Raw genomic sequence first — 58,255 nt, forward strand, 5'->3', positions numbered from 1 at the left:
CACAGTCTCACAAAAATATCATCCATTCTTTGCATATCAGAACCTTTATTTAGTGTTTCTACCCCCTATTTATAAGAAGAGGGGGTGCGTTATTAATCATGATATAATATAAAATATCCCTCGGCCGAGTCTCAGTTGTCAGATCAGCTTGTTGTCTCGGCCAAGGAAGGCTCTGTGTCCAAAAAACATCACAAAAAATAGTAATTGCCTCATAAAAGAAAGAAAATCGTAAGATCACAAAATATATGAAACAATAATGCAATATCTCTATGCCCATCCCTCTAATTACTTTGGCTTTAGGCTGCATCTAGTTCGCAGTATGATCTCCTATGGTTCTCAGCTAACTCCTGTCATTTCTTCCTTTAGTGCCTTTGGCAATGACCTTGGAAGCAGGTCAAAAAGATCCATTTTTGAGTCCACCCATACTTGGTTTTGAATGCTCAATCTTCTGTATGTAGTGTTACAGTTGTTTTTGGCACCAACTTTGGATGCGTATTGCAGAATAGTTTTCTCATGAATGTGCCCACGCCTAGTTTGAAAGATCCATCCCTCCATTAAACACACCAACTGCTGACCCATATGTCTTTTAAAGATCTGTGTAGTCCTACATTATTGGTGCCTTGATGTAGTGTAACAATGAAGTTTGTCAACTGCAGGCTTTTTACCTCTAAAATAGGCGAAATGGGCAATATTTTGATTTCCCCCTTAGCCCCCCTTCGATGTGGTGCCCTTATCTCTGTTTTCTTCATATAACCACAGGCTAAGAATAGGGGCTTTAACCTTTCAGGCACTAAAGCCTTTAAACTTGTGTTCGGGAGGCTTTTTATTTTATAATGTGAAATTCCCTTTTATTTTCTCTTACACCACATCGTTCGAAGTCTGAACGCGAAATCTTCATCAAATAGAGACTATGAAATATCGCATATGGGGGCTTCTTCCTTATCAAAATCGCAACTGGGGAGGAGCATCGGCGGAGGAAAGAATTTTCATTTTGTGTGATCACCAATATGTGGGATGACATCATCATTGGCACGTGTCACCCTGTGAGTGGTGACATGTGTCACCCGAAAATGGCCCCATAGCACGGCTGAAAATGTTAAAATCAAGTGACACATGTCCCCTACCACGTCAACATCTGTACTGCCGCATGTCCTTCATACTACCACATCATTGATGACATCAATTTCCATTTCAGTTGTGAGGACCAATTGTACGCTACCACATGGCCTCCTGCAGGAGAGAGAAAAAGTCTTGCTCGACCTTGTTTTCACGTGCATTTCCTTTGTTCATGAATTTTTGCCCTCCACGGAACTTTCACAATGTATCGCAAAATCGGTACCTGAACGGTCTTGGAATGAGAACCTCCTAGATTCGCCAATATTGTGGGATTACAGGATGAGGTATTAACCATACCATCATACCACCACATGGAGGAGAGAGAAGGGGGCAACCTGACCTTGGTTTTTCCATGGTTTGCTTTGTTAGAATTTTTTAGCCCTGCTGGTAATTTCACACTATATCGCAAGATTGGCCCCCCACAAGGTTTTGGATCTTTTTGTGACAGCAGGACTATGGGATCTCCAAGATGTGGGATGCGGGGCCTAGTGGGACCTGTAGGACTGCGGGATCTGCAGGATGCGGGGACCTGTGGGATGTGAGGACCTACAGTATGCGGGGACCTGCGAGACTATGGGATGTGATATTGGTGTTCAACACTCTGAACCACTGATAACCTTAAGTATGTGCCCTGAGACCTCAACGATATGCCAGATGTGGGACTGTAGGGTTGCAGTATGCGGGGTTGCGATATGCAGGACTACGGGTATTGTGCCACATGGTGCCCATGAAGGAGACAGAAATGGGGTCCTCCTGCCCTTCAATTTTCAATGATTTTAAATGTAAATCAGCCTCTGCCCTTCCCTGTCGCCTTAATACTATTGGCATGCTCCCACCCGCAATTCCTTAAGGATGGCCCATAAGGAACTGTGGGGGTCATGAGGGATGCAAGATTGTGGTATGTTCAATATGCTCAACTTTCTATGCCTGGGCTCCTCTAATAAGCTCTTTTGTTGCACTTCAAGGCAACATGACTGCTGATCTTCCATAGGCCATATCTTTTGATGCAGAGGTCCATTTTGGGACTTTTGTATACCGTTGGAAAGCTCATTTCAGGAACTATGCAATGGAGAGGGTTTAATCAAGATTTGATAACTTCCATGACTCAGGAAATCACTTCAAATTCACTTCTCTTATTCATCTTGGACAACTGATCATTTGCAAAGCAGTGAGTGATCAATGAGTAATACCATTGGCTCCATTGGGGACAGTGCCTTGCTAGCAAGGTGTTGAGAACTGGAACACTACAAACTACTCCTTTAGGCATGGACTCACTTCTAATCAAAATATAACTTTCATGAAAGTAGAAAGCTTTACATAAAATGAAAATTCAAATAATAATCAATACACACATTGAATATTTACAATGAGTGTAAGACAAGTACTTCTAATTTTGAAAATAAAATTTGAGGAACTGACCATTCACTAGAAGTTTGAACAGTTCACCATCCAATTTTTCAAGTAGATATGTGTTGTTCCCTCTCTCTTCTGCAATCCTAAAGGGGCCAAACCATATAGGATCGAATTTTCCATTTTTTCCTTTTTCATCCCGTCGGACATCCCACCTGAGAACTAAATCTCTTGGTTGAATAGGTTTTTCCTTGGCCTTCTTGTCAGATAGAGATTTCATCTTTTGTTGGTAATTGGATATTTTCGCCTCCACTTGTTCTCTGTTTTGCTGAAGCTCAACCAACTGATTTATCCTCCTTGTCAGGGTGTTTGGTTCTTCCTCAACTTCTTGTAGCAACCTTGCTACTGGCATTGATAGTTGGATCGGGAAGACAACAACCTTGCCACACACTAGTTCAAAAGGTGATTTTCCGGTGGATCGTTTACGCATTACCTAGTTGGCCCATAGAGAAACTTTATTTGGGAGTCCCAGGTCCTTTGATTTTTAGTGATGGTCTTCTTCAGCACCCTCAGCACAAGTTTGTTTGAGGCTCAGCCAAGCCATTGCCTTGAGGGTAGTATGGAGTGGAGTACCCAATGGCGATATTATATTTATGGAAGAAGCTGGTGAACTTGGTAGATTTGAATACTTGAGCATTATCATTGATGATTTTGAAAGGACAACCCAAGTGGGATGGTATGTCTCTTTCATGAATTTTATTACCACTGAGTTTGTAGCATTTCTAGTTGGGATGGCCTCTACCCACTTGGTGAAATAACAAGTGGATGTTAATATCCATTTGTGCTAGCCACTGGATGGTGGATTGATCTCCCCTATGAACTTTAATCCCCACTATTTAAAAGGCTCCTCCACATCCACAAGAATCAGTGGGAGAGGAGTAAACTTCTACCTTTTAGCAAACACATGGCATTTCTGACAAATCTTGACTCTGGAATGAACATCCCCAAACATCGTAGGCCACTACAATCTATACTTGAGTATTTTGTGTGTCGTGGTCTTCTAGCTGTGACGCCCTCCATAGACTCCTTCATGAAACTCCCCAATCACTTTATGGGTCTTTCCTTCCACCAAACATAGCAACCATACCCCCATAGGGTCCTTATAGTAGAGTAGGCCATTGGATATGATATATTTTTGCACTTGCAATCTCAGGCTTTGGTATTTGGATGTATCCATCCCCAAAGAGCACCTTAGGAATAAGAGGTAATGAATGATGTTATTATACCAAGATGATCCCTTGTATTTGGTATAGATTTCATACTTAGATGTTTTAAGATTGCTTTGGTGATCCTCTAATCTGCCTTCCTCTATGATCAATTTTATCCCTAGTGCTTTGTAGTTGGATTCAGATAAAACATTGGCCAGCACCTGGCCTTTAATGAGATTGTTAGGCTTTATTTCTAACTGTTATTTATGTATTTTCGTTATCCACCTACCCCTCTTTCCTTTGTTCTCTCCCTGCACCAGGATGTCTTTGATTGCTATCATTGGGACAAATGTTGTGATTTTAGATTGTAGCACATACATGAGAAATGCCTTCAGAGCCTTTACCAATGGATAGGATTGTTTCTCCAATATATTATATTTTAGCTTAGCATCCCTTAGGACTTGGTTGGAGAAGGCGATGTGTTTCTCATAACCCGCTTTATTTTTTTGTAACAACATTGTAGCGATGGTATGTGGAGAGGCGAAAGAAAAGATGTAGAAAGGAACTAAATAGATGACACTGGCTAACACTAGGGCTTCAACCAAATATTATTTGATTCGACTAAAAGAATAATGGGGGAAAGGGCTCCATTTGACCTCATTTCCCTTCTTGAGCATGTCTATGATACCCTTGACTATCTTTTCATAGTTTGGTATAAATCACCTTAAGAAATTTATTCTCCCCATGAAGGCTTGGAATTATTTATTATTCATGGGTAGATGAATGTGGTTGATGCTTTCAACTCATTTAGGATTGATCTTCACACCCTCCTGCACTATTATATGTCTTAGGATTCAGGGAGAGACCATATCTCCTACACTTCTCAAAGGTGAGTTTTAAGTGAAGGATGTGTTCTTCCTTAGTGTTGGAAAAGATTGTGATGTCATCCAAGTAGACCACCACGAATTTTTCTTGCTCCCCCATGAAATCTATGTCCATGACTATTTGAAATGTGGCCCCTGCATTTATCAGCCAAAAATGCATGTGATCATAGATGAATGTTCCCCACATGGTGGTGAAAGTTGTCTTTTCCCGATCCTTGAGATGAATTGCTACTTGATTGTGTCCAAATAACCATCCATCATGGACATTATGGCTGAACCAACCACCTTATGCAATATATTATCCATCTTGGGAAATGGGTAGTTATCTTTCAAAGACGCCCTATTTAGATTCTGGAAGTCTACACATAGCCTTATCTCTCTATTCTTTTTTTGGACCGAGACCAAATTCACTACCCACTCAAAGTATATTCAAGGTACTATGATCTTTGCATGGAGCAACTTACTTACCTATCTTTCAATGGAGGGGAGTAGGAGTGGATTTATCTATCTGAGTTTCTGGTTGTAGGGTTTCCTTTATCTTTTCAAGGGAAACTTATGTTGTATGATGTTAGTATCAATGTTTTTAAATCATCATAAGACCAAGAAAAAGAATCTTTGTAGGTTTTGAAAAGATCTCAATACCTTTGTTTGTAATGCAAGGGGATTCCTTTTGACATCTTGATCATCTGGGGCTCCTCCTCTGATCCAATGTTGCAATCTTGTACTTGATCATCCATCTCAGGAGCCATTTGTTTGACAACTATGTCATCTTTATTAAAAAGCCTTTCTAGTGGGACTAGTCTGTGAGGGATAGTATTCCCTTTCAGTTGCAAAAATTTGTGCCAATCCACTGTGTCTTTTGATGAAGTGGCTTCTTAATCTACTACTTCTTCTTCTTCTTGATTAGTAGTGGAGTTAGAAAACTACCCAACGACTTCTATGAATCATTTCACTTGCTTGTCATCTTCAAACACTTACCAGTTCTTGATTCTATCAAGTATGGAGGGTCTATACTTGACTTGCACCTCATATCTAAGGTGAGAATTTTGAGGGGGCCTGAAAGTGCTTGCAGCTACAACAAGGGAGTCAGCCATTATATTTCCCTCTCTTGGCAGAAATTGGATATTAAAAGCTAGGAAGACGTTTTCAATTAAATCCCACACTTCATTGTGGTAGGTCCTCGGTCTAGGGTGTTTGGCTTGGCATTGATTTTTGATTTGTCTTATGACTAGCTCAGAGTCTCCATAAACTATTAGGCATTCAATATTCATATTTTTTGTAGTTTTTAACCCAAGGAGAAGTGCTTCATACCCCCCCCCCCCCCACATTGTTAGTTACTTCAAACTCTATCTTGAATGAGAGGGGTATCACGCGGCCCTTAGGAGATACCAAAAATACTCCTTCCCCATTTCCATCTTTTGAATTCGCTCCACCAAAATATAATTTCCAATACTTTGCTTTCACTTGCTTGTTGATGTTCTACCTGCCATGTTAGGTGGACTAATGTTTCCTCTAAGATAAACTCATCTTCTTCTAGGAGTAGACAAGAGAGGTTACTTTCTTTTCCATACATTGGGGAGTTTTGTGAGCCTTTAGCTGAGGTCACAGTTTTTAGAAACCTATATTCTCTACATATCCTCCTTTGTTCTCCTCCAAAGATGGGAATGGTGGCATAAGTTAGATCAAACTTGATAAAGCCCCCCACCTTGGAACCCCGAGATCTAGACAGTAGCATGCCAAAATGAGGGTGTATATCTTACAATATTATGTCCATTACCATGCTCTTCATAGGGATCTAAGCCAGTTTCACCACCAAATCCTTTATCATTCCCAAAAATTTGACTCTCTTGGAGTCAAAGGAGTATAGGTTGTTGTAGGGCATAGTGATTTTCAAGCCAATATGTTCCATTACTTCCTATGGCATGGGGTTGTGGGAGGATCTAGAGTCCAAAATGAAATTATGAAAAATAAGGTCATGGATTCCTAGAGTCACATAGAAAGGTGCAGTAGAAGGATCAAGTTCTTTCACATGTGGCTCAAAGACCTCTATTAGCCTCTCTTCCTGAAGATTTAGTGAATCATGGGTGGGTGGTGAGAGTGATGGATGCATGAATTGAGATACCTAAGCTTTATAAGTAGGTTGCTTTAGAAGCTCAGTCATTAGAACAAAACTCTTTACCTATTCAAGCTCCTTCTGAAGGTTGAATGTAGATTGGGTATTTTCTATACCTCCTAACGCTGCTTCTCCTTCACTACCACCAGTTTTTTTCTATAGTATAGGTGCCTCCTTTGCTGTGTGACCCTCTGAGATATGTCTTTCCTTATTCAAGTGGAATTTTCCCCTAGCATTGTTAGGATTCAACTTACCTTTCCCTTTATATGGTACTAAGGAAATAGTTTGGGGGGCAGTCGGTTCTTGTTGTTTTGGCTCCCTTGACCTCTTTCTTCAAGATCTTCGATCATACCTTTGGTGTAGCTATGCTTGCATGAAATCTGCCAATTGTTTATAATAATAATCAAATCTTCCTCCTTTGTTGTTGTTTCTCTCTCATGAATGACCTCCTAGTGAGCCATATCTCCATGTTCTTTTCCAGATAAAGAAAAATATAATTTTCCCTTCATCTCCTATGTATCTGACCATTGTTCATTGAGATAATCTTCTAAATATAAAGGATGACGGATCTGGTCTGGATATTCTTTTCTTTCTCCTGGAAGTATCTATAAAAAGGGCCTTCTATATTGTGGGTTATAACCTCGGTTGTGCCTTGAGTATTTTGTTTGGAGAGACTCGTGTTCTCAATTTCGAGATTTCCAACCTTATGGGACAAACTCATGATGAGTTTATCCAGTTCCTCCAACTTTAGGTTTGACGATTCTCTTGTATGACCAGAGGAGGAAGCTTCTTCTTTACCTATTTTATTCCCAGTGGTTTCCTACTTTCCAATTGACTTCCCTGTTGAGGTAAAATTTGCTTCTACTTCAAGAGCATCGACTTGGAGTTGATCTAAAGTAGGAGACCTACTTCCTGTTAAGGTAAAACAAAAGTCAGATTCAAAGGCTCCCAAGTAAGCTACACAAGCAGCAATTGGAGGAGGCTTTATCTTAGAAGGAAAGTTGTTATATTGCTTATTGAACCTCATATTAAATTATGAGATATCCTACTTTGTATTCTTCCAGATGGCATTGAACTCTATGTGAAGGTACTCATGATTTCCCTTCTCACCCAACTTTTGTTTGAAGGAGGTTTCAAGTTCCTCCCAAGCGGTGATGGAGGCATTTGGTAGGGCTTTAAACATTTTTCTCACTTATCCATCAAGGCATTGTACAAAAAATCTCAGAACCACATGCAACTATTCTACATTCAGGTTCTCAGCAAAAGCACAAAAGGCTTGAATGTGTTTCTGAGCAAAATTTTCATCTTCCCCATTAAACTTAGGGAGAAGATTTAAGTATTCCTAAGGAATAACACCTAGGGGTTGACGTAAATCGAAACGATTTAGAAAAATTCATTGAAGAGGCATCAAAATTAGTGGAGGGGGATTAAAATTTTCTCGAGGAACTGGGGTCAATACCACAGTGGTTGGAGGGGAAGCAGGGTATTTCAGAATCTTCGGAGCCAATCCTAAATAATGAGCAACAATGGGTTGAGAATTCTAGGAGGATGTTGTGAAGGCTAGTGAGATGGTAGCACAGGTAGGGGGAGTTTTCTCTTTCTAGACTTTCCAAAAAACTATTTTTTCAAGGTCAGATACATATGGGGCTTTCTACTGAGAGGTTTCGAAGTGAGTATGAGGCCTTCTAAAAGCTAGTGTGATGAATGATAATGAGGGGGGGTGTGGAGTTTCCAAGGTGATGTGGATTCAATCAAAATAGACTTCGCTCACCTACACGAAGGGTGCTCAATTTTCCATATCCTAGGGAAAAAATCCTTCAATACGTTCCCCGACAATGGTGCCAGAAGATGATGTCACTCCCAAAGACAGCCTTAGATTGCTTACAAGACCAGTGCCTGCGTACATCTAAATCAATGTGTCTCAAATGATTCTACAAAAGGAGGAGACACAACCCATTTTCTATACACATTTATAAGAGGCATGAGTTGCTTATTTCATCCAAAGATACATGTAAGGTATTTCAATATTTCTGCACATGCAGAGTTTCCATAAATATATTAGAAAATAGTGGAGGTTGAGCACTTTAAAGGCTTACAGTTTAATTATCTTTATGGAATAAATGAGAGAAGACAAAGAGAACGGATAACTAAAAATGTAGAGCTAAAAGAAGCAAGAAATATATATTAAAAGCATAGAGATTGAAACCATGAGATTTGCTACAATTATCTGAGTTACAAGTAGATATAATAGACTGAAAAGAAACTAGATTTTGTGATTCATGTAGTGCAGTTTAAAGATATAAATTCAACCCATCAAACAGGCATGTGCATTAACAGCTCAATGCAAATGAATCTGTAGGCAAGTATGAAATATTCAAGCATCTATTGTTACATGAATTCAGAGAATAAAATAGACAAAATGGATGAAAACAGGAAACAACGCACTGTAATAATTCAAAGGGGGAACCACCACTACTCCTATGATATTTTGCAAGATCTATGTAACTAAGTGATACAGTCTCAGAAAAATATCAACCCTTCTTTACAGATTTAGAAACCTTTATTCAGTGTTTCTACCCCCTATTTATAAGAAGAAGGTGTGCGTTATCGATCATGATACTATACAAAATATCCCTGGGTTGAGTCTCAGCTATCAGATCAGCTTGTTGTCTTTGCCAAGGAAAGCTCTTTGTCTAAAAAGCATCACAAAAAATAGTAATTGCCTCATAAAGGAAAGCACATCACAAGATCAAAAAACATATGAAACATTAATGAAATATCTCCACGCTCATCCCTGTAATTAGTTTGGCTTCAAGCTACATCTACTTCATGGCATGGTTTCCTATTCTGCTCATCTAACTCCTGTCATTTCTGCCTTTAGTGCCTTCGGTGTCGACCTTGGAAGCAGGTCATAAAGAGCCATTTTTGACTCTGCCCATACTTGGTTTTGAATGCTCGATCTTCTACATGTAATGTTACAGCTGCATTTGGCGTCGACTTTGGATGTGTAATGCATAATAGTTTTCTCATGAATGTGCCCACACCTAGTTTGAATGCACCATCCCTCCATTAAACACCCCTACTACCAAGCTAAACGTCTTTGAAAGCTCTGCACAATCCTGCACTAACAATGCCTTGATGTAGTGTAACAACAAAGTCTATCAACCATGCCATTTTTACCTCTAAAACAGGCGAAACAAGAACTTTTTGATTTCTCCCTTAACCCCCCTTTGATGTAGCACACTTAACTCTATTTTCTTCATATAACCACGGGCTAAGACTAGGGGCTTTAACCTTTCAGGTGCTAAGGCCTTTAAACTTGTGTCAGGGGACCTTTTTATTTTATAATGCAAAATAACCTTTGATTTTCTCTTACACTGCATCAACTAAAGTCCGGATGCAAAATCTTTATCAAATAGAGAATATGAAATATCGCATCTGGGGGCTTCTTCCTTATCGCAATCGCAATTGGCGAGGAGCATCAACGAAGGAAATAATTTTCATTTCATGCGATCACAGATATGAGGGATGACATCATCATTGCCATGTGTCACGTGTGAGTGGTGACATGTGTCACCCAGAAATTGCCCAATAGGACCCATGAAAATGCTAAAACTGAGTGACACGTGTCCCTTGCCACATCAATGTCTGTACTGCCATGTGTCCTCCATATTACCACATTATTGATAGCATTAGCTACAATTTTAGCTCTAAGGACCAATCGTACGCTGCCTTGTGGCCCCCTAGAGGAGAGAGAAAAAAGCCTACTTGGCCTTGTTTTCACGTGCATTTCCTTTGTTCATGAATTTGGGCCCTCCCATAATTTTTACGCTGTATCACAAAATCGGCCCCTACAAAGTCTTGAAATGAAAATTTCATTGATTCATCGATATTGTTGGATTGCGAGATGCAGGATTTACCATATCGCCATACCGCCACATGGAAGAGAGATAAGTGAGCGACTTGGTCTTCGTTTTTCCATGCTTTTTTCTCTTTGACTTTTTCAGCCATCCTTGGTTATTTCACACTATATCACAAGATTTATGCCTGGCAAGGTTTTGGAGTTTGATGTGACTGCGGGACTCCGAGGTCGCCGAGATGTGGATGCGAGGATGGACGGGACCTGCAAACCTGTGCGACTTGTGGGATGCGGGGACCTGTGGGACGATGGGACTTGTAGGATACGATATCAGAATTCAACACTTTGAACTACCGATAACCTTAAGTATGTGCCCCAGGACCTTAGTTCAATGCAACAAGACTCATGATCTTCCATATGCCATATCTTCTGATCTAGAGGTACATTTTGGGACTTCTATGTATTGTTGGAAAGCTCATTTCAAGCACTATGCAATGGAGAGGGTCTAATCAAGATCTAATAGCTTCTGTGGCTTAGGAAATTGCTTCAAATTCATTGCTCTTATGCATCCTAGACAACTGACCATTTACAAAGAAATGAGTGAGGTGTTGAGGGACAACGCAATAGACCAGCACTAATAACTATAAGTCTAGGTGAAGGTCATGAATGGAAATGTAGACACATGATAGACACAACATTCTTGTCTTCACGTCAGAAGAAATAATGATGGATCAGGTAACCATTTGGAATTTGATGCTCTTTGAGGATGTGTAGGGAATCCAAGATAAGAGTAGGAAAGAGGATTAATATTCTTTGAGGGTTGGGAACCCAAGATAAAATAGTCCTAGAAGGTAATACTCAGTGAACACCTAGGTGGGTATGTACCTTAAGAGATAATGATAAAGGTGTCTATAAATCATTGGTCTCACCAACATTTTGCTTTGATCTTATGAGAGGTAGAGTTGTTAGTGAAGGCCTTGCTATAAAAAATGTTGGTTACTATGATGTTATAACATATGGGTTACCAATCCTTCTTATGAGAAATTAGTTAGATTGAGAATGACCAAGTGCCATTGTAAATACCTCCCTAGTTAAGAGGGAGTGTTGAAGAGAAGTGTAACTTGGTTCGGTATTTGTAACTGTAATTTTGATCTTTGTACTTATAAAAAAAAAGAAATATTATTTTTGTAGATTATTTGAAAGAGTTTCTTGCTCATTCCAAAGGTCTAGGAAATTCAAAGAATCAAAGTCATGTTAAAGAGATATTCTTGAGCATGAATATGGGTCAAGCTAGTGTCAAATAAGCCTCAAAGACAAGCACCATCCTCCAAAGAAGAATATTGTTAGCAAAATGATGGAGAGATCAGCTAATTCAACCTCGAAGTATATATAAATGACATGTCGACTCAATAAAATATAGACATAAGTTCCCATTGACATGTTGGCTTATTATGGAGGCATAACACCTATAAATAGGTGACTAGAGTCACCACAAAAACCTAGAATTTCGTAGAAGCATCTCTACTACTTCATAGGTACAGGAACTCGAATTTCAAATGGCTACATGACTTTCTATCTTCGCATAAGGTTCACACTTCAGATGAAATCACTATAGCTTTAGATGTGTGCTACATAAATAGTAACATTCTCGGCATAAGCATGATGATAAGGGTTTCAGTGAAAGAGGGGAACACTATGTCTCATCATTCTAAACAGTATAATCTTGGCATAGCAGTGATGACAAGAATCTCAGAGATCCCACATTAGTCTACATAGTCTCAACATAATTCGGAAAAGAAGTTCCTATAGTAACACTCTCTGCAGTCATGATCATAAGCATATATATGATCTCAATGGAGACTCTATCACAAGGTTATGATCACAACGAAGGAGCAGCAGTCATGACCTTGATGGGCCTAAGGGCATACCTTAATAATATCTCGTTGGTACAGTTAAGACCTCGATGAAAGTGCAAAGATGTTGTAGCAACATTGAAGATCATGATGATGACCTTAGTGCTACATCAACGATGATTATCTCAACAGTGACAAAGAAGAGGATTGGTGTCTTGGTCTTGGAGTGGCATAATAAGTCAAGGGTCATGGTCTTGGTGTTCATCAATAGGAATCTCTATAAGAATAATTATGTGTGGGTTTTCCTGATCGAGAGAGAGAGTTTTTGGCCCTTGCAGAATGCCAACATCTTGTATTCTTGTCTCTTTGTTTTTGTTATCTATTTGATGAAATAAGAAACACACACTCTAATAATGTCAAAGAGAAGATTTTGATAATATGAAAATTGAAAATGCCTCACAAATAGTTATCAAGTCAAGAAGAATGTCATTAACTACATGTGCCCCAGATTCTTCAACATGTCTCGCATTCCCATGCCTCCCAATCGCTAAGGGTTTTTATGTTGGAACATCAACCTTAACGTTGACCAATAATCATGAGGTCCACCTTATTCAAAACCTCGTGGAGCGGAACATCATTCCCAAGGATGACTTTATGATCAAGCCCTGGACCACCAACCCCTCACTCACGGCGCTAGGGTAGAGGACAAATAAACAACTAAGACATCCAACATCCTTCACAGGGATAGGGAGGATGAAGAAACAATTGAGACATCTAACATCTAACCATTGACTTGTTCCCAATGTCACCGGCAAAAATGACACCTTTATCTTCCAGGAAAAAGTAGGTTTGTCCAAATTTGAGTCAAATTTAACAATAGTCTATAAAATTTGAGTAATTGGATTTGAGTAATTGACTTTGGTATCATCTATTACAACTACTAACCAATAGATCCTCCACAACCCTAAACTATAAAATTAACACTACATTTTTATTTTTATTATAATTGTTTAAATATAAAAATATTAATAAATACATTTAAAAATTAAAATAAAAATAAGAAAGAAAACCAATTCCCATTAAATTTTAAGAAGATAATAATCTAGGTAAAACAAACGTAAAAGATATTAGAGATCTTAGAAGGACCAACTCTCCTTGAAATTTAGGAAATTAATTTTCAAGGAAAAAAAGATGGGGCCGAAATAGTCACCATTACCAAATAAGCATTACATACTTTTTCCTAGTTTGGTAATATTATTATAATTTCTTATTTTTATTCAAATTATAATTATTTAAATTATAAAAATATTAATAAATACATTTGAGATTAAAAATTAAAATTGAAGAAAATTACATACCTTTTTCTAATTTGGTAATATTATGTATAATTTCTTTATTTTTATTCAAATTATAATTATTTAAATGTAAAAAATATTAACAAATACATTTAAAAATTAAAATTAAAATGAAAATGAAGAACTTTTTTTACAATTTCTAATTTCTATGTGAAAGAACCACATCCCATTAAATCATAAGAAGATGACAATCCTGACAAACATAAAATAAAGGATAGTACAGATTTTTGAAGAAACAACTCTCATTGAAATTTAAGAAAATAATTATTAAGGAAAAAATATGTCGACCAGTAAATAGTCACCCTTATCAAATAACTGGCATTACCTAATTTGAGAAGATATTTTAATTTAGACTTTCATAATGTAAATGGTAATGGGAAGCCTTAAGGATTAGTTCAACTGGTTAAATAAGTGTGTTGCCCTTCCAGAACCAACTCCCATTAGATTATAAGAAGATGATAATCATGACAAACATAAAAGATATTACAGATTTTTTGAAGAAACAACTTCCATTGAAATTTAAGAAAAAAATATGTCTACCAGTAAACAGTCACCATTACTAAATAACTGGGATCACCCAATTTGAGAAAATATTTTAATTTAAACCTTGATAATACAAATGGTCATGGGAAGCCCTAAGGATTAGCTCAACTGGTCAAATAAGTGCCCTCCCCCCTCCCTCTTCGGGAGGACACAGGGTCAATTCTTCCGGAAGCCCTTGGGGTTAGGCCCCTTAATCAAGCTCAGATATTTCTGTAAATGTAGCAGCCACCCAGTAACCACTAGTATCATTTAACCAAGTGAAAAAAAAATAAATGGTAAAGGTTCGTAATATAATAATGATTGATGCGTCTAAAATTTAAATCCTCATCTGAATGTCTGTCTCATGAAACATGAAAGATGAGGCTCAGAACCTCGTTTGGGAACGGGGTAAAATTCTATGAAGCCACCGGCATGATGACGATGTTGTTCGCCACGGTTCTACCAATTCTTGTAAAAACCTTGTGTATTGCGTCTCCTCGTATTTGAAAGGCAAATCGAAATGCAGATCTTCGAGAGCAGGAGCGCTCTTAAGCAAACACGCCAGCACGTCCATTTGTCTCTCGTCAAATTCCTCCAATACTACCATCACATACTGCAGATTGGCAAGTGGGGGGCTTAAACGCTCTGGTAACTTATCTTTACCTAATTCCTGCATCGCATTACAAAGAAAAATCCGTTCTAACTTCGACTTAAATAGCAAAAAAAACAGAAATTAAATACTAATCATAACCCTAGGAACTATTCCTTACCAGAAGAAACACGCCATTTATTACCAGGTGCTCAAGATGAGGAAGTGTCACGTCTCTAAACCATACATAAAAAAAAAATTACGATTACCATATAGATTAATTTACTGCGTGGAATATCTCATCACCAAGTGTTACTGTACATAAGTAATGGTAACCATGATGCATCTACCAACCTTTCTACCATGTAACAATGTGAACTTACGCTGGTGAATTTACCAACCTTCATACTATGTAATAATGTTAATTTACGCTGTCGGCTTTAACATCTTACGATATTGGTTATTCGCTGCAATGTTATATATGCTTCGTATGATAAATGGATTGACCGTATTTGATTCACACCTAAACCCCTACCCCTATGACCCTGCCCAGTACATATATATTAATTCACGCGGGGGTTAGGTGGTCCGACCGCAGCCATTGCAGGCGCCAGGTCATTGACAATCTTCAGAGCTTAGTCCACCGCTTGACAGGTGGCGTGACTTGCCCAGCCCGCCATACAACGCCTCGGGATTGAGTATCTCGGTTACCCCACTATGGTTTCCCGCTATACACCGACGGCCAGGATCTAAGGCTCAGATCGAACGGATGGAAGGGGTCGAGGGTTTTAGGGCCGCTCAAAACCCCACAAGGTCGAGCCCAGAACTCATTTTCATCATTCTCTTCGGCTTCTCTCGGTGCTCCGATGCCGGATCGAGACCTCCAGCTTCAGATTTTCTCCTCACCCATGCTCAGATGATAGTGAAGCGCTCGGCTTACACCTGCACAGGTAATGGTTCTCAATTTTATTTACAGTTTGCTTCTCGGCATGCTTTTAACTGTTACTGCTCACGGTTCAATCTCATATATTCTCTTGTTGGCAAAATGTGCAGATGGGTCCGATGGCTCTTCTCCAACTGCATCACAGCCCTTAGGCTCAACAGCACTGTCTCTCGACGGTCTCAGGTGAGTGAAAACCCCTCTTTACTCCTTTCTCCTGTAGATGAGAACTCAATAGTTCCTCGCTTTTGATATATCCGTGTGATTGAACTATGGCAGTCCGTCGATCGAGCACAGGTTATCCCTCCTTCGGTTCGCTGAGGTATTCCCATGCGGACCCTCACAGTTTACATACGTTTGTACATTATTGGAACTATATTCAGTACCGGGCGCACAGTCCATAGCGACCCGTGTGCTCCATCTCTTCCATTTATAGTTTAGTTTGTTATGGGTGTTCGCCCCTTTTCAGTATTTTAGACATTGGAGTTTCAACATTCGCTATTGATAATGTACGGGGTCTGGCCCTGGTGCACAGTTCTGTTACAAGCACAGATTGTCCTAATTTTTGTAAATTCTCTGTATATGAAATTGCATGACAATACCCATCCAGGGTTTTACTGTTAAGGCCTTTGTTTTCTTTTTGGTTCATATGTATATATGTATTTCAGAGTATGGCTTTGCTCGAACCCTCTCGGGTTGCCCGTATTCTGAGCAGCGCTATGTGAATGGTTTGTGTATTTGAATACAAATCCCGGTTAGGGTTTCTTTATTCACTGCTCTTTCTAACTCTACCTGTGATAATCTGCTCGTCTCAGCGACGACAGAGCTCTAGATTTCCATTACGTTTTCGTTACAGTTTCCAGGAAAACGTTCCAGTGTTATCATATGTTTTTGTCAATATGGTTTGCTATAGATATAATCATTTTGCTGTAACCGACATATTGTATTTCTTTCATATAGCAAGTCGATTAATATGCACGTATAAGTATTTCTATAGTCACAACAGGATTTCCCTTGATTTGTCGGCTCGATTCATTATCATTTATATGTGGAATCGATTCTTGGGTGGATGTAGTCGCAAATGTTGCTATATAATAACAAGGTGGTTACTGTCAGAATATGGTTCTTTATTTCATGCATTTGCCGCATATGTTTACTACTTCTGAACATGGAATAGTATAATAGTTTTCCACTATTCAACAGTGTAACCATTTGCATATATTCGTTTTGGTCTCTTATGTATATCGCCTCCGGACCTACCCCGGGTATTAATACTCAGGCTCGAATGTTTTTCAGTTTGTTCATGATAGAGATTGGTTTGATGATTATTGGTCTGTATACAGGATTCTAGACTGCTGGTTCCATTAATTGTTCTTCCTGTCTGAAACTAACTCGGTTTCAGTGGCTACTTTGCATTATGAGAATCATTCAATAATTTGTGGTTTAATCGAACCACACTTGTGTGGCTACATTAATAGTTAGCAAGCTCTCGGTCATGCCTAACAGTTAATAGCCCGTCCTTACTTAACTACATCTAGGCAGTTATATCACTAACATAACAATAATCTTGGAAATGAAACACAGTTGTCATCTAATCTCTGACAGTCTACTATTCATTCCTGACTTTAGTTTCAATGAAGACTCTGCAGTTGGAATCCATACCTGGTTCGCCAGAGTTATGAACAGATACTTAAGCAAGTCTTCTGTACCTTGATTCTACTCTACCACCCAGCCATGAGATCCATCTCTCAGATGGTATTCTCCCCCCGATCCATCTTGTAGGCCTCAAGCCCTCAACAAGATCTGTGCACCTTGTGCCTGGTTATCTGGTCTTTACCAGACTTAACCTTTTTTTTCTTGCATTTCTCTTCCTCTTTTCTCAGGAAAGATTTCTTCTGTCTGTCCCAACAGCACAGAACTTCCCCCTACAGTCAGGACTTTTCCTGTTTTTGGGAGGGTAGTTTTCCATCAGTTATCATAACTGATCTCTTTCTTTTAAATTCCACCTCCTAGAGGCTGCCAGCATTTCAAGAAGATATTTAAAATTACTTTAATAAAATAGTTTGTCACAGTTTTGTTTAAAACATAAAACAATAACTGTCATACTGTCTTTTACCACAGTAAAATCTCACATTTACATTGTCTGGGGTCATTACATCTCCCCCTCCTGTGATTAGACATCGTCCCGATGTCTGTCACCCTTAAACAAATTCGGGTAAGCTTCTTTAAGGAGGTCCTCATCCTCCCAGGTGGCCTCTTCAGGCCCATAGTGCTGCCACTGCACCTTAGCTTGGAAAATAACCCGTTTCCGTAGCCGCACTTCTCTCTGTTCGAGAATGGTCGGTGGTTCGACCAGAACCTCGCCTTCCGGCTCGACCTGCAATCAGCAACAGATTTAGTTATTTTCTTGTTAAAGAACAAAGCTTATCTAGAATGACCAGATTAATTCTTACCTGAACATTCTGCCATTGAATCACATGTTTAGGATCATAGACGTATTGTTTTAATACGGAAACGTGAAAAACATTGTGGATCTTAATATGGCTTGGTAGGGCGAGTTGATAAGCTACTGGCCCCACTCTTGCCAGGATTTGAAAAGGTCCAAAATAGCGAGGCGCAAGTTTGGCACACCCGCTCCACTGCAAGGTACTCCTTCTGGGTTGAATTCTTACAAATACATGGTCCCCAACTTGGAATTCTTTGAACCTTCTCTTCCGATCAGCAAAACTTTTCTGCCTGTCCTGAGCAGCTTTTAAACTGGCATGCACCTTTTTCACCATGTCTTCCATTTCTTTTAGCATTTCAGGACCAATTCTTAACCTATCATCAGGTCCACCCCAACTTGAGGGTGTGCGGCACTTCCGCCCATACATGATCTCAAAAGGACTCAGCTGTGTTGAGGAATGATACCCATTGTTATATGCAAATTCGACCAGGTGGAGGTATTCCTCCCATTGAGTTGGTTTCATCATAACACATGCTCTCAGCATGTCCTCCACTACCTGATTCACACGTTCCATTTGACCATCGGTCTGGGGATGATAAGCTGTGCTAAAGTTCAGCTGTGTTCCCAGTTCAGCAAACATTGTCCTCCAAAAGGCTGATGTGAACTTAACATCACGATCAGAGATTATTACCTTCGAAAGTCCATGCAATTTGAACACATTTTGCATGAAAATATGAGCAATTTGCACTGCCTTATACGTGGATTGCACAGGTATAAAGTGTGCTGCCTTACTTAACTTGTCCACTACTACCATAATGGAATCATTATTTTTCTTCGTTCGAGGCAGTCCGGTTATAAAGTCCATGGAAATAGTCTCCCATTTCCATTCCGGAATGGGTAAAGGTTGTAGCAGCCCTGCTGGATGCAAATGCTCCGCCTTAATCTGTTGACATTCTAGACATCGCGCTAGATACTCGGCAACCTCTTTCTTCATTTTTGGCCAGTAGTATTCCTTCCGAAGTGCGGTGACCATTTTCTGGTACCCTGGATGCCCGGTATAATGGCTGATATGAAATTCGTCCAGAATTAGTTTTCTAAGACTATCTTCATTGGGTACATACAGCCTTTTATTAAAATACAGCATTCCTGCATCATCTAGCTCATATCCCTGTTGTGTTTCCTTACCAGAAAGTTGTTGTACCTGCTGCTTAATCTGCTGGTAAACAGGATCTCGATCAGCTGCTATTTTTATCTTTTCAAGTAGGGTACTCTGCCATTTACTGACCGAAATATTGCACACGCATTGTACCTTCCGACTCATTGCATCAGCTACTCGGTTCTCCTTTCCCTTGAGATGCTTAATTTCAAAGTCAAACCCACTTAAGAAATCTACCCAACGAGCTTGTCTCGTATTTAAGGTGGGCTGGCTGAAATAGTTTGTTAAGCTGTGGTGGTCTGTCAGCAACAGAAATTTTCTTCCCAACAGGTAATGTCGCCACATTTTCAGTGCATGGATAACAGCTGCCAGTTCCAAATCGTAAGAAGAATATTTCTGCTCATGTTCCTTTAGTTTCCTTGATTCGTAAGCAATTACTCTTCCTTCTTGCATCAGCACTCCTCCTACCCCTTCTTTACTTGCGTCAGTACAGACCACGTAATCCTTATTAGGATTAGCTATACTCAAAATGGGCGCGGTGGTGAGTAAGTGCTTAAGTTGTTCAAAGCTCCGCTGACATTCTGAGGTCCACTTAAATATCTTTCCCTTCTTTTGTAAGGAGGTGATAGGGTATTCTACCCTTGAAAAGCCTTCCACAAACCTTCTATAATAACTTGCTAGCCCCATAAAGGACCTAATATCTGCCACGTCCTTTGGTATGGGCCACTCCATTATAGTTCTGATTTTTTCAGGGTCTACTGCAATCCCTTCCTTGGTGATTACATGGCCTAAGTATTGTATCTCCTCCTTAAAGAAATTACATTTACTAAACTTTGCATATAATTGATGTTCTCGCAAAGTTTGCAGCACCACTCTAAGGTGTTCCTCATGCTCCTTCCTTGATCGAGAGTAAATCAGAATGTCGTCTATGAATATCAATACAAATTTATCTAAGAACCGATGAAACACACTGTTCATCAAGCACATGAAGGTAGCAGGTGCATTGGTCAGACCAAAAGGTAGCACCACGAACTCATAATGCCCATACTGTGTCCTGAAAGCTGTCTTAGCGATATCCTCTTCTTTAATTCTGATCTGATGATAACCAGATCGCAGATCGATTTTAGAGAATACCGTTGCCCCCTTCACTTGATCAAAAAGTTCGTCTATCCTAGGCAAAGGATATTTATTTTTAATCGTGAGCTTATTCAGCTGACGATAATCAATGCACATCCGAAAAGTTCCATCTTTCTTTTTGATAAACAACATTGGGGCTCCCAAGGGTGATACACTGGGACGGATGTAATTTTTATCCAGCAGCTCCTGCAGTTGCATTTTTAATTCTGTTAGTTCTGGTACACTCATCCGGTATGGTGCCCGTGACACGGGTGCTGCCCCCGGAATCAACTCAATAGTGAAGTCCACATCTCTTTTAGGTGGTAATCCCGGTACTTCCTCGGGAAAAACATCTGCAAATTCTTGTACCACCGGAATGTTACCCAGCGTAGCAGTTTTTCCTTTCTGATTTGCGTAACCCACCTGAATAGCATAAATTTGACATTTCTTTCTGATGCATTTAGCTAACTGGGATGCTGTAATGGGTCGAATCTGTACAGGATGCTTGATTCCTTGTAATTCCTGCTGCTCCCCACGGTCATCTTTATAGTATATGGTTTTTGTCTTGCAATTCACTAATGACCAGTGTTTCTCCAGCCAATCCATCCCGATCAGGATGTCATATGAACCCAAAGGAAGTATGTTTAAGTCTGCCACTATTGGCTGCCCTGCTATGGTTAGAGAGCAGTTATTTATCTTGGCCAAGACCCGTCTCTTGGCTCCGGTAGCTAACTGGACCAACCACGGATTCTTGAATTTTTCAGATTGTAACTTACACTGTTCTACTATCTTTGGGCTAACATAACTTAAAGTAGCTCCTGGATCAATAAGAACAGCTATAGAAAGGTTTGAAATTTTACCTTCAAATTCAACCATAGTCGGCTGGTATTCCGCTTGGCGGTCCTCCAAAGCTGCATTAATTCTGGGTACATTACATGCCACGTCCCCAACGGTCGAAGCTTCATGGATTTGGGATATCTGGTCTGTCCCCTTTCGCTGTGGGCAGTTTTTAACATAGTGAGGTCCTCCACAACCCCAGCATTGAACTGGTGGTCTGGTCATCCCTTCACCTTCTGGTCTAACAGGCTGCTCACTTACTCTAGATTCACTTATTGGCCTAGCCCGAGGCGCACTCTTTGTTGCAGATCTACTTTTAAGTCCTTTACCAGCTCCCTTACTTCCACTGCTGCGACCTCCTTTACTGTTTCCAACCATCCGACTACTCCTTTTTTCGCTCCATCTTTTATTTGAAGCATCCCCCTTCTGTTTACTCTGCTGGTAGCAGATTCTTGCTTTTCTAATAGCCTCATCCATGGTCCTAGGATTGTCAAACTCAATCCTCTCTCTTATATATGAAGGTAAGCTGCTCACAAACCTTTGTACCTTGGCCTTTTCCTCTTTGATATAAGGTACATAACGTAGCAGAGAGGTAAAGCGGTTAATGAACTCGTCCATAGTCTGCTGTCCCAGTCTTAAATCATGGAACTCCCTTGCCTTCTCATCGTAGAAGCGCTCAGTCAGGTACCTTTCCTTAAAGTATTTCTGAAACTTCTCCCATGTAATGGTTTATTCACTTACCCCCTTGACAATCTTGATTTCCTCCCACCACAAGGTTGCCTTACCTTGTAACTGAAAGATAGCTAGTCTCGCCTTCAAGTTATGATCATACTCATACAACTAAAAATATTTATTCATATTGATTAACCATGCTTCAGCTGCTTCCTCCTGTTCGCCATCGAAATGTGGGGGTTTAATCTTTCGAAATTCTCCCTGCAGCTCCATTTTCTGACGTTTTGAGGTTTGCTGCTCTGGTACATTGTCAGAATGATTTTCTTTGCCTTCTGAATTTTCTGGTTCAATCTGATAGTCTTTTTCTTCTCTCCTCCTCTGCTGTTCTGCGCTGGGGTTAGATAGAGGTGGATTTTGCCTGTCCGACAAACTCTTGAGAATTCTTTCTTGTTCCACTGTTAAACGTGCGTTGTCTTCTCGCAATCTTGCCATCTCATTTTTCAACTCCTGAGCAGTTTCTAGTATTGCAAGATTGGTACTTCGTGTTTCCTCACCCAACTGTACCCACAGCTCTGGGTTCTCCCGAGGGTTACTTCCGGTTCCTTGCATTTTGCTATCTTTTCCTGGCTTAACTATCAGTTGTTAAATTCCTGTATCTCACCCCTAAAGAGACAGAAACAACAGTCAATTAATTTATTAATCTTTATATGTATACATGGTATAATCTTCTGCACAAAGAAACATGTCTTCCTTGAGGCCACAGTGTTGAAACTGGGCTCTGATACCAAACTGTCACGTCTCTAAACCATACATAAAAAAAAATTTACGATTACCATATAGATTAATTTACTGCGTGGAATATCTCATCACCAAGTGTTACTGTACATAAGTAATGGTAACCATGATGCATCTACCAACCTTTCTACCATGTAACAATGTGAACTTACGCTGGTGCATTTACCAACCTTCATACTATGTAATAATGTTAATTTACGCTGTCGGCTTTAACATATTACGATATTGGTTATTCGCTGAAATGTTATATATGCTTCGTATGATAAATGGATTGACCGTATTTGATTCACACCAAAACCCCTACCCCTATGACCCTGCCCAGTACATATATATTAATTCACGTGGGGGTTAGTTGGTCCGACTGCAGCCATTGCAGGCGCCAGGTCATTGACAATCTTTAGAGCTTAGTTCACCGCTTGACAGGTGGCGTGATTTTCCCAGCCTGCCATACAACGCCTCGGGATTGAGTATCTCGGTTACCCCACTATGGTTTCCCGCTATACACTGACGGCCAGGATCTAAGGCTCAGATCGAACGGATGGAAGGGGTCGAGGGATTTAGGGCCGCTCAAAACCCCACAAGGACGAGCCCAGAACTCATTTTCATCGTTCTCTTCGGCTTCTCTCGGTGCTCCGATGCCGGATCGAGACCTCCAGCTTCGGATTTGCTCCTCACCCATGCTCAGATGATAGTGAAGCGCTCGGCTTACACCTGCAGAGGTAATGGTTCTCAATTTTATTTACAGTTTGCTTCTCGGCATGCTTTTAACTGTTACTGCTCATGGTTCAATCTCATATATTCTCTTGTTGGCAAAATGTGCAGATGGGTCCGATGGCTCTCCTCCAACTGCATCACAGCCCTTAGGCTCAACAACACTGTCTCTCGACGGTCTCATGTGAGTGAAAACCCCTCTTTACTCCTTTCTCCTGTAGATGAGAACTCAATAGTTACTCGCTTTTGATATATCCGTGTGATTGAACTATGGCAGTCCGTCGATCAAGCACAGGTTATCCCTCCTTCGGTTCGCTGAGGTATTCCCATGCGGACCCTCACAGTTTACATACGTTTGTACATTATTGGAACTATATTCAGTACCGGGCGCACAGTCCATAGCGACCCGTGTGCTCCATCTCTTCCATTTATAGTTTAGTTTGTTATGGGTGTTCGCCCCTTTTCAATATTTTAGACATTGGAGTTTCAACATTCGCTATTGATAATGTACGGGGTCTGGCCCTGGTGCACAATTCTGTTACAAGCACAGATTGTCCTAATTTTTGTAAATTCTCTGTATATGAAATTGCATGAAAATACCCATCCAGGGTTTTACTGTTAAGGCCTTTGTTTTCTTTTTGGTTCATATGTATATATGTATTTCAGAGTATGGCTTTGCTCGAACCCTCTCGGGTTGCCCGTATTCTGAGCAGCGCTATGTGAATGGTTTGTGTATTTGAATACAAATCCCGGTTAGGGTTTCTTTATTCACTGCTCTTTCTAACTCTACCTGTGATAATCTGCTCGTCTCAGCGACGGCAGAGCTCTAGATTTCCATTACGTTTTCGTTACAGTTTCCAGGAAAACGTTCCAGTGTTATCATATGTTTTTGTCAATATGGTTTGCTATAGATATAATCATTTTGCTGTAACCGACATATTGTATTTCTTTCATTTAGCAAGTCGATTAATATGCACGTATAAGTATTTCTACAGTCACAACAGGATTTCCCTTGATCTGTCGGCTCGATTCATTATCATTTATATGTGGAATCGATTCTTGGGTGGCTGTAGTCGCAAATGTTGCTATATAATAACAAGGTGGTTACTGTCAGAATATGGTTCTTTATTTCATGCATTTGCCGCATATGTTTACTACTTCTGAACATGGAATAGTATAATAGTTTTCCACTATTCAACAGTGTAACCATTTGCATATATTCGTTTCGGTCTCTTATGTATATCGCCTCCGGACCTACCCCGGGTATTAATACTCAGGCTCAAATGTTTTTCAGTTTGTTCATGATAGAGATTGGTTTGATGATTATTGGTCTGTATACAGGATTCTAGACTGTTGGTTCCATTAATTGTTCTTCCTGTCTGAAACTAACTCGGTTTCAGTGGCTACTTTGCATTATGAGAATCATTCAATAATCTGTGGTTTAATCGAACCACACTTGTGTGTCTACATTAACGGTTAGCAAGCTCTCGGTCATGCCTAACAGTTAATAGCCCGTCGTTACTTAACTACATCTAGGCAGTTATATCACTAACATAACAGTAATCTTGGAAATGAAACACAGTTGTCATCTAATCTCTGACAGTCTACTATTCATTCCCGACTTTAGTTTCAATGAAGACTCTGCAGTTGGAATCCATACCTGTTTCGCCAGAGTTATGAACAGATACTTAAGCAAGTCTTCTGTACCTTGATTCTGCTCTACCACCCAGCCATGAGATCCATCTCTCAGATGGTATTCTCCCCCCTAGCCATCTTGCAGGCCTCAAGTCCTCAACAAGATCTGTGCACCTTGTGCCTGGTTATCTGGTCTTTACCAGACTTAACCTTTTTTCTCTTGCATTTCTCTTCCTCTTTTCTCAGGAAAGATTTCTTCTGTCTGTCCCAACAGCACAGAACTTCCCCCTACAGTCAGGACTTTTCCTGTTTTTGGGAGGGTAGTTATCCATCAGTTATCATATCTGATCTCTTTCTTTTAAATTCCACCTCCTAGAGGCTGCCAGCATTTCAAGAAGATATTTAAAATTACTTTAATAAAATAGTTTGTCACAGTTTTGTTTAAAACATAAAACAATAACTGTCATACTGTCTTTTACCACAGTAAAATCTCACATTTACATTGTCTGGGATCATTACAGGAAGCCCTTGCAGCAGGCTGATAAGAGGAAAAGTCATCTCTTTTTCCCTTTCAGCCAACGGATCACAAATGTGAATTCCAAGGTTTTTCAAAGCTTTGAAACTCCCCACTCTGCGCCGAGAGACTGTCGTATTCGCGGCTTAAAGTTGAATTCATTTCCAATCCAATCACATTTGTTTCGCACTGCATTTCTACTGCAACAATCCCAACTGAAAGCTCGTGAAAGAACACCCCATTCACCCTTAGATCATGTACGAAAGATACCACAATGGTTCTAATTAATTGACCGTTAAAACCTCTATATCATCCCATACCATTATTTCTAAAAGCAAAATGTTGGGAGTGGAGATGGTGGGCTTATTCAGGCCAGTGCAGCTAGATATTTTGAGCTTTTGCAGAAGTGGGCAATGTGATGCAAACCAGGATAGTGAATCATCAGTCAATTTTATGTCTGTGAAGGAGCAAGTAATGAGATGGGTGAATCCAGAGGAATGTGTTGGAATATGGGTGAGAATGAAAGAGTTGAGTGTGAGCGTAGTGAGATGAGTGCAAAAGAAAAGGGCAGGAGGTGGGATTTCTTTTACCGTGGAATAACCGAGATTGAGGTGTTGGACATTCTTGTCTGCTGCATACTGCACCCGTTTCCATACGCTTTCGCGGCCAAATTCCCAGTTGTTATCAATTGGGTAGGTGCGAGTGCCTGTACTGTCGTTGAAAAGATGAAAGGCCTCTAGATCGAAGCAATGCGATTGCAGAATGCTGGAGATTGCATTCTCTACCGTGGAGATCGATAACGGATCCGGTGTGACAGGCGCTTGCAAGAGGAGATAAGGACATATTTTGAGTTGGGGTATTTGAGTGTAGAGAAACCTCCATCTTCTCGAAAGAACTGAGCATCTGACTGCCTCTCTGATTGGGACATTAGAGAGGATGAATCCCAGAATCTCATTTGGTAATGAGGAAAACTTGTCTGAAGGTACCGGCATGATGATGTTTGACAGTGTTAAACTTATTATTACTGCGAAACCTGGGATGTGGAATGAATGGATGGAGAGGTGGAAGGGAGAGCTGCTGGAAAGAAAAACGCGATTTTATAGGGGGAGGGAGATTGTGAATATGCAGCAACGTGGGGAGAAACCGATGGAAATTGAGGGTCAGATGTATTTCTATTTAGGATGGTCAAACACTCGGAAATTTAGGCTGTCAATGCCGGAACTTAAGAAAATAGATTAAAATAAAATAAGTGATTAAATGCTAAAACAGTCAAAATCTTAAAAAAAAATATTTTGAAATTTCAATGTCATTATAGGGATTAGCAAAGTGGCCTCATATAAATCACGAAAGTGGCATAATATCAATTTAATAATAAATGATGAAGTTTACAAAAGATTTTTCGGCGAAGATTACATGAAACACCATTTGTCGACGCGTATGGAACCAACTAGTGTGGTTCATGGTCAGGACAAGTTGAAGAAACAGATCCAGCTTAGCACGTTAAATAGACAGAGCAGAGCCTCCAAGGGCTAAAAATACCAACAACTACTTTTGATAGTGGTACCGGGATCAAAACCTTTTTAATAATTTAAGGGAAAAAAGTTACCCTAGGGGGACCAATCCCTTAAAATAAATAAAAATAATTTTATAATAATAGTTAGTTAAAAATTATTAATAAATAATTACAATTTTATGTTAAATTAGTATTTAAAAATAATTCATGATAATAGTTAGTTAAAAATAAATAATTAAAAATTATAAGTAAAATTAATATTTGAAGGAATTTAGTTAAAAACATGACCATTCTTATCTAAATAAATGAATATAAAAGAAAAAGAAAGTCAAAAATATGAATAAATAAATGAGAAAAATAATATAAGTCAACTTAAAAATAACAAGAAACGAGAAAAATAAAATAAGTAAGAAAAAATAAATAAATAAATAATAAAAAAAAGAAAATAAATAAATAAAAATAAAAAATTAATAATAATAATAATAATTAAATAAACAAATAAATTAGCTAAGAAAGAAGATGGTAAAAAAAAAATGAAACTAGGTCGAGAGTAATCTCTATTGAGATTACCGAGTAATCTATCATCTCTATTGAGATTACCGAGTAATCTCAATAGAGATGATAGCTGGAAAATCAATTGGTGTTGGGTCCTAGTCTTCATTTTTTTTGTTTAGCTAATTTATTTATTTTTATTATTATTATTATTATTATTAATTTTTTTATTTTTTTTTGTGACTTATTTTATTTTTCTCGTTTCTTGTTATTTTTAAGTTGACTTATATTATTTTTCTCATTTATTTATTCATATTTTTAACCTTCTCTTTATTTTATATTCATTTATTCATATAAGAATGGTCTTGTTTTTAACTAAATTCCTTCAGATATTAATTTTACTTATAATTTTTAATTATTTATTTTTAACTAACTATTATCGTGAATTATTTTTAAATACTAATTTAACATAAAATTTTAATTATTTATTAATAATTTTTAACTAACTATTATCATAAAATTATTTTTATTTATTTTAAGGGATTGGTCCCCTTAGGGTAACATTTTTCCCTTAAATTATTAAAGAGGTTTTGATCCCGGTACCACAGTCAAAAGTAGTTGTTGGTTTTTTTAGCCGTTGAAGGCTCTGCTTTGTCTATTTAACTTGCTAAGCTGGATCTATTTCTTCAACTTGTCCTAATGAACCACACTGGTTGGTTCAAAACGCATTGACAAATGATGTTTCATGTGATCTTCGCTGAAAAATCTTTTGTAAACTTGATATGGAACACAGAGGCCTAAACTCTACTAATAAATGATGAAATTTGACCATATCAATTTAAATTATAACATAATAGGTGGGATAAAGAAAATCACATTAAGTTTAAATATTATTGTGCTGTAAAATATATCTATATAAAGTTATTTTTGTTCAAATTTATTAAATATGTTAATTTTTTTAATATATTATTTTGGTTTTTGAAAATGCTGTTATGTATTTTTTTTAATGAATTAATTTTATTTAATATGACGTGTAAACATAAATTTGTGTTTAAGATGGATATTGTTTCACTTTTTAAATATTTGCTGTGTATTATTTTAATGTATTTATATAATTATATTAATAGACGTGTTTATTTTGGAATATTTTTGGAACAGAGTTTTAAGAAATCTAAATTAATTATTAATAATTGTTTAGAGGATTGGAATTTAAGTATTTATATAAATTAAAAGTTGATATTTATCTCTGAAAAAGAAGTCTTGTTTTTTTTTTAATCTTTTTCCTTAAATTAATTGGTTAAAAAAATCTCATGTAAACAACTATAATATGAAATGAGTTTGGGTTTTATAGGCTAATGGTAATTATAACTCACCGTATCTAGCCACTAGCCATGATGTTGCAAAACCTTATTAGGAATCTCCCTCTTAAAGTTAAGATAAATCTCTATAGTTAAGAATCTTATTTCATGTGTTTTTTTAAATACATATATGTTTAACTTATATATCTAGTATGAGAGAGATTTTCCACTGGAAAAATCCGTAATATTTCATTATAAATATGAAAGATTACATATGTAGATGCTTTGAAGCATATGCCAACTGTTCTGTACATTTTCACAAAAAATTTGCATGTTCTGTGCTGTATATCTGTCTGTTACATTATCAAAAATTGTGCAAAATTGGTGCCATTTTTGGCAATCCTCAATCTATTTCAATTATATCATGTTGTGCAGTCAAGTCCTCAAAAAACTGTTATGTTATGTCGCCTGTTGACCCGCAGTAGGATATGTCGGGTCTATATATGGCCGATGGTAATATTTCTGCACCTGCTGATCCAAAAATTCGGTGATTTCCCATAACCCATTCTCCATCACCGCGGCCTATCTAGTATGAGAGAGATGTAATGTAATGTTTAACATTTTGACAAAGTCAAACTACATAAAAATAAAATAAAATAAAATAAATAAAGTTCAGTAAAAAGATTAATATAGTGTAATATAAACATTTTAATGGGGCCAAAATAAAGTAAAAATAAAAATATAAAAATGGCCCATTGTATTCATGTTGAATATAGCTTATTTCAAGGGGTAAATTAAACCAGTCTAGATGCATCATCTACAAGGGATGAAAGAGATACAATTTCTTGATATGTAAACCTCTTTTAGAGTGAAAATAAACTTTATCCGTTTCGGCACTTGGTGTAGATCCCGAGTTAAATTAGCTATTATACCTTGTCGTGAGAGGTGCTCCCAAGCTCAATATGGTAGAGATGTTGTAACCCAACCTAATGTAATATAACACAAACATGTTTAAAGTAAAATAATGTAAATATTTTACCTTCATCAAAATAAGATAAAATTAAAATTAAAATAACCCTATAAAAAAAATAAAAAACAGAGGGTAATGAATCATACTATAGACCTATGATATTAGTGTGGAATATAGCCTTACTATTGACATATGATATTAAGGTGGAATATAGCCTATTTAAACCAAGTTGTCTTTAGTGAGACTTTTTGTAAGCTTTTCCCATGGGTTTACCCAGTGTAATTTCTCAAAAATGCGGCAGGAATTTATTGAAATCACAAGCTAGAATTTTCAAGGTGTTGAATCCATTTATAAAACTAAAAACCAGTTTAAATAACACAAATCAAAATTTCACCTCAAAATTTTCAATTAAATACTAAAAAGTCCAAAAAATCACACTAAAAAAATCTTCTATTTAAAAGTGGAAATTATGATCATAAATCTGTATAACACTTTCTAACCTCCATCAACTCCTCCAAAAATATTTACTTGCAATAGCTATCTCAAATTTTTTTAATTCATAGATTCATTTAACATGACCAAATATTAAATTATTGGTACTTCGTTGTATCATGTGATAGGCATAAGTAATTAACTTCAACATTGTTAATCGAGGGGTTTGATCATATTCCTTATGTTCACATGAATGTTTCCCCGACTCCACATACGTCATACCAGCCATATTTCATTATTTTAATTATGTCGTTGGAAAGAGTATAGTGTGAAGGTATATTGTTAACATGTTATTATATGCTTCAAAACTCTAGACCAATTCGTATCACAGCTTGTGTTATTTTTCTTTGAAACTGGAGTTATAATCCACCGCTACCTACCATTGTAACATTATTAAACTCCTTGTCATTGTCATGGGCTCTTCAATGGATACGTGGCTAGTGTTTGGAGATTAGGAGTCGCACAATACCATCCATAGATATGCCAGTTATCGGTGCTAGGGTTAGTTATCGGTGTAATCACCCAAATCCTGCTCCCTCCTCATGCCATTATCGTCTCCTGTGCCTCCAGAAGTACTACACACCAACGTTTCGAACCCTGGTCATTGTGATCATCAATTTTCTCTACCTCGAGGCTGAGGCATCACTCGCTAGGTACTGGGTTGCAGTTGAGTTGGACATTGTTGGAATTCCATTATGGTTTTCTTTTTGTTTGGTGGCTCAGGGTTAACGTTGTTCCTGGCTTGTCCATAGGTAATTTGAGCTAGCGTTTCACAGCTAGTTGCACGAACCATGTCAAGGAATGAGGTAGAAAATTTCTCTTAGCCATTGATTAGAAATTTAATCTCGGTCGTTGAAGACTCAACAAAAAAAGTATAAGAGGAGGCTGGAGAGTGAGTTCGAGACTCGCCAAGATTGATTAGTTGATTTGATTTTCTAGAGCAGGGTTTGCTCAAAAAATTTGAACAAGTCATCTAAGTTGCAATGAGGGGCAATAACTACATAGCAGAGAGGTAGAGATAGTGCTGAAGGACGAACAAAGAGATTGAGGTGGTTAGGCAGTGCCAGCAAGAGCCACGCAGAGGGCAAGAGCGACTGCGCAGAGGCTAGAAGGGCTTGCGTGGGTGACACAAAAGGCTAGAGAGCCAGCGCAAAATAGAAGAAGGTTGATGCAAAGGGTTTTAGAGTGACACAAAGGCCAGGAGGGCTGATGCAGAGCCCCACAGAAGCATTGGAGAGACTTTCATGGGGCAGACTTGTTGAATATCTGCTTTCGAAGAGAGGTATTACTGCGAGATAGAAATCTTTGTTGGGTCAGTTAGTTTGGCACCTTAGTTGTATTCAAGAAAGATGCTTAATAACAAAACCCTCTGAACTATTGAGCCAATTTTCCCAAGTTCGATTTTTCCGGCGATGATTGTCCAAAAATAATGGTATCGATTGTGTGTTTGTCTATTATTTCAGTTGATGATCTGTATATGAGTTGAGACTGTATTTGTGTTTTTCTTTTCAGTATTTATATGGTTAAACAACTTTTTAAGGAATAAACAATTAGGTGAAATAAACCAGATAATGCACGAGGAATTTCTGACGTGTTAGACTTACAAATTTCAACATGGTATCTGAGCGTTGTAGATCACAGGAGGACTGAAGGCACCAACATAATCAGAAGTATTTGCAGCTATTCCGAGAGACAAAGCTGCTCCTAAGAAGAAAGCAACAAAGAAGGAGTGACACAAAGGGACCGCGTCATCATTTCGACCCAGAGAGAGGGCCAACGCAAAGGAATAAAGAGGTAGAAGAGGCTCATGAATAGCTATGTCATCATACTCAGTCAGGTAGGCTTGACGTGGTTGTCCAAAGGAGTGATTTAGGCCTTTGCTGAGATTACGCAAAGATAGAAGGCTCAGTTTCTTCAGTTGTTGGGGCACAGGTTAGTGTGGGAAGGTTATGGATTAAGAAGCTGGTGGGGTTCTATTGCTATCTAAATAGAACAGTGCCTAATGGGACAGAGCCAAGGTAGAGGGAGTCATTGCCTTGTCGAATTTCTAGCCAAGAAATCCAGATCCGAGTTGCAGTTGCAAAGAGGATCGGAGAGGAGCACATCGAAAGTTTGCGGGAATATTTCCAGCAAGGAAATCAAGACTCAGGGGGAGTCTAGGAGAGAAATTTCGGGAGGGAAGTCAAGACTTAGAGCAAGTCTAGGAGAAGAGCGGATATGGAAATGAATAGATTGAGGGATTAGGATGGGTTGGACGGGGCTTCCAACGTTGTCATCTGGAAGGCCAAGATCATGTATGTTCTGGATAGACATTACATGAAGGGCTTCGCTTTGAGAACTGTGGCTATCTCAGTCAACCCAACTAATAATGAAAGGTATGAGGGTTCAATGTCCAAGGAAAATTTACATAATCCTTGATGGGGTCAAGGATCATGTAGTACAACATATTGCCGAGAAGAACATGACAAGGGAAATTTGGGATACCTTAACGACATTGTATCAAGGCACTTTTGTGCAGAGGAAGACGCTAGTTGGAGAACCAAAGAGTTTTTTTTTTGCATCAGATGGCAGAGCCATTGGAGTTGTGGATTCAGAATCTAGTTACCTGTGAATGAGGACATGATGCAATGATAGATCAAGGACAGTTTAAAATTTAAGGGGGGGAGTATGTAACACCCCTTCCTTGTGTACTACATTATTGTAAACCTAATCTATTTTAAATCTAGGTGTGATATCCTCCCCTGTGTGTTAAATGTTTGTAAGCCTAAGCTGAGGAAAGCTAGGTTTGACAGCGTCCATTGTGGGTTAATCTATTCTGCACCTAAAGTGAGGAAAGCTAGGTTTCATACCCTCCATTGTGGGTTAAACTATTCTACACCTAAAGTGAGGAAAGATAGGTGATATGTAATATGAAAAGAAAATGTATTATTAAATAAATTAATAAAATAAATCACTTGGAGGGTGGAGCACCAAGAGAGAGGAGATGCTTGCCAAATCCCACAAGAAATGGGATAGAGATGAATCTTTCATGAGAAAGCTACTAGATGTAATTCTAGTTAAGCTTGGATGGATTGGATATCCATCAGATGGATGGGAGATAAAGATCCATCGAACATAAAGTTGGAAATAATTAATTCCTACTTGTCTATGGTTGTAATTCTCCATTTGAGGAGTTTGTTCCTACATAATAGGGATTTAGTTTCTCCTACTTTAGTGTGTGGTTGAGAGAATCTCTCAACCACACTACAGTACGTCTAAGATAGCATTCCTATCTTGAGACTATTGATTGTATAAATATGTGTGTAATTCCCTTATTCATGTGAATAGAATATATTATTGAGCGTCTGTAATTTTATCTTGGTATCAGAGCTTCAGAGTCTTGTGAGGGCCTGGCCCATCCCGGGGTGAGGGAAAATAATTGAGTGTATAATTTCATTATTTGTTTGTCCATCGAAATTTGTGTGGGTAATGAGCGATCTACCAGAGTGGTGCTTATCTTGATTCGTACGCCTCGAGGAGGTCACAGTTAGGAGGTGCAAGAATTCAACTGTTGGTGTACCAGTTGGGAAACGAACCTGGGTCTGTACCATGGCAAGGTTCTGGATCTAAGGGAGCAAGCTATTGAGACCTCCTTTGACCGCCGTGCGCATAGGACCTTTTATGTTTCGAGCCATGGCATCTCGCTGCTGTTACTAGATGAGTCGAAGAAGACAATAGGTCAGTGGCTTGAAATCAATGGAGAGGAACGAGCTTATGAGAGCAGTGAGAAAATTGTTGTTAATATAGACGATCCGGACGGAGAAGACAAGGGTTACGTGCCTCCATTTTCATGGCGGAAGCTGTGGCTGTTTGCGGGGCCTGGATTTCACATGAGCATTGCGTTTCTTGATCCAGGGAATCTCGAGGGGGATTTGCAGGCAGGGGCGGTTGCAGGGTACTGGTTGCTATGGCTTCTGATGTGGGCGACGGGAATGGGTTTGATAATCCAGTTGCTCGCTTGAAGTCCAATCCGGGCTAGACCATCTGGAAGAGGATGTTACAGGAAGAGAGCAAAAGTGTTACCGTGTCTGCGACCCGCAGCTTTCGGAGCGAACCGTGGTAGTAATGGGGGCAGACCCGCACGAATCCAGAGTCTGTCTCGTGCACACGCTAATGGCCTGCGCAGAAGCGGTGCAACGCGGTAATTTGACCATCGCACGAGAAATGGTGAAAGAAGTGAGAATTTGGTTTTCTGCAATTTCATTTATACCAAACCTGCCCTTATCTCAAATTCGCTCACTTCATAGCCAACCAGGCCATTCTGGATGCCTTCTCTGGGCACCAACAGGTTCATGTCATAGACTTCAATCTGAAACAGGGGATCCAATGGCCGGCCTTGATACAAGCACTGGCTCTTTGCCCCGGCAGGCCACCGGCTTTCAGGCTAACCAGAATCGGCCCACCCCAACCCGACGGAACCGATGCCTTGCAGGAGGTCAGCACGAGGCTCCACCAATTTGCAGAGTCTGTCAATGTAAAATTCTCCTTCCATGGCTATGTTGCCACAAGCCTCCCTGACATCAAACCATGGATGCTCGATGCCCAGCCTGAGCTCAAGGCTGTTGCAGTGAATTCTATCCTTGAGTTCCATCGTCTCCTGGAGGACCCCATCCCCGGACGACCCAGTGCCATCGATCGAGTACTCGCTTCCATCTGGAGCCTGAAGCCTAAGATCTTGACAGTGGTTGAACAGGAGGCCGACCACAACCGCCCTGTTTTCTTGAATCGATTCATAGAGGCACTGCACTATTATTCCACAGTTTTTTATTAACCCGGAGGCGCACGGGTTGCAGGCCCAGAGCGAAGAGCTGGTGATGTCAGAAGTCTATCTTTGTCGAGAAATTTGCAACATTGTAAGTGATCAAAACGGGTGGAAAGGCACGAACCTCTCTTGAATTGGAGCGTTCGCTTGAGAAACGCTGGCTTCTAGCCTATTCCTTTGGGATCCAGTGCTTTCAAGCAGGCCAACATGTTGCTCAATCTCTTCTCAGGTGGAAAAGGATATAGAGTTGAGGATAATAATGGGTGTCTAACACTTGGTTGGCACAACAAACCTCTAATTGTTGCTTCTGCCCTAATGAACTCGACGAGGAATTAGACACTTTCCCAACTTCAAGAAGTTTTGAGATGGTTGAGGAGTGTTGCGGGCATAATACAAACTGTGGTCAGAAACTTGGCAACACAGTGTGAAAGATTTCAGTCTCTCTTGAGCTGGAGAGATCCCCGTGCCACAACCATATTTGTCACCTTTTGTTTGTTTGGAGCCATAATTCTATATGTCACTCCGTTCCGAGTAATGTCCGTTATATCGGGATTTTATATGCTGCGCCACCCGATACAAACTTCCTTCTATTCCGCTTAATTTCTTCAGGAGGTTGCCTGCATGAATTGATAGCATGTTGTAAGGAGTTTGAGCAATCAATTCTAAGGTAGCCAACGCAAATCAGTTGATGGGAAATCGTGCCACGATAGGGTTTCTGTTGCTGACGAAAGACCTAGCAGCAGCTGCATTCTTCATTCAAAGAAGAGAACAACTTTGTGGTAGATTTGAAGGAAAAAGCATTGTTGTTTGTGCATACTTGGGTAAATGTTTTTTTTGGGTGAATTATTTTTTTAGAATTTAAATTGATATACATATTGAGAGTAGCCACTTCAATATGAAGTTATTTTGTTAGAATTGGCTATTCTAACAAATGACAGGTTCATGGAAGTTCCAAGAATTTATTTGACAAAGATGCCCAAGATGTGAACAATGAATAGATGAGATAAAGCAGCAGCAACAACGGTTATGGTGGACAACAAAGTAGATTTTTGTTTGAGTTAGTGTGGCTTGTGGAATAGACTCCCTAGCATGTTATTGTAATAGTCATTGTATGTACCCAGAAACTCCAAAATGTGGAATCAGATGTAAGATTTTTAAAGGCATCTGAAAGTTCGTGGTGATCTTAAAACCACTTTGTAATGGTTTATGGTCAGCCCCAAACCATCTTTTATCACTTGAAAGTGAGGGTTGTTGGTGAGCCAGAAAACATCTATATAGTCTTTGTGACTGAAGTGCCTTTGTGGCCAGCTTGCCTTTGTGGCTGAATCGCCTATGTGGCTTGAGGTGCCTTTGTGGCTGGAATTGTGGATGTCAATGCGTTGTTTGACAAGCTTGCCTTTGTGGCTGTGTGTACACGAGAGCTTTGTGCTCAATTGAGCAAGTGGACTGCAGAACACCTGGCTCAGACTCAGATGATTTTTTCTGAGTAGAAGGGGATTGGCATGTTTTTCGCGTTGACAGCAGCACCAGGAAGGCCAACTAGTGCGTCTGTTAGGCCATTAATCGCACCAATGGGCACGGGTTTTTTTTTTCGTTCAGGATCGCGCCAATTCACCTTCAAAGGGATCCGCGGGATCAGAGAAGTTGAGGATCTGTTTGAGGGCGGCAGATTGTGTTTTTGCAGGTTTTGTACATGCAATTCGCCTGATGGTGGTGGATTTGACTATCATGACAAGTAGTCATTAAGGGGGGGTGTTGGAAATAATTAATTCCTACTTGTCTATGGTTGTAATTCTCCATTTGAGGAGTTTGTTCCTACATAATAGGGATTTAGTTTCTCCTAGTTTAGTGTGTGGTTGAGAGAATCTCTCAACCACACTACAGTACGTCTAAGATAGCATTCCTATCTTGAGACTATTGATTGTATAAATATGTGTGTAATTCCCTTATTCATGTGAATAGAATATATTATTGGGAATCTGTAATCTTATCTCATAAAAAGCTTTGCGAGAGATAAAGGCAAGCTTTTTCTGTGAAAATACGTCGTGGGAGATAAAGACAAGATTTTCTGGATAAGACCTAGGCAAACAAAAAAATCCATAAAGCGGGATGCCTCTAATGGTAAATAAATCATGAAAGGGGGTATTAAATACCCATTTCATCTATCAATTGAGGAAAGTTGATCCTTGGCAAGATGTTCGGCTCGGGGGGAAATCAGAGGTTATTCATGGCTTGGTGGTGGTGCTTCTCCCTCCAAGTGAGGTTTTAGTTGGCATTAGATGCATGGGATGTTTGTAGGATGATTCTTACTCTCTCTCTCTATTATAGTTCCAGTTTTTCTATGAGAAGATTTAAGTTTTTCTTGCCATGAATGAATGAATTGAATGAGATGTTTATGACTAATTTTCTGGTGTTTTCCTTCATTACAATCTGAGTCACTTGTATGAAATATGTTTATCTTAATCCTTACTTTGAAATTGTTTAATCCTTTATCTCAGGGTTACCTTTATTATCGAGATAATGGTTTTCATTATGCATGTTGCATTAGAGTGTCAAGTTAGAAATATAAGTGTATAAAGTGGGTGACAATACTTGTACCCATGAGCTATCTATTACAAATTGCATGTGCCAATTATACTTAAGTAGATTACTGTGTTAATTATTTTTATGATAATGTATTATAATTGTGAATCCTTATATCTCTAAGAACAAAGTTAATATTGAAAGCATAATATGTGGTTATAATACACTAATGGGGTTTAAGAGGAGATCATATATGAATAGGTGAGATAGCTATGAAATCTACATCTTACCTTTAAATAAGAAATATAGTATACCTATTATATGTCATAAATTAAATACTTATGCATGTGGAACAATCGTGGAATTAATGCTTGATTCTCCTCAGTGTATGGACAATGGTTCAAATTATTTGTGTTTGCATGTCTAAGACTACCTTCAGACTAGTCCAGATAGTTATGCATGTGAATGAAGGGTTGGTCAATAACATATTGACTATGTGTAGAGGACTATGATCATGATACAAAACCATATTAATTACAATAAACTTGAATCAATGTCCATTAATACTTGTAGGGATTAACCCAAGGGTTTCATAGGACGCATGCCATGATTAGTTTTTAACGGTTGATCATATACCATAGACTTGTTAATGAATCTAAGGCCCCATATAATAAAACCAATAAAACAATTAAGGGGAAATTTGTACTATGGCCTAATAATAATATGGCTGAGGTAATTTTAGAAGACAAGATGTGCAAGGAGGGGTAAAACTTTAACTATAAATGAAGAAATCCTTAATTTAATGGAGCCTAAGGGTGAAATTTCTGGGTAGGCAAGGAGGTTCATTACATGTCTCATGCATGATTATTCAATCATCCTCCTACATAAATATCACACATGCAACTATACACATATGCTGAGAGAATTCAACAATATATACAAGGTAAGGAGCAACATATAGTACATTCCATGCAATGGAATCTCACAAGAGAAATTGAAATAATGTCACTTGGAAAATCGAGCACCTACACCCAACCTAGAACTAACTTCCTTTAGTTGACTCTTGAGCCGAACATTTTGTCATGGATCAACTACCTCTTGTGATCCCTTCAATAGGTATTTAATACTATCTTTCATGATATGGTTTCCTTTAGTTGCATCCTGCTTTTAGGTGGATATTTTATCCATTTGCCTAGTATTTTCATGGAAAATCTCGCCTTTCCTCTTGCGAGAATTTTCCCATAAAATCTTTCCTTTCTCTCCTACAAAGCTTTTACATTTATCTTGCTCGACTTTCTCTTCCGCGAGGATTTTCTGATAAAAGCTTACCTTTATCTCCTGCGAGGATTTTATGTTAAACTTAGCATCCTTTTCTAGCTAAGAAACCTAATATATATTTATCTCCCAATCCATCAATCTTATCTAGAATTTAATCTAGAAGTCTTATCATGAAAGAATTATCCATTCCCTTTCAACAATGGAATTTTACTTTACAAGAATCTCATCTCTTGGTGTCTCATTTTCCAGGTGATTAATTTATATTTATTTATTTAATAATAGAGTATTTACTTTCATTATCACACCTTCAACCTAACCTTTCTTAGCTTAGGTTAACAGATTGTTACATACAATGGAGGGGTGTTACACATTGGAATATGTTAAAACTGATAGTACACTGCCTTGGAATATCCATATCAATTACGATACTTGAATTCTTTTCATGGAACAATTATTTTGGGTTGATTTATTAGTTAAATCATTTATCACTAAATGTGGTTGAAGTTCCACTTCCACAACTTCACCTCCACTAGTCCTTCTGATAGTTAGAACTAGTTAAACTGACAATAACTCAAATTAAACTAATATAGATTGCTACAAATTAGAAATAAAACATACTAAAATAAAATTAAGCTTCACCAACTCTAATTAACTAAGTTAACTGAGTGAAAAGTTCAATTTTAGCTTAGTTAACTACCTCCAAGATTTCCGCTAAAATAAAAATTCAATTTTTCTCTAGTTTGTCCAATGCATAAGTCAAAGTGAGATTTTGTTGCTACATTTTAAATAATAAGTTCCCTTTATAATCTTAATTAAGTCCAAATCCATAACCCTAATATCCCTTCTAGAACCAACTTAGAGATAAATGATCGAGATTATTTCTAGGTCTTAATAGTTAAATTATTAATCCTTCAAAAATAACTTAGTAACCCATAATAATTAATTAAATTAATTGTTGTACTTTTCCTATGTTAGAATTAGGAAACAAGATATAAATCACTTAGTCCACCAAGTAAGAATGTAGAACAGGAAAATAATGTCTTCTACATGCTAAGACACCAACCCTATGTAGAGTACCTTCCAATGCTAACACTAACTTCAACAACAAGGGGATAAGGCAAATATGCAATTAAAAATGTAGTTTTCTTATTTTTCCCTCCAAAATATCCACCCTTAGGGATGGCATCATTATCTTGAGTTATATTGGTTCTTTTAAAGTTAAATTTGTTAGTACATTCTTGAGACCCATTTTTTACATTAAAATTACCCTAATGTAAATACCAAGAAGGTAATAATCAAATTTTCTACCAGCCCTACGCCAATGAGTAAGCCCCTTCATTTTGCATTATTCAATGAGCTAGCTAGGCCTTCAACCACTAATAATAATATGAGTGGAAAAAGTGGGTGCCCTTGTCTTAGACCCTTCTCAACATGGAAAAATGAGGACATCACTATGTTAATCAAGACCATAAGATATACCAATGTGACGTAGATGATAATATGAGTTGTAAAATGCACTTCAAAACCTATATGGGTTAGAAGTAGGTTGATATAAAGCCACCTAATGGTATCACAAGCTTTGGAGGGGTATATATTTAGAACTGCTCCTTTAATTTTATGTGATTTTAGGTTGTGGAGTCATTCCTACACAAAACCAATGTCTCATGGATTTTTCACCCTTCCAAAAAGCTAAGATAGTCTTTGGAAATAGATTTGGATGGGATAATATTAATTCGGCTAGAAATTACTTGACTAGAATCTTTTAGATGCATTTGAAGAGTGAAATCAGTTAAAAACCATTAAAGGACGTAGGATTGGCTACTTTTGGAATAAGGGATATAAATTTTATACTGAAATATGTTAAAATATTCCTTATCCTGTAGACTCCTCCACTACACGAAGAAGGTCATTCACAAAGAAATCATAAAATTCCAAAAAAAAAAACCCAATAGTCCACCAATTCAAGCGAGGTCTCTTTTATTTTTGGAAGTTGTATAAGACCTCTTATCATTTTAAGTCTGATAGTTCTATAATGAGATTGAGATTACCCTCCTCGAAAACAAAGTAACAACAAATTTATGTTCTTTTAAGAATGTTTTCAATATGAACTTTGAAGACGGTACGAGAATGATCATTTCCCAACCATGAAAGATCCTTAAAAGATGTCACATTTCATCCTTCATATCTTCGAGGCTCCGGATAGCACAAGTCATCTTCCTTTTACAAAATTTTAAGAAAATTGTGTTTCATATCTGCAACCAAGCCAAATTTACTACTCCTTAGTTTCCATAAGGTCTCATTTTCCTTTAGAAACTTCCTTTTCCTAGCTTCAAGATGGAAAAGTTTATCTTTTGTATCATTGTTTATGAACCCTCCATCCTCAAAGGCTCAAAGAAAAAATAATTCATCCTCCACCTCTTTCATTTCTTGATCATCTATTATCCTCTTATTAACTGCTCCAAATGGATCGTAACGTTGAGAATCTAAGGCATTATAATTTAGGTGATTTGTCTACTTATGATAATTTCTTGTAATAGACATTTGCTTGTTGATTATGATATTCTCTTTCTTGTCATGTTTTTTATGTTCTTCTCATCAAGACAATTAGCATATCATGAAAAAATAGAGATACAAGAGACACAATATATAGGATTGTTAGCTAGGACCAAAACCTCTCACTCTTACAGAGGAAAAACCAAACGAAATTATTCTTATATATCTTCAATTGATGAACACCAAGACCATGAAAATGACCCTTGACACTAAAGTCTTCATGAGACCAATCCACTAGCCTCTTTTCTGACACAACTTCTTCTTCCTCCTCTTCTTGGCTTCCCTGAGAATCTAAGTCTCCTTGAGAATCTTGGTCTTAAGATAGAGACCTATTTGACTTATACTCTACACCTTATAATGAGGTATTATACCAAAATAATATCACCTCAATGTAGCTGCAAGAATTCACCTTCTTCTGGCACCTTCCTGTCCTCTACCTTCGCACGAGGGAGGATATAATACCTAAAACACTCCACAAACTAACTTCATCCTCCTTCCATTTTACTTCGATCAGATAGATTCTTTCTCTAGTATGTTTTTCACACTTCTTTGTAGACTTGCTTGATCGAACTTGATTTCCTCCAATGAAAATGTGTATTAGTATATATAGGTGTTTCTCCATGGTAGTTAGACCGACATGATCTCTTGGAGGATGACTGACATTATCTCTTTAAAGGATATCATCTCACTTCCTCATTCTTTTGCTTCATTTCAGGTTCTTCCACTTGTTCGATAATATGAGATTCCTCTTGATTTATTTTTTTATTGTCCATTTTAAGGCAATTTGTTTTATAGTGCCTAAATTATTGACATCTAAAACACTGAACCTTAACAATTTGTTTTTCTTTTTCTTTTGAGGACCAAATTTACTGAATTTCCTTTTTCCTTTAGTAATTGTTCAACTCATTTTTCTAGGTTCTTCATCATATTGTCCCTTCAACATGTTTTATTCTATCTTGAATAGAGTCAATAATTTTTTGAATTTGATAGATTCCTATTCCTCATTGGGCATGAGGTTACCAACTTGTTCATGAGTTATCATTTAGAATTATGGAAATCACTTCCTTATGCATATGTATGATGATTCTTGTCCTATATGACTTCTTCCTTCTCCATAGGTATTTTTCAATGAGGCTTTCAAGAGCTATACCTTATAAAGCTATAGATTTTTACCCTAGAAATTTTACATGTTACCTATATCTTGAGTTCTTAATGCTTCTACCATGATGTCATTCTCCAATATGATGCATCCTATCTTATTTACAAAAATACTTACCTATACTTTACACAATATAATAATATTTGGAGGATATCATCTCAGTCATAGTAGAGATCTCTCGCTTCCTCCTTCTTATGCTTCTTCATTTTAGGTTCTTCTTGAATTATTTTGTTAGTGTCCCTTTGAAGAAAATTTGTTTTATAGTGCCCATATTCTTGACATCTAAAACACTAAACCTTGGCAATTTTTTTCTTTTTTCTTTTGAGGACCAATTTTACCGAACTTCCTTTTTCCTTTAGTAATTGTTCAACTCATTTTTATAGGTTCTTCATCATATTGTCCCTTCAACATGTTTTCTTCTACCTTGCGGAGAGTCAATAAATTTTTGAATGTGATAGCTTCCTCTTCCTCATTGAACATGAGGCTACCAACTTGTTCATGAATTAGCACATTTATAATGATGGAGATCATGTCCTTATGAGATATCATCTCTCCTAGGTCTTTCAATTGAGTTTTTATTTGAGATGCTATCCAAAGACATCAAGATATCCCTTCATCCTTTGATACCTTCAATTTATATAGATCATATCTAAGCAATATGATCTTTCTTATTGTACTTTCAAAGAATAGTTATATCATCTTATCATATAACTCTTTTGATGTCTCTAGCTCGACTAGATGAGGAATGATGGAATATTTTATAGATTCCTCAAGAATATTTTGAGCCTTTAGATATTTTTCCATGTATTTTGATAGAGCTCGATCTTTAGATGGCTTTGAAATCTCTTCGTGAACTTGATCGATGACTTCATTTACTTCAAGGACTATGTCTATTTTTGCTTTCTATGCAAGGAAGTTTGATATCCCAACCAACTTCTGACTTTCCTTGAAACTTGAAGTCATTTTACTAGATTATAATAGAGAAGATACTTACTTGTGAAGATATAATCTTCAACTATATTTCTTTGGTGGTGACGAACTTGATGCTTCTCGGATGATTCTTTTAAGGACAATCAAGTCCTTATTTTTGGATGACCTTCTTCCAAGTGAAGAGAATATTTCCCTTTTTATGAAAACACCTTTCGATATAATCCCTCCTTAAATGATGGAAAAATTATGATCTCAAAGATTCTACTAGGGTTTTAGTCTTTCTTTTTGCTTCCTCCTTGATGATGTTTCCAAGACTTTTTGCTAAGGTAGATTTCTTTGATCTAGGGTTTCTTTCATTCTTCTTTGAAACTTGATATTTGTGTTTATTTTTTATTAGATTCCCTTCTCGACTTTAGCGCCTTAGCTATGATACCATGTTGAGGAATATAAGGCATTATTAGTTAGCTAATTTTTCTACTTATGATAATTGATTATGATATACTTTTTCTTCTTTATCACAATCTTCTCTTTCTTGTAATTATTATTATTATTTTCTTTTCATCAAGAAAATAATCATATCATGAAAAAATAGAGAGACAAGAGGCATGGTATATTGGATTGTTAAGCAGGGCCAAAACCTCTCACTTTTTGAGAGGAAAAACCAAATAAAGTTCTTATAGATCTTCAATTGGTGAACACCAAGACCATGACAATGACCCTTAACACTAGAGTCCTACCAAGACCAATTCACTAGCCCCTTTTCTAAAACAACTTCTTCTTATTCCTCTTCTTGGCTTCCTTGAGAATCTCGGTCTTCCTCTTCTCGGCTTCCTTGAGAATCTCAATCTCCTTGAGAATATTTGTCTTAAGAGAGAGACATATTCCACCTCTACTAGTGTTAAGTTATGGTATGTTATATGCTTATAACAGTTTACTTCTTTTTCTTATTATATTCCACCGATTAGCAATCACATGTACATAAAGTAAAGTGTAGATAGAACATTAAACGATCGACATAAAACAAGCCAAGACAAGAGACACAAGATGTGGCGGCTAGCCAGGGACAAACCCCACAATGTGTGGGGAAACCCTTTGATCAAATCTTCTTTTATCTTCGATAATTCAGCAGAGAGAAATAGTACATTAAATCTAATTCATATCAGCAGTAGCAAACCCTAGATCAGTAGCATCAACATTAGCGGCTTCATTATCAAACTAGGGCAGACCATATCTCATAAACCGACAGTCGGATTGACTTCATTCCACCACAAAAATTTTTGGCTTCGAGAGGAGGTTCAGATGAACCTACAACACAGTTCAAATGAGGAGATCTTCTAGGCCACGCAAGTCAATCTTTACTTCTGCAGTTGCAGCTTCAGTTTCAGCAATTTCCGGCTTCAAACTAGGGCAGTCGATATCTTGCAAACCGTCCGTCGGATTGACTTCATTCCACCACAAAAATTTGCGGCTTTAAAAGGAGGTTCAGATGAACCTACAGTGCAGTTCAAAAGAGGATATCTTCTAGCCCACGCAATACAATCTTTACTTCTGCAGTTGCAGCTTCAAATTCAACAGCTTCCGGCTTCACATGTGTGAGAGAGAGAGACCCATTTCAGCTCAGTAGAGAAGAGACTCATATCTGCGCAGTAGAGAGAGAGAGATGTGATGAGATGAGTGAGTCCAAATGAGGAAAAGTCCTCTTATATTTATACACAACGTTTGTGGGTGAATAGATATGACTATTGGGCTTCTGAGCCTACATGAGTTGTAGGTCGGCTTGATAATAATTCCATAATCAAAATAAATTCATATCTTCATGAATATTTATCGGAATTGGATGATATTTATATCAATCCTACACCTCTCGATGAGAGGAATCTAATAAAAATATTATTAGCCATGAATAAGATGACCCACATGAAGTTTTGCCCTCGTTTCCAATTTTAACACTCCCTCTCAACCATGGAAAACTTCATCTGCAATCTGTCTATCGGTCGTTACTACTCATCCATCAAATGCACTGCCTTGTACAACCTGACTCTTGCCCTGCTCTGCTCTATTTTTCCTGTTCTGCTTTGTCTTGTTCTGCCCTGCACTGATCTGTACTGTTTTATTTTGTTCTGCTCTGCTCTTGTATTGTTCTGTTCTACTCTGATTTTGTCTGAATTATGAAGAAGAAGAAATGATCGAGGATGTATCATACTGATTCAAAGTCAGTCTCAGAGTATGTACCACTGGTCGCAGACCAGTCTCAACCAACCCAAAGTCAGCGTCATAGTGAGTACAACTCCAATGGTCCCAGACCAATATCATCCTCGACTGACTCAAAGTCAGTCTCAGAGTATGTACCACTGATCCCAGACCCGTCTCAACCGACCCGAAGTCAGCGTCATAGTATGGTATAACTCCTACCACTGGTCCCAGACCAGTATCATTGATCCCAGATCAATGGAGGTCATCCTAGCGTAGGGAGTACGGTAGTTACAACGATGCGTCCATTGGTACTACTATGGTCCCTAACTTCATTTCCCTGCTCATTGATCAGATGAGAGGTACTTCCCATGAGTCCTAGACTACATGGGTAGGAAGCTTCGACAGGAGAACTAATCAATCCTGTCCTCATAGGAGAATACATCAATCCTGCTACAATTGCCATGGAGAACACATCAATCCAGGCCTCACAGGAGAACACATCAATCCTGCTACAATTGCCATGGAGAACACATCAATCCAGGCTGCCATGGAGAACACATCAATCCAGGCCTCACAGGAGAACTAATCATCCTGCTACACAGGAGAGCGAATCATCCTGTTCCACAAGAGAGAGAATGATCTTGTCCCACAAGAGAGCGAATCATCTTGTTCCAGTGTGCACCACCAGGGGAGGGTGAGTCACCCTGTGGTCATATGTTGCTCGAGTAGGAACCGCAAGCCCTCAGAGCTCCCAGAGCTCAATGTATGCAACATGCAGGACCCTTGTACAAGGGTTTCTTGCCAACTCCAAGTTGTTTGGGAAAATCACAGATTAGATCTTTCCTCGGGGCTTTGACAAGGTGTATCAACATGTACATCATCTTAATGTGATGGAGCTCCCTTGCTCATCGACTTACCATATCCCAGATGATGTCTATCTGCTGACGAATATGGGATTCCTCAATAATCGAATCCCACCTCTAGTTGTTATAGAGAATCATAGTGGTATCCAATGTAAATCCAAACAGATCACTGAAGACCTTTCGCAACCAGACTGCCTCGCACGAGGTTATGCTAGCAAAAATATATCCTGCTTCGGTGGTGCTGAAAGCCACCGACTTCTGCTTCCTGCTCATCCAAGATATCGAAGCAGATCCCAAGGTGAAACAGTGCCCGGAAGTGCTCTTACGGTCCACCACACTGCTTGCCCAATCAACATCAGTATATCCAAGTAGTCTCACATCTCTGGTAGTGTATCTTAATCCATGAGAGATTGTGTCCTGAAGACATCTCAGAGGATTCCTGGCATCAATCCAGTGAGGCTCAACCAAATATGAGCTCACAATGATAACTGCAAAACATATGTTCGGACGGAGGTTCACCAAGAACATCAATGCGAATGAGTTTTTGAAACTCAGAGGCATTTCCCAAGTCTGGTCCGACATCACTACCATATAACTTCTAAAAGTTAAGATCCTCAAGGTAGTCACAGGCTTGCAATCCATCATACCGAATCTTTCCAATATATTTACCACATATTTTCCTTGAGATAGGAAAATTTCCCTTGGCTTCTGCCACACTTCAATTCCTTGGTCCTTCATTTCAAATTCAGAAGCCATCTCCCTCTTACGTTTGTGAATGAGAGGGTTTGCAATTGTTATAAAGAGGTCATCCACATACAACACCAGTATGAGAGGCTTGTCATCTTCAACCTAAAAGTAAAGGTTAGGATCAGCTTCACTCCTAGTGAATCCCAACTTCATCAAGTAGCTATCGATCCTCTCATACCATGCTCGGGGTGCTTACTTCAACCCATAGATAGCTTTCTTCAACCTGCATACATGAGATTTTCAATCATAAATCTCAAATCCTTCAGGTTGCTCCACATAGACCTCTTCTTTGATAGAACCATGTAAGAACGTGGTCTTAACATCCATCTAATGTAGGTTCCATCCTTGTGAAGCCACAAGGGCTATGATCAAGCGGATGGTCGTATATCTGGCAACAGGTGCAAATATCATAGTCTATACCTCCCTTCTGGGATAAACCACGAGCAACAAAATGAACCTTATACTTTTCCATACTTCCATTTGCTGCATGATTTATCTTGTAAAGCCATTTTGAAGTAACAATTGTCTTGTCCAGGGTCTGGGAACTACTTCCTAGACATCATTCTCCATAATAGACTCATATTCTATGGTCATAGCATCCTTCCATAGTTAATGCTTGATGACATCTGAGAATTATGAAGGTTCATTTTGTATGATCGTGCTCATGATGGTCAGGTATCCCTGATACCTGTTAGGTTTCTTACTTTGATGGAAGGTTCCTCAGGGTGCAGCATGTCCTTCAGCATCATCAAGTATCCCCCTAAGCCATGAAGGCCTCTTCCTAGAAGAGGAAGGCTCATGTGGATGAGGATCAATCGGATCCATGGGTTCTTCTACATCAGGCATTGTTTCATCATCCTTTTCTTTCAGTTCCCTGATGTCGGCTTCTTGAGAGCTACTCAAAGTTAGCAAATTTTCCACCTTGCTGAGAGCCATATCTTTGTCAAAGGTGACATCATGACTATTCATGACTTCCCTTTGACCAGTGGTGAACATTTCTTCAGGAGTTTAGGAACCCAATGCTTGATCAGGGCATCTATTTTGTACATATACGGCGGTGATTGTAGTTTCAGCCCATAGAAACTTTGGAAGTCTTTGATCATGTAGCATGGCCTGGACAGCTTCCATCATCGTGTGGTTCTTCCTTCCCACCACACCATTCTGCTCAGGAGTATGTGGTGTAGTAGTCTCCCTCTTAATGCCAACCTCAGGTATGCCTGAGTAAACCAATTGCAATATATCGGAGGTCTTGCTTTGGCTTGAGGGGAATGGTCCCCATTTGAGCTTTCCTTTGGCACATCCCGAACATACACCTTCTTTCTCTACTTGGAATTCGAGCATCCCTGTTACCATCTGTCTTACATTGGGTAGAGCTTTGTAATGAAGGTGGGCAAACCTTTGATGCCAAAGTTCGGACTAAAGAGTTGTGTCATAAGACATGACACCTAGCGGACTTCCATCGACCTGATATAATGAATCAACACTAAACCCGAGAGTAAAGGCATCTTTAGCATTATTTTTCCATATACATACCTTGCCATTGCTGAAGGTTACCTTGAAGCCCCTGTCTTCCATTGCCAAGATGGACACTAGGTTCCTTTTGAGGTCAGGTGCATTTAATACATTCTACAATTTCTAGCCTTCTTGAATGCTTGTCCTCTTCCTTGATTCCCAGCTCTCCTCTTACCTTTGCTGTTGAATTTGTCATTCCTTTGATTGCCATAAGAGGTATTTCGAGTTGCACCACTACATACTGTACCATGCTTCTCTAATCATGATTATCATCATGCTGCCCATGTCCATGATTTTATCCATCATAATGTTGCTCAAACTAGTGTGCATCATCATCATGCTATCCTATATGTCCATGATCTCATGTTTCCCTTTATGTCCATTATCTCATTCATCATGATGCTCATGATCACATACAAGGTGACTTGCTTTATCGCAAATGTAACATCGTCATTTTCTTCTAGCCTTAGGTCCAGCCTTTCCTTTTGATTTAGTCCTGCAATTATTTCTTTTCTTTGCATGAGAAGAAAAGGCAGCAGGAGGACCTTTAGGCATGGGTATTTCTTGCACTTCTTCCCTTGTTTCTTCTTGAATGCATCTAGCCATTAATTCCTTGAAACCAGGAATTACATTATAGTTCAAAAGAGTAGTCCTGAACACATACCATTCAGATGGTAATCCTCCGAGAGTTGTGAGTGCCATTTCTCTTTTAGTAATGGTTTCCCCAATAGATAGCAGATCTTTCTTGATCTCGGTGATTCTTAAGAAGTATGCTTGCATAGTTTCATCTTTACCCTTCTTGATTTCCCTCAACTTATTTCTAAGAAACAAAACTTGATTTTCATCATTAACTTTAAATAAACTCACCAGTCTGTCGTAGATTTCCTTGGAGGTGTCTAGATCAGAGATGTAGGCCACCAAGCGCTTGTCGATAGAGTCCTAGATGATCTTCTTTGTTTTGACTTCTCCATTTTTCCATTTGTTCCAGGCAGCAGCAGATGCATTTGATGAAGGCTCAACAATATTGCCTCTTACATGGTCCAGCACTCCTTGATCTTCAAGGGTTAGATCGATAGACATCTTCCATCGGTGATAGTCAGCTTTCTCACGGAGCTTGTCTTCGACTGGAAAGAGTGTTGAGGACCGCATAGTTCTCTTAGGATAGCCTTGCCAATATTCTCTTCAATGATTGCTCTTGCTCTTGCTCGGTCTTTGTCTTCACCTCAGCTTCGATACCATGTTAAGTTATGGTATGTTCTATGCTTATAACAGTTTACTTCTTTTTCTTATTATATTCCACCGATTAGCAATCACATGTACATAAAGTAAAGTGCAGATAGAACATTAAATGATCGACAGAAAACAAGCCAAGACAAGAGACACAAGATGTGGCGGCTAGCCAGGGACAAACCCCACAATGTTTGGGGAAACCCTTTGATCAAATCTTCTTTTATCTTCAATAATTCAGCAGAGAGAAATAGTACAATAAATCTGATTCATATCAGCAGTAGCAAACCCTAGATCAGTAGCATCAGCATTAGCTGCTTCATTATCAAACTAGGTCAGACCATATCTCACAAACCAATAGTCGGATTGACTTCATTCCACAACCAAAAGTTTCGGCTTCCAGAGGAGGTTCATATGAACCTAAAGCGTAGTTCAGATGAGGAGGTCTTCTAGGCCACGCAAATCAATCTTTACTTCTGCAGTTGCAACTTCAGTTTCAGCAGTTTCCGGCTTCAAACTAGGGCAGTGGATATCTTGCAAATCGTCCGTCGGATTGACTTCATTCCACCACCAAAAGTTGTGGCTTTCAAACGAGGTTAAAATGAAACTACAGTGCAGTTCCAAAGTGGAGATCTTCTAGGCCACGCAAGTCAATCTTTACTTCTGCAGTTGTAGCTTCAAATTCAACAGCTTCCGGCTTCACATGTGTGAGAGAGAGAGACCCATTTCAGGGCAGTAGAGAAGAGACTCATATCTGCGCAGTAGAGAGAGAGAGATGTGATGAGATGAGTGAGTCCAAATGAGGAAAAGTCCTCTTATATTGATACACAACGTTGGTGGGTGAATAGATACGACTGTTGGGCTTCTGAGCCTACATGAGTTGTAGGTCGGCTTGATAATAATTCCATAATCAAAATAAATTCATATCTTCATGAATACTTATCGGAATTGGATGATCTTTATATCAATCCTACACCTCTTGACGAGAGGAATCTAATAAAAATATTATTAACCATGAATAAGATGACCCACATGATGTTTTTCCATGGTTGCCAATTTTAACAACTAGTCTCCTTATAGCCAAGTATTCTACCAAAATAAGATCACCTCGGTGTAGTTGCAAGACTTAAACCTTCTTCTTGCACCTTACTATCTTTTTACTTCACACAAGGTAGGATATATTACACGAAATAATCCACAAACTAACTTTTCCCTCCTTCATTTTACTTCATTGAGATATATGTTTTCTCTATTATGTTTTTCACACTTCTTTATAGACTTGCTTGATCGAACTTTATTGCCTCCAAATGAGGCTGATTTCTAGTATATATAGGTGTTTTTCAATGGCAGTTAGACCAACATTATCTCTTAGAGGAGGGTTAACATCATATCTTTATTTTCTCCCTTTATTATCTTTGATGGCCTATCTCATCCTCAAAGAGTATCAGCTGAAACATTATTACCAATCCTCTATTTAGTCTTCCCAAGTGAAGACAAGAATAATGTGTCTAACTCTCCCTCTCAATTAGAGAGGAAAAATTTACTCATTCCTACAGAAGGAATGTATCTAAGCTCCTCTTGGCTTAGGAATTGGCAAGTTTCTTCCAAGTAATAAACTTGTTTCTAGGCTCCCTCTTAATTAGGGACCTACAACAGCTCCTCAAGTGGAGATGATGGGATAACCAGGTGCCAGATGAGCTCCTTCCTTCATTTTCATGTATTTCTTTTATCAATGAGTCTTCTTATTTTGGGGACTTCTTCATAGGGCATAGACTATTCATCACTTTCATCCATGAGTCATTCATGTCATCATCCCTCTCATCAGAAAGTGATCTATCAGTATACATATGGCATTATTTCATATTATGCTACATTCATCATGATTTCTTCTTCGGAAAGGTCTTTCATCCTTCCATGTGGTTATATTGGAAGATCTCTATAGCTCTTCCCTTTGGTAGTCCTCCATAAGCCCATCCAGATACTAGTTCATAAATAAGTAATGAAAACTGAAATCATAATTACCTTTGTGAAGGTTTTTCACCATGACATCTTCCTGCAAGCATCAAAATCAGTGTACATGTTGACACATATCCTAAAGATATGTGTGTTAAGAGTATATATCTTTTCAAGACTTTCCATCAGATTCTTCATATCTTTCTAGGAGATATCATATTCAAATGTTGTTGGGATCTCAGATGTTGACTACATTTACCATTGTTTCTTATTCCACGATCTCCTCCTTTGTTTCTTCACATCTTTCATCCCAAGAACTTCCAATTACAGTTCCTAAATTGTATTCAGCTACCTCATCTTTCCAATGAATACATATTATGTTGATTTGATCTATTAAATACATGATCTATGCATTCTTGCATCCTAGGAGGAGATCCTTTCTGTGATAAGGCTTCTCAAGATAGAACATGATGTATGCAATCATACACTTGTATACATACCTCATATTTCCTCAGACTTTCTGCAACAACTTCCCTTGAATGAAGAAGTCTTACTCTATAGATCTATTTCCCTGTTTTCCCATTATCTTATGGATTTTACTTGTCTTTATTCATGATTGGTGAACCTTACAATGAAGATTCCATCAGAAAATGTAGTGGATCTAACATATCTTATTATGCATATGTATGATGAGTCTTGTCCTAGATGACCTTTTCCTTCTCCATAAGTATCTTTCAATGAGGTTTTCAAGAGTTATACCTTATATAGCTATAAATTTTTCCCCATACATTTTACATGTTACCTTTATCATGAGCTCTTAATGCTTCTACCATGATGCCATTCTCCAATATGATGCATCTAATGTTATTTACAAAGATAATTACCTATGCTTTACACAATAGAATAATAATTGAAGGAGATCATCTCAGTCATATTAGAGATCTATCACTTCCTCCTTCTTTGTCTTCGTGATTTCAGGTTCTTCCACTTCTTCATTAATATGAGCTTCTTCTTGATTTATTTTGTTAGTGTCCCTTTGATTACAATCTATTTTATAGTGCCCATATTCTTGACATCTAAAACACTGAACCTTAGCAATTTTCTTCTTTTTCTTCTGAGGACCAAATTTACCGAAATTCCTTTTTCCTTTAGTAATTTTTTGACTCCTTTCTCTATGTTCTTCATCATATTGTCCCTTTAGCATGTTTTCTCTTATCTTGCATAGATTACATAAATTTTTGAATGGGAAAGCTTCATCTTCCTCGTTGGATATGAGGTTACCTTGTTCATCAGATAGTGCATTTATAATGATGGAGATCATTTCCTTATCAGATATCATCTCTCCTAGGTCTTACAATTGAATTTTTATTTCAAATGATTTTGAAAGGAATGAAGATATCCCTTCATCCTTTGATACCTTCAATTTAGATAGATCATATTGAAGTGATATGATATTTCTTATTATACTTTAAGAGAATAGTTCTATCAACTTATCATATAACACTTTTGATATATCCAGCTAGGCTATATGAGCAATGAGTGAATCTTTGATAGATTACTCAAGAATATTTTGAGTCTTTAGATATTTTTCCATGTATTAAGATAGAGCTTGATGTCCATATGGCTTGGAAATATTTTCATGTACTTGATCGATGACTTCATTTACTTCGAGGACTATGTCGGTCCTTCCCTTCCATGCAAGGAAGTTTGATATCACAATTAACTTTTGACTTTCCTTGAAACATGAAGTCATTTTACTAGATCATAAGAGAGAAGATACTTACTTTTGGAGATAGAATCTTCAAATAGATTTCTCTGGTGGTGATGAACTTGATCCTTCTACTATGATTTTTTTAACGATATGAAAGTCCTTTTTGGATGATATTCTGCCAAGTGAAGAGAAGATTCCCCTTTTTCTAACATTACCTTTTAATATACTCCCTCCTTAGATGATGGAGAAATTATGACCTTGAAGATTCTACTGTGGTTTTAGTCTTTATTTCTGCTTCGCCCTTGATGATGTTTCCAAGACTTTTTGCTAAAGTAGATTTCTTCGATCTAGGGTTTCGGTAAGATGAAGATCTTGATGTCTTGCTTGGTATTATTTTTGTCTCGCTTTGATAATTCTTTGAAACTTGATCTTTGTGTGTATTCTTGATTATATTCGCTTATTGACTTTAGCACCTTAGCTCTAATACCATGTTGAGAAATCTAGGGCATTATAAGTTAGGTGATTTCTCTACTTATGATAATTACTTGTGATATGCTTTTTCTTCTTGATTATGATCTTCTCTTTCTTTTGTTTATTATTATTTTATTCTCATGAAGATAAATATCATATCATGAACAAATAGAGTGACAAAAGAGACAATATATAGGCTTGTCAGCGAGGGCCAAAACCTCTCATTCTTTGAGAGGAAAACCAAAATGAAATTGTTCATATAGATATTTAATTGAACAAAACCAAGACCATTACAATGACCCTTGATGCTAGACTCCTCCAAATACCAAGTCACTAGCTTCTTTTCTGACACAACTTCTTCTTATTCCTCTTCTCATCTTCCTTTAGAATCTTGGTCTTCCTCTTCTAAGCTTCCTTCAGAATCTTGGTCTCAAGAGAGAGACCTATTGCAGTTCTACTCTACTCCTTCTATCGAGGTCTTCTACAAAAATAAGATCACCTTGATGTAGATGCAATAATTCGACCTTATTCTAGCACCTTTGTATCATCTACCTTCACACGAGGGAGGATATATTACCCCAAAAAAATCCACAAACTAACTTTTCTGTCCATCCATTTTGCTTCGCTGTGATAGATTCTTTCTCTAGTATGTTTTTTTCACTTCTTTGTAGACATGATTGATTGAACTTGCTTTCCTCAAAATGAGGTTAAGTACTAGTATATATAGGAATTTTTCCATGGCAGTTAGGACAGTATGATCTCTTGGAGGAGAGCTAACATCATCTCTTTATTTTCTCACATCGTTGTAGCCTTACTTGAAGCAGGCTAGTGACAAAGTCTTGGAGAATGAATTTACATAGATAAGTGTGACTCTTTAAAATTTGTAACATGTCTTCATTACATGAAAATGACTCTTTATACTTTTATGACTAGATGACAAAATTCCTAAGGACTCTCAATGGGAACCTATACTAAAATAAAATATCTTTCTCATGAAACCCATGATGCAAGTATTACAATAATTTTATTTCTCTTCTTTACATATCCTACATTAAAATCATATTTACATGTCATTATGAAGATCAAAGCTAGTTACACTTTACAACATGTAATCTTCTTGATCTTTGATAAATTGGAAGGAAAATGTGCATCTGCAGAGGACCCTAGATTGGGATGATCAGATTTCTAATTGCATTCAACTAGAGCCATAAACTCATCATTCTTAAACTAACTAGCATTGAACATGAAAGGACTAGTAGGTTTCCTGGCCACCCCCTAGTTTCCAAAATAATTGGGTAGTGATCATATTCACCCCTACATCCAACACATTGAGGAATAAATGATGGAATTTCCACTAGTTGTTTAGACAAAAGAAATTGATCTAATAAATTTTCTCTTCTGGCCTCCCCAACATGATTGTTCCTCCACATGGGGACCATCTTAGTCATTTGAAAATTCTAATTTTATGGTTTACGAGAACATGATAAAAAAAAAATTTGAAAGAGTTTTTTGTATGGCATGTGGATCCTATAATTCTATAAATGTCAATGAGATATTCAAATCCCACACAATGATCAAATTTTATCAAACTAGAAGACAATTCCTAAAAACATGTTCCTAGACAATTACCTTGTCGATGTAGGGACCATAGACATTGAGTGCTTCCAACTGCAAACCAATATTAGTTGAGGAAAAGTATATACCAATAATAGAGTCAAAACCCTAGTGACTAAGTGGATTGATATACTTAGGGTTCCATCAAATGGAAACTCTTATTTAACCTCTTATGCATCTACACAAAAAAATATTATCCTTTATGTAGGGGTTCAAAGTCTTTTGTCATACAATTCCATTTCTTGTTGAAGAAAACTGTAACTAGGTTCGATATATGTAAATGTAATTTTGATATTTGTACTTATCAAGAAAAATAAATATCGTTTTTGTAAATTGTTTGAATGAGTTTCTTACTCATTCTATAGCTATAGGAAATTCAAAGAATCAAAGTTATGTTAAATATCTCTTCTTGAGCATGAATATGGGTCAACCTAGTGTCAAGTAGCCCTCCAAGGCAAGCACCATCCTCCAAAGAAGAAGAATGTGACAAAAATGATGAAGAGATAAGTTAAGTTGGACTCAAAGTATATACAAATGACATGTCATCTCAATAAAAGAGACAAATCAGTTCACATTGACATGTCAGCTTATTATGAAGCCATAAAACCTATAAAGAAGTGGCTTAAGTCACCAAAGAAACATAGAATTTTGGATAAGTATCTCTGCAACTTCATAGGTATACGAACTCATATTTTTTATGGGTACAAGAGTGTCTATCTTTGTGTAAGGCTTAGACTTCATATGACATCATTGTAGCTTGATGAGTGCTACAGAAATAGTAACATTCTCAACATAAGTATGATGATAAGGGTTTCAGTGCAAGAGAGGAACAATCAGTCTCATCATTCTAGATAGTATCATCCTGGCATAGTAGTGATGACAAGAATCTCATAGATCCCACATCAGTCTACACAATCTTGGCATAATTCGGAGAAGGTCCTATAGTAACACTCTCTACAATGATGGTCATAAGCATATATGCGATCTCAATGGACACTTTGTCACAAGGTTATGGTAAAAATGAACGAGAAGAATTCGTGACCTCAATGGGCTTAGATGCATACTTTAAGAATATCTCGGTGGTATTGTTAAGACCTTGATGAAAGTGCAAATATTTTATAGCGGGAATGGAGATCTTGATGATGACCTCAGTGATGCAACAATGATGATTATCTAAAGAGTGATAAAGAAGAGGATTGGTGCCTCGATCTTGGAGTGGCATGGTGATTCAAGCATGATGGTCTTGGTTTTCATCAATTGGAATATCTATAAAAAGAAATATGTGTGCGTTTTCCTCTCTAAGAGGGAGAGGTTTACGCCCTGGCAGAATGCCAACATCTTGCGTTCTTGTCTCTTTGTTTTTGCTAGCTATTTGATTACATAAGAAACACACAATCTAATAATGTCAAATAGAATATTGTGCTAATAAGAAAATAAAAAATTCCTCACAAATAGTTATTAGGTCAAGAATAATCTCATTAACTACATGTGCCCTAGATTCTTCAACATGGAATCAGAGCTAAGGTGTTAATGTCTAACGAAGGGAAGATAAGGCACATTCAAGAAACAAGTTTGCATCTAAGTGAATTGAAAGATGAGTTTGAAGAGATGTATAGTGTTGCATCTCATATTAATATCAAGGAACATTCTCAAATATCATTGTCTTGTTGGAAATCACAGTTTCGGGTTCATACTACAAAACTAAAATCTATGTCAAAAATGCTTAAAGTAACCATGAGATTACAAAACCACAAATAAATCATCCTCTACTATCTCGTGTCTGCAATTCTTAAGTGTACTTCATAGTCTCAGTGCTTCCAATGATGAATGGCTCGATGCAACAACATATTATACTTCAAAATAATGCTACATGATCTTGTTACAAAGGTATGACTTATGTCTCGGGCTCACAGTGATATTCTATACTACTACTTGATTTAGGGATGCCACTACTATGAGAACAATAATAATCTCAGATCTCCTCAAGAAGAATTCAAATAGGTGGCATTGTAATCTAACTTCATGGTGTCAATATCACAAAACCTCATCAATACAAATATATCACACAGTTCAGTTTCTCATATTTACAGTATATCTTAGTTTTGCAGCATGCATTCCTGGTGACATCACAGTATGCTAAGTGTTGCATACTACATCACTAAAGTCACAGTTTGGAGATAATGTTGCTAAGAAAAACTAGGATAAACATAATTGGGATAAATAAGTGTTACCTCCTCTATTGCGATCAAGAAGTTCTAAGTATCAATGCCATAAAGAGATGATT

At 38.0% G+C, this 58,255-nt stretch overlaps 1 pseudogene; it reads left to right on the forward strand.

The window, feature by feature from the left end:
• Nucleotides 1–23,349: 23,349 nt before the first annotated feature.
• Nucleotides 23,350–35,573, forward strand: LOC149144216 (DELLA protein GAI-like; annotated as a pseudogene).
• The last annotated feature ends 22,682 nt before the right edge of the window (nucleotides 35,574–58,255 follow it).

Source organism: Pinus tabuliformis, chromosome X (genome assembly GCF_031772625.1).
Source record: "Pinus tabuliformis cultivar Carrire ecotype Pingquan chromosome X, CPIR1, whole genome shotgun sequence".
Taxonomy (NCBI): domain Eukaryota; kingdom Viridiplantae; phylum Streptophyta; class Pinopsida; order Pinales; family Pinaceae; genus Pinus; species Pinus tabuliformis.